This window comes from Anas acuta, chromosome 3 (genome assembly GCF_963932015.1).
Source record: "Anas acuta chromosome 3, bAnaAcu1.1, whole genome shotgun sequence".
Taxonomy (NCBI): domain Eukaryota; kingdom Metazoa; phylum Chordata; class Aves; order Anseriformes; family Anatidae; genus Anas; species Anas acuta.
The window spans coordinates 111915836-111987924 of record NC_088981.1 but is presented as its reverse complement, the minus strand read 5'-3'; the positions used below and the strand labels follow the sequence as shown (position 1 = coordinate 111987924).

Sequence of the window (72089 nt, the reverse complement as noted above, 5' to 3'; positions counted from 1 at the left end):
ACCCCTCCTCCCTTTTTTTTTTTTTTTTTTGTTGTTGTTGTTGTGTGTCTGCATGCCTAAGAGCTTTGATTAAATTGAGATAAAATTGGGATCCTGTGTAACATAAATTTAAAAAGACTATTGCCCTCAAAGTCCACTTCTTAGTGTCAAACAGCATCTTCTGTGCTTGACATTTCTCTTCTTGAAGCAATTATAGAGCTTACTCCTTGCCTACCTCCCTTCTTCCCCCCCTGCAAATTGCATGTGTCATAGAGTTGTGCAATATATTTAAAAACACCTCTCTTTCCTGCCAGCTTTCCAGGGCTGCATTTAACTCAGATTTTTGTTGTTTATTTTGTTTTGTTTTCCTGTTAACAGTGAAATTTTATTAATGAAACATTGGGATTTTTATGGTACCTGCAAACACAACAGGACTTGCCTCAACTGAACACTTTGCCCTTCCCTCATTTGTACATCCAGGTGTGTGTCAGACCCCAGTTCTTTGTAGCTGTGGATTTGAAGAAGCTGGCACAAACCACAGTATTTTGCCCTGTTTTTTATGATAATTTAGCTAATTAAGAATATCTGGGGTTTTACAGAGAACCAGTTATTGGTACCGGATGAGGGCAAGGACTGGAGATTTATTTTTATACCCCCAAATTAAACTGACCAAGGAAGTTTCATGAATGTTTTTTGAGAGGTGAAAGCTGTAGCTGTCCTCTAAGCATTGTGAAATGGTAATTTTTTTGTAAGTGTTGTGATTGATGGCTAAATTCTAATCCTAGCTAGGGGGGGAAGAAAAATCACTAGAGTTGAAATTCTGTTGTAACAGATTAATGTCAGTGCCAATTATTATGAGATAGACCCATTAATGTGCAGGGGTTTGTTTTGGAACTGTTCCACCAAGCCTGCCAGTGTAATCAGACTTGAAAACCTGAAGTGCTCTTCTTCACCAGTGTGGTGGTTTTACCGTGCTGGGCAGCTAAACCCCACAGCCGCTCTCTCACTCCCCCTCCTTTAGATGAGGAGGGGGAGAAGGAAAGCAAAGAACAACTCACGGGTTGAGACAAGGATAATTTAATTAAAGGGAAATAATAATAACAATTATAATAACAATAATAATAACAATTACATAAAGAAAAAAAGAAAAAAGACAAAACCAGAAAAGTATAAGGTCATTTATCGGACATGGAAGAATTCAATGTGGACCATTCCCGATGCTTCCATGCGGAGGTGGAAGATGACTGGAGTCAGAGTCCAGGCTGGGTGACTCCCTGCACGCTGTGGGGTTGGCCGCCGAGGAGCCCTGCGTGCACGAGCCTGCTGGGAGGTGCCATTTGCAGGCCCTGCAGCTGCGTTGGGCTGCACAGGTCCTCTCCTCCCAGCCGAGGGGCCGCGGCTGCTGGGCTGTCTGCGGGAGGTGTAGCGCCGCCGCGGGGATCTGCTGTGCACCCTCTCTCTGCCTCTGCTCCTCCAGCGGCGGGCACGTGAGCCACCCCTGCGCTCCTCATGGTCTCGTGGCAGCCTGCGCACCACCCGCTCAATCCGCTGCCTGCAGAGAGGGCAGGTGCTGTTCCGCCTGCGCCAACGCCGGATGCACCTGTAGCAGAAGCGGTGGGAGCATGGGTCCACATAGGCGGCGTCCGTGATGTTGTCCATGCAGATGGGGCACAGGCTGTCTGCTGCTGCCTCAGCCGACTCCGCCTGCTGCAGCTGGCTGCTGCTGCCCCTCGCAGCAGGGCTGCTCTCCTCCAGGCGTTCCTCAACACCCGACGCCATGTCCTGCCAAGAGAGACGTGCCGACTGGCCGAGTGTGCCTTGCGCTACCAGTGGGAACACAAGGAGAGCCCAAGACTGCGGTGGGAGAGGGGTGGCAAGGGCTTCCCGAGGGGCTCCTGGTGGGCCGAGAAGCAGTGATGGCAGCCTTTGGTGCAGCCTTGGACAAAGGGCCCTGGGCAGGGGGAGCCCCCCGTGCAGCTCATGGTTGAGAGGCTGCATCCAGGCCTTGTCAGGAGCTGGGGCAGGGCATACACAGGTGAGTGGGGCTGGATGGGATGTGCGTCTGCACCCTGTTGGACATGTGAGGCAGAAGAGAAGGGAAGCCCTGAAGTCCTCCTCACTTGCCCAGTGCTCAAGCCCAAGGTGGGCTCTGGCATCCTGTCAGCAAGCGCTGGGGAAAGACCTGGCTTGCCTAGGACCTCGGAGTCCCAAGGCTCCATCCCAAACAAAGCCAGAGTTAGCCCAGTGTACCTGAAGGAGGTGGTGAGAAAAGGCACAGCAATGCACTGGGAGCCTTCAGCACTGCTCACAGCCCCAGCACACTCTTCGTGTCCACAGCCACGGGACAGCCACTCAGTGGGAGCCTCAGCACCCCACAGCCAGGCAGCAGGGACAGCAGCACTGGCAGGGGGCTGCCTTGGCTCAGCGTCTCGAGCTGTCGCTCTCCGCAAAGCCAACACTTGGCCAGCACAACCACAGTCCTGCTCGAGCCTGCACAACTTGCGTGTGTGCCTGCACGAGCTTCGGACGAAGTGAGCGAGGACAGAGCCTGCGGCCTCTGCAATATACAGAGGTCACACGCAGTCACAATCAGTGCTGGCAACATCACTGGGGTTTCCGTGGCTACCTGTTGAAGTTGCCCAGCAAGGATGGCAAACGCCCCAAAGAGGGAAAGCCTGCCTCACAGGGTATCGCCATCCGCTCGGCAACTCTCTCATCTTCAGGCCTCTTGGGTCCTGTGGTGAGAGAGCGGTGCCCCCTGAGCACAAAGGCCCAGCACCGGGCAGGGGAGCAATGCATGCAAGTGAGCACTGCTGACCTCCTCGGTCCCATCAGTGCCCAGATTCAGAGGCCCCTCCGAGGGCTGTCAGAGGAGAAGGACTCAGCTGGGAAAAGCAGAGGGAAAGCCCTTGAGAGGACAGAATGGCTGAGAGTGGAAGGGACCTCTGGAGGTCATCTTGGAAAATGTCCACACTCCAGCCGGCTCCCCTCCAGCAGGCAGCCCAGGACCATGTACTGGGTGGACCTTGAACCCTGCTGAATGTTTGCTAGATGCACGAGGAAGGGAAACTAGAATTCCCACAGTTTTCCACTAGTTGAAAATCTTTCCCTGGGAAGACACAATGCCACTTGTGCAGGCAGAGTGACTCAGAGCAGCAGGCGCATTGCCAGGATGCCCTCTTGCATCTGGCAGGGCTGTGAGCATGGGGAATCACCCCAGATGAGGGCACATGCTGGTGAAGGAGAGATGGTTTGGTCAGGCAGGATCCAGGCACAGCTGCCTGCAGCCTCAAGAGCACAGCTGGGAGCTCAGCACCAGGGGCAGCACCACTGCAGGGCCCCAAATCAGAGAGTTTGTTTGGTGAAACTGCAATTTCCACTGTGGAAATGGAAGCTCAGGAACACACACAAGTGATCCCCAACTGTCTGAGATAGGGAAAAATTCCTTTCTGAACCTGCATTTGATTTAGCCCCAATAACATGAGGAAGATGTACAAAGCAGCACTTGGGACAATTTCCTCCATAGCAGGAAACCTGCCTAATGCCTTACTGTGCTGGGCAGCTAAACCCCACAACCGCTCTCTCACTCCCCCTCCTTTAGATGAGGAGGGGGAGAAGGAAAGCAAAGAACAACTCACGGGTAGAGATAAGGATAATTTAATTAAAGGGAAATAATTATAATAATTAAATAAAGACTACCATGAACTAAACAATTTAACTACGGGGAAATAAAAAGGGAAAGGGGAAGAGGGAGGGGAAAAGGGAAAAATAAAAAGAAGGGAGGAAAACAAGCCAACAAAATAAATGAAGGCTATATTGTCCTTGAAGCAAGGCCTCAACGCACGCAGCCGGCGTTCGAGAGGAGGACCGACGTTTTTCCAACGAGAGCCCACCCCTCCCCTCTTCTTCCTGTTTCCACCTTTTCTTGCTGAGTGTGACATCACATGGTATGGAATATCCCTTTGGTTGGTTTAGGCCAGCTGCCCTAGTGATGTTTCTCTCCTCACTTTTTGCCCCCCCCCCCCTAGGAGGGTTAGAGAAAGGCCCAATGCTGTGCCACTGCTGCTCAGCAGTAGACACAACACTGGTGTGATACCACTGCTGTTCCAGCTACAAGTACAGAGTACGGCACTGTATGGGCTGCTGCCGGGAAAGTTAACATTCCAGCCAGCCCCAGTACAACCAGGTGTTGCAATTAACAGGATACCCATATTTTTCCCTGGACGTAGTGTTGGTTGCACGGCCTAGAGTAGACAGATATCAGAGCCCATTGTTTGGGTAGGTAAAATTGAATTATCTTGAATCAAGCTCGAAGCCAAAACTAGTTCTTGGGCAGAATATTAATTTTTCCATGTGTGAAGTCCCTCTGCTGCCTACAAAAGCCTCTAGGCTGTCATGCTCTGCAGGGCATCAGGAAGTGATTTAATTGTGAAAATGTTACTTGGCAAAGAAGCATTCTGGTGCTGCCTTGTGGTTAGTCTGCTTGGATTTTGGTGTCAAAAAATGTCTTTGCTAGACATGTAGGGATAGTAAGGTAATATTCTTCCCTAAGTCAATCCATGCTTTAGGGTATGGAAAAGAAGCACAGTTTCGGATGTGCAGCACCGATTGGAGTTTCCTCTCACAACTTTCATTCTACTGCAAAATTTTTCACAACTGGAAAAAGTCATCATATGCCAATTTATTTATTTAGCTACAGCTGAATTTTCATGTTTATTTTCAGCAGTGCTAAACTTGAGAAGCCCAAGTGCTCTCCTGTTTGCTTAAGCATCAGTGTTTACTTACAGTCCTTCAACCCCCATGAAAGATGTACGTGTATCCCTCGGATACTTTTGCTTCAGGTTGAGACCAATAACACATCATCTATTTGGGGTCTTTGAAGATTGTGTTGAACAATGGATTGATCAGAAAGAACATTCCGACCCTTGGGAATGTAAGTCGAGGTTTTTAATTTACTTCTTATTCATGCTGCAGCGTCCCTGGTCAGGGAACACGCAGACTGTTCCAATTAGTGGGCTATTGGAAGATCAAGCTATATTTAGCTTGAATTTATCTGGCTTCAACTAGTCTTCTGTGGGCAAGTTAGTAGTGGAACAAAGTATTTTGAGCAGTGGATTTTCCTTTCTCTGGTGTTGCTACATCAAGCTTTTGGTAAACTCTAATTAATGGGATCTGGACAGTGGTGTGAAAAGCTGTTCTCTAGCCTGTATACAGTTCCTTCTGGCCTTAATGCTTGGTAATCATCCCAGGACCTTTTCTCCTTCGAATTGTTGTTTTCAGTAGCCAGATATGAATAACGGGTATTGTAGGTATCCCCAGGCAGAGCAATCTGATTTAGCTGGCTCTTTGATGGCAGTTCCAAGAAAAATAAGATGGGATAATTGCATCAATGGACTCTTATTTGTGCCAACCTTCTTAATAAACCCTGCTATTCATTAGTAATAGTTTTGGTCCACATCACATCTTGGAGTGTTTTCCTTCCAGAAATACTCCCCTGACGTCGGTAGTTAATCCAGATTCCCAATGGTCTGAGAGAGCAGAGGTGGACTTAGGGTTCCCCTTGCCCGTCTAAATCACGTTAGATCCATGACACTGATGAGTGTCTCTGAGTGATTACTGTTTCCACCACTGAGGATTTATTTATTCTAGTTAATGATGCTTACTCATGCAACCTTTGATTCTGTTATGGGGTGGCTGAAAATCTCTTGCATTGCTGGGATGGTTGGCTTGGGAGTTCTGGGGCAGCCTGGATTTCCAGCTTAGCTTCTGCGTTATTACAAAATGTTATGTTAATCTCTGGCAGTCAGAGAGATATGGCAGAAAATCTCCCTTTATCTCCTGTACCGCAAGCTAAGTGCTGCTGTGCATAACAGGAATAGGACAGTAGAACAGGGGATTTTGACCTTTTTATCAAAATGCTGTCAAGCTACTTGAGCATAATATGTCAGGATCTGTTCAAAGATCTGCTGAAGACAAGATTTGAAGGCTGACTCGGCAGCGTGCTCATTAGTAGTAAAATTCTCACTGACTTAAAATGAGCTGCCAAGCAATAAATGTCTTGGAAGTACCTGTTCTTGGGACAAGTTTCACTGATATATATATATATATATATATATATATATATATAACTGATATATATATATATCAGTTTTACTGATCAGTGTATATATATCAGTTTATATGTATATATGATATGATCAGATGTATATATATCAGTATATATATCAGTTTTACTATATCAGTGATATATATATATATATCAGTTTTTATTAATATTTTTAATCTAGAAGAAACTGTTGAGACTAACTAGAGCTTTCCCTCAGGTGATCAAATAAGCTTTCAGTCTTGTTTTGTGCAAACAGAATAGATTGACCTGCCTTTTTCTTTTCAGAAGAGGAGTCATAGTATTAAATTTGTATTGATTTCTCTTTTGTTTGCTAGTAGGTGGAAGAACTAATTTAGTACACAGATGCATCCTTCAGGTTACAAGCTGTGTTGAAGTAACAGTTATTTGGGTCTGCTTCCCTTAATGAATGTGTGAAAACTCACCAAAAAAAAAAAAAAAAAAAGTTGAAAGATTTTTGGTTACTCAGACTTAAGCTGCAAATACAGAAATTAAATCTGTAAAAAAAAAAAAATAGTGGCTGGCATCTGAAACAGATACAAGACAACTTAATTGTGATGGTGACAAAGAAAAAGGCTGCAAAACTTTTATTACTATTATTTATTTATGTACTGACTCATTGGAGACAGTGCTTACCAGCCCTTAAAGCCCCATCTGGGACATGCTAATAGCCAGATAGTAGCTGGACACAAGGCTTTAGCCATCAGGGTTCTTCACATGAGTACATGCCATCGTGCAGCTCCCCACTGGGCTGTTCATGTTGTGTGGCTCCTCCTACAGCATTGCAGTTCTTGCTGCATCAGACCTGTTTTACGGTGAGACCCGTAGGAGTTGTGATGGTGTGAAGATGTGGGAGCATGGTGTGGGGCCCACAGGAAGCCTATTAACAGGTGCTGCCATGGAGATGTTCACATGGTCTTCGTCCCAAGGTGTTTGGGACATCAAGAGTTCGGTATGTGGCAATGGGAGATAACAGCTGCCAAAAGCATAGAGCAGAAGTTGATGAGATGTCCAAGATTGCTCTCCCAGTTATCTGGAGCTCTGTGGTTGTTTATCAGCAGCAGAAGGCAGTCTGTTTGTAGGACACTTTACCACTGAGGGTTTGCAAGGAATTATGGAATTTATTTCCTTGAGGGCATTTTTGCAATTAAGTGTCATTTGCGTATGCAAGATATGATGTGCCCGATGCATGCATGATCGCTTCCATCTAAAGGAATGTTAGTTGCCCTTCTTGCTGGACACAGTCCTGGATTATGTAAATTATAAAGCTGAATAAATAGCTGGCATGTGTTCCTGATCATGTGATCTACCACAAGATTCTTAAAAATAATGTGCTTTATGGCAATGGAAATGGAAATTGAGCCAGAGGGGAGAAAAGAGATGTGTTATGTGAGAAGCACTGTTGTTGCTTCTAGCTCTTCTATGACTACTAGTTCATAGGGAGATGAAAAATATACAGGAAAGTTGTGTAAGTACAGTCAGTGTGACTTTCAGCTGAAATATGCTCCAAATATAATTGACCCAGTGATGGAATAGTCACCTCTCTCCATAGATTACCTGAACTGCTGTCAGTCAGTCTTAATTTCTCCCAGTGCATAATTAGAAGACACATTGTAAGGCAAAAGCCTTACCACAGTTTTCAGCAGAAATATTTTCCCAATATTTTCTGTTCATCAAAATTTCTACATATTAAAAAAAAAAAAAAAAAAGAAATGTTAACAGCAGAAGAGAAACATAAAGGGAGACATTTGAAATACAGCTAGCATCTGCAAGCCTTTTTTTTTTTTTTCTTTAAATTATTTTCTGGAGATCTGACTCCAGAAGGCTGAACTGTTAAGACTTTCTAAAAGAGGCACTGCTAGAGGTATGCTTTGGTGAACATCTAGAAAAGAAGTCAATTTTCATCAGCGTGCCTACAAATGTTGGGACAAAATGAGATCAGTGATACTTGTTTACAGTTTTTAAAACAAGGTTATTTTTATTGGTGCAAGTAATATAAACCACGTAAACATCAGAAATAGAAAGAAAAATGTAATGGATTTTTCTCAGTTCTCTTATTCGCACACAGGTGTGACCATCCTAGTAGTAAATAAAAACTCTAAATTTGAAGGAACAACTTGGGCACTTGTAGAAAACTTTCTTTGTCCTGCTAAAGTCTGAAACTTCAGTCATCTTGCTTTTATTATTGAGATCATCTTGGCATGTATTTGACTCAGTTTCTGTGTAAGTTAAAAATAAAGACAATTTCAGTGTAACAAATTATTGATTTGGAAAATAGTATTTGAGGCAAGTTCCTTCTGAATTTCATCTTTTTTTTTTTTTTTTTTTTTTTTTTTTTTTTTTTTTTCTTTCTATTCTTTTCCTGGGCTACTCAGTGACCCTAAAGCTTTTCTTGCAGAATTGAGGTCTGTGTAATGATTTAGCCTTGTTCCTGTGGTGTTGCTTTGCCATTGTAAGATAATTGAGAGTCATCAATTTAGCTAGTTTTGAGGAAGATTTGGCCCACAAAGTATCCTGGGCAGGGTTGTTCTGACTGCACGTTGACATTCACTTCTGAGCCTGTGTTGTAGGGCTACTCAAGTAGGCACTCAGAAATACCCACTGAGTACTGGTTTAGTTAGGTTTTTCCCACCCAAAGTGTAACTTTGAATACACTGTCCCTGGCTGCATACCTTTGTAGCATCTTTCAGATACAGCATATGATTTTATTTTCTCAAATAACACACTTCCCAATACGTTAATTTATTTATTTAGTTTTTTAACAAAGATGCTCTAATGATAGGAAATGTTAGATTGATTTATGGATGAAAAGTATGTCATTGGCTTTATCACCAGACATAAGGAACAGTTTATGTATGTGCATGTATCAAAATACATTATATAGCCTTTATATGTGGGAAAAAACAGGGTAAATCTGTCCATGCAACATCAATAGAGGCTGTGCATAGAATAAGTTCTACTGTTTAATAGCTTTATGGGGCGTTAGGTATACAGAGCTATCAAAAATAAACAACCAACCCAATGAAGTGAAATATCTCTGGTAGGATTAAAATTCAACCATATGTGGCCAGTGGAAAAATTGTGATATCTGTTAAAGCGTGCATGGCTGGGGCTGCAGACTAATGAGGTTATTTGCTTCCTTCACTCATGTGAGAGAAAGATGAGGAAATGTGCAAACGAATTACTGTGTTCTAATTTTTTGTCGTCAAAGATACAGACAGTATCTTCTCAGAGAGGCTGAGATGAAGACAAACATTTGTTCCCAAAGGTTGACTGAAGAATTTTTAAAATGGAAACCAAGTGGAAGGGTGAAAATATGGAAACAATACAGAAAACAAATACCTAAAGCATTTTTCTTAGAAAAAATTGTGTTGATAAAACACACTGGAAGTGCCCAAGGCCAGGTTGGATGGGGCTTTGAGCAACCTGGTCTGGTGAGAGGTGTCCCTGCCCATGGCAGGGGGTTGGAACTGGATAGGCTTTGAAATCCTTTCTGACCAAACTATTCTATGATTCTATGATTTCCCTGATGGATGGGTTATGAGCTGAGCACCTCTGGAAATGTCCAGCCTGTTTCCCCATCGCATGGAGAGCACCTCACTACTGTTGTGGTGTTGCTCCCAGGTAAAATCAAAGGTGAGCTACAGGCATGGAAACCTTCCCCGTGGTAATTAAAAGTTTGAGCTGCTAGCATGACCTTGATAAAAGCAATTTTTAAAAGTCAAAGTCATCTTGCTCAGCACATTCACACTTTCTTTTTCCTGACCAGACAGCCACTGAAGGTGTAAATATAATGGAATCTGTCATCTTAATGTCATAGATTTTCCCCTTTTTTCATCAGTGTTAGCACAGACCCATGGGGAATGTGTAGTGTGAGCTCTGAGATCTCCCTCCTGCAGAGCAGCTCCCCCACCTCAGTTATCATCTGCATTGAGGAAATCCAAAAGGTACTTTTTCCAAACTACAAAAACACATATTTGAAGGGATAACACTGCTTCCCTCCCCAAACTTGTCCTCTTTATTGAACAAATCCTTAACCGAAATGTCAGGATTTTCATCACTGCAAAGTCTTTAATAGTCACCCCTTCAGCATAACTTCCAATTCATTTATTTAAAGATCAAAACAAAAAAAATAATTATCCAAAAGTACAGGCGATCACTTTTAATTTTATATATAGCATTTTGATACTGTTGGTATGAAATGTATGTTGTGTAAATTTAGATGTGTTTTGCTGGGAACTTTCAGAAAATTCTGATGCCTGCAATTGGCTTTTTATTTACATATTTATGTAAATATTAACTTAACTGTTTAGAGTGAGGGTTGCAAGATGAAAACCCAAGCCACATCCAGCTCAGAAAAAAAAAAAAAAATCACTTGGTCTCAACTCTGCATCTCACCATCCTCTTCCCTGGGACTCTCACATGAAGGCTCTCACATTTTCCCATGGGGAAATTTGGAGGAAATAGAGAAATTTGCAGCTGAGTGCTTTCCTCTCTTTTGTCAAGGGCTCATCTTTCCCTTCCTCAGCTCTATCAGTGATTGTGCAGCAGTATACAAGCCAAATGCAGTTGCCCTGGAAAAAAAAAAAAAGCATGTTTGTCTTGTCCTACTGCCGGGATGAGCCTGGTCTTACTCCGGGCTGTAGATGCGCTTTGTTCCCATGGGTTTTTGTGCTCACTGTGATACCACGGAGTGTGTTCGCTGATGGACAGGAAGAGGAAAGTGTCATTTGCACAAGAAGGTACATCGTTGGTACATTTTTGGTGTAGGTATTGTCTTCTTTCTGTATGTTCATTGACAGTTAAAAATATGACAAATATGACAAAATATGACAGAACAAAAAGGTTGACTGAATAAAACTGAAACCCTGCTGGAACCCTACTGAAACCCTTTCATGGAACCAGTCTTTTGTGGGAAAAAAAAAAAAAAAAGTCACCTCCAGTTCTGTTTTCTGGGTTCCAGCTATTATGAGCAGATATTTAGAGGGCCAGCTGATCAGCTGTTCCTCTCTTGTTTCATTTTTTCCTTGACACCTATATTAGTTCCAGGCCCTTCCCACATGAAATTTTGTATCTGAATAAAGGCATAAGTCAAAGTTCGTCTAAGCTGAACAAATTTTCATGCTTCCTAATTAATCCTCAGTGTTCCTCCTCTCCAGACTTGTCACATTCTCCTCTCTTTCTGCACCAAGACATGATTTTGGTGATTTGCCTCTGGCAATAAATACACTCTCAGATAATCACCTATCTTTTTTTTTTTTTTTTTTTTTTTCCCTTGGTTTTCTGTGCTATTTGGGATTTTATGAAATCTTTTTTTCATTGGGGTGTCTGTTCTGGTGTAGGATGTCATCACATACTAAGGAAAAATGTTTAAAGAAATTCTTCAGGGAGAATAATGGAAACATCTTTTTGTCTTAGCAAGTTAATGCATGATTTCACTTTTACAGTTGTGTAAAATGGCTGCACCATCTAAACATTTTATGCCAGTTGTATTGCACAGCCAAGTCTTTTATACTAAGAAGTATAAGAAGTGTTTTATTAGAAGGGTTTTATTTGTTTTCTTTTGAAATATGAGGTGATGTGACTTTTCCTATTATTATCTGATTTCTCTTTAGGGGAAAATGTCAGTGTGACTTGATTAAATTAACATTCTTGAGGCAACATTTCTGACTGTGAACTTTTCTCTGAAAAATCATCCATATGTACTGATCATCTTGAACTTTAGCATAAATTTGGCATGCACCAATTTTGCTGGCAAATTGTTAATTAAACAAATATTAATTATGTATAGCAAAATCATGAAAACCCAAGTGCAATCACAAGGGTGTAGACAAGGTACTACCTTATGTAGTATTCTCTGTAATGACTTGGAAATATAGAAATATTTCATCTGTATTTCAGGGCTCCTAAAAACTTGAGGAGATTGAAATGGGAAGCAGGCAGCCTGTAATTAAATGGTTGTTATCTTGGGTATAGTAAATTATTACTTAAATAATTTTAAAATTAATTTGGGGTGTAAGGAGATAATATTTTTCTTCAACCTCTGTGAGTTTTTAATTAAATCACAATTAAGAAAGCACGTCAAGGCAAATTTAAGAAAAGGTCAGCGAAGTACCTGTAAGTAATCATTGTTGCATGAATTCCTACCTCCTAGCTAATGAGTTTGTGAGGCAGGAATTGCATTTGTCTGACAAGCAAAATATTTCCATATTTTAAATGGTTTGCATTCCTTATAAGCTCATCCAAAAGCCCCCTGTGTCATGGTACCTCATTTATGAACTGTAATCTTGGGAAAACCTCTCTCTTTGGATATCTTGGTGTAGTTCCCTACTGAGTTGGGATTAATCCTGAGTCTGTGGAGGTACCCTTGTGTCAACCTTATCTATGGAGATTATGCACTATCTTGGATGGGATACCTGATTTCAGAAGCACTAAGTTTGAGGGAAATGGGTCCATTTCCTTACCCCTCACATGTTTTTGTATACTGTGGCACATGCTAGCACATGGAGACAGGGGTGGTAGTGGTGCCTCCCCATGAATTGTGTTTGATTGCTTTTATACTTATCAGCCCCCAGGCGAATTTTGTTGTTTGTCCCCAAGCTGGCAGTCAAGCTGAGCACAAAAGGGCTGTGAAGACAAAATTGCAATGTCCTTCATAATTTAATGGGCATTTCAATCATTTTCCAAAATAGAGCAGCTTAATATTATTGTCTTGTTAGTATTACCTCAATAATAAATCACACTGTCCACGTTCTGTGTAATATTACCCTAAGTTTGCTTTGTTGTTTCTCTGTGTTCACGCACATATATATGCATTCAGAAATCTACTACAAAGATTTCCTGAGTTCCTCAACAGCTGAAAAGCATTATTGATGCTACTGAACTCAAGATCTGGAGGAGTCTGCCTCTCTCAAAAGGCAATTAAGCATGTTTTCCCTCCCTTGAGACAATATAGGATGAACACATGGTCTTGCTATTGCATTTTGTGGAGGATTTGCACACTTCTCTATTTTCTACTTGGTGGCATTGCTTCTCAGCTCAGCTCTGAACCACTAAGCTGAGTTCATATTCTTCATCTTTACTTCTCAAGAGTGGAGGAAAATATCTCCTGAATGTTTGATTCAAACATGCCTTTGTCTCTTTCCAGTAGTTCTATAATGCTGTCTCTATACTTCACTTTTGCTATAAATGCTTAGGGGGAAAAACATCTTGCTCAATAGAAGTAGAAAACTTTTTTGTTTCTAAATTGAAATTCCAGCATGCCACTCCAGTCACTTTGATATGCATTCCATGTTTTTACTGGGTTTGATACAAGAGAGGGAATTTGCTCATGGTTTCTTTCCTTTTACACTCAAAATGTAATGGCAAAACACTTTTTTCCTAGAGAAGAGCTCAGTGACTTTGGAAATATGGATCACATCAGCTCCTACCAGCATATATGTGTGCAGATATGCAGTGTATGTATCATTTATGTTCACGACCTTGAAACAATCTAAACAAGTTCAGCAATGGCTAGTTAGCATCTGATACCCTGCCAGAAAACACCCGAGTCTTTCCTTAGTCTCTTTACTTCAGTATGAAGAAGCCTTAAGGGATTTGTTCTCAAAGTTGGGAAAACTTCAGCTAAACTTCCAGTAATTTTCATTTTTTTCCTTCTGTGCCTTCCAGAGGATACTATATTGAAATTGTGCACCTGCAATTGCGAAGAGTTTATCTGTTAAATCATTTTCTGCTTCTTGGAGAGATTTAGAGTTTTTCTTTGCGTTATAGGGTCCAGCCCTCTGTCTCAGAGCTGCCCATACCCCAGTAGAGATCATAACATGAATTCATCACCATTTAGAGAAAAAGATTGTGAACAGCAAGGGATTTCAAATACATAAGCAAACCTCTTTTGAACACTGGGAATTGTTAAGATGAAGGTTTATCCACCATCATGAGTTTGTGTGTTTCCAAATCTCTTATTCCTTTAGGAAGAAAATATTTTTGGAGTGTAACACTTCAGATTACACATTTTTATTGGAGCTCTACTCAGTTGTGATATGGGACATTAGGCTACCACAGTGTGAAGACTGTAAAATTAATCCACTGAGTGGAGAGGGCCCTCTTACTTGCACAGAAGTTTCTTCATCCCTCTGGTAGTATAACTTATACTGCAGTGGGAACCCCATAAAATAAAGGCTTAGATAAAAAGAACATTAGGTCTGTTTTTTTGGGCATGGTTTCTGGTTACATCTTCATCTATTTGTGCTGCAGTCACTCAGTTTTCTTCTTTGGTCTACATCTTTTAGTAAATATGATCTACTGTGGGTGTATTTCCTAAATTAATAGAGAGATTTTGGATGGAAAGGACCTTAAAATCAACCAATTCTAAGCCCCCTGCCATGGACAGGTACACCTCCACCATACCAGGTTGCCCAAAGCCCCATCCAGCCTGGCTTTAAGCACTTCCAGGGAGGGGACATCCACAGCTTCTCTCTGGCACCTCAGTGCCATTCTGCAATAATTTGTATTCAGTCGTCTAACATTAAGCCATTTCTCATAAAACACATAGACTGGGAAATTAAAAATTAATGTCAATATTTTCTCAGGACTGACTGACAGTCATAGCTTTTCACATCCATACCTGACTGTTACAGAGACAAAAATTGGCCATAGTCCAAAGACAAATATATTGCTTTCATCTGATTTAAGCTAGGGCTATATCTATTCTCAGTGATAGTGCTTCAGCCGGAGGATGTTGAAACAGCACAAGCTGAGTGCATCGGTACTAGGAAAATCTGTAAGATCACAGATAGTTTATTGGTCCTGATGTCATCCAGTACTTGGGTGCCATGAGAATCCTCTGGCCTCCAGAACAGCACGGTCACATCCAAAGTATCTTCTGGGAATGGTTTCTGGACAATGGTTGGAACTTGGTTTTGGAGAGCTTGTTTGCCCTGGTTGAAAATATTCCAGGGTCCACACAGTCAGCTTAAGTTTAGGTGAAGAATTTCCTAGTAGGAATGTGGCTGATGGAAACAGTCACCATGAAGTCTGAAAAGATTGGAAAGAGTGGAGGTAGATAAATATGAAGTGCAATATGCTCTTAGGAAATAAGTCCAAGGAACTGTTATTACGTTGTTTAAGCCCAGTTTATCTTGAATGAAGAACTGACCCATTAGAAGCTGGACATAGACCCTCATTCCCCTGCTGTCAAAAAGCTGAATGTGCTCTTAGATTGTGCCAGAGAAGTCTTTCAAAAATCACAGGAACATGAATCCCCCAGGTACATGATGTATGTAGCAACTCATCTTGGATGTAGTGTCTCACACCAAATGAAGATGGATAAACTAAAGCTGATCCTGAGAGTGATGAACTGTGACTTTCTTCAAAAAGAAAGAGAAGGTACTTCATTTATTTGGAAGGCAAAATGAAGGCTGAAATGGTATCAGATCCTGTAATACACTGGGGAAATAAATGCTGGAATGGGAAAAGACTTATCTAAGCTACAGGACAGATTCAGCATAATAACAAATAGGTATATACTCAGGGTGGACATTAGAGAAAGATTTCTATTCATCACTGAATAAGAATCAGGAAAAAGCCCATGGCAAAAGTAAAAGGAATGAATATCTAAGCCGTACAACAGAAAAGTACTGCAATCAGTTTGCATAACGTTTTCCTGCAATGCTGGGTGATGAGATCACCTAGTTCCAAACTTTCTCACTAATGCTGTGTCCTGTCTTCATCTGGATATGTATATAGCTCTATAAATCACATATTAAATACATTAATATTTATGTATATGATCTCAATATATACATCTTATATAAATGTTTGAATGCATATTTCAAGAAGATGCACTCTTTCACCTGTGATAGGGAAGCAAACGATGGGGCAAATTGCTTTTGGGAAGTGCCAATGCCCAGACACTGTAATTCTAGGTGAATCAGTGCAGGTCAGACAATCTCTTCCGCAAATGTCTCCTTCCTCATTTTTCCCTGCTTTCTACCATCAAGAAATAAGTTTATTACAGAGTGTTTTAGTAGTGATTGTAGTTTATCCAATAGCAGTTTTTATAAGAGCTTTAAAAATCCATCCACACAGTATGGATGACCTGGGAATCAGAGGCATAATAGACTGTTCCCTTTCTCTGAGGTTGCAAGAAAAATCTTTGCTTTTGCACAGGTTTGTGTATGTTAGGTACAGCTCCAGGTAACTTTTTTGTTTGTTTGTTTGTTTTTTGTCAGCAAGGCTAACTTTGAGGTATACTTATTGTTGCCTTCTCTACCTGTGTCATACAACTGGTTGTAATGCTGTACGATGGGGGATAAGTCATCTGAGGTGGATAGAAATCAGTCTCTGTTTTCCTTCTCCCTTTCCCCCAGTATTGTGGACTTGAGGAAAACAGGGACCCATGTGTGAAAGCACAACACAGCTACCACAAAGACATCGAGCTCCATCAATAACATAAAATTTTTGTCAATCCCTCTCTATCAACTCAAAAGGATGTAGCTGTACAAGTAGGCGTGCAAATACTAACCAACAGGATACCAACATGTTCAAAAACTAAGCAAGCAGGAGCAAAACTTAGAACCACAAAGCCGAAGTCTTATTATGTCTAAAGGATAGTGTTGGAGAGGTGATCAATGCACAACTAGGAATTTATCTATCTTAATTACAATTAAGATATGTTGCATGAAATCTTACCAAAACTGCTCGCTAAAACCATGGGGCAAGTTAGATTAGCTTAAAAAAACATATACAGGAATAACAAAGATTTTGTAGCTGAAACAATGGCAGGTAAAAACCCAAGTACATTATCTCCAGTGAAAGATGCACAGGGAAGTAATTTGCTGTCACAAACTGGAGCCATTCAAAACTGGAAATTTGGAGGTTCCATGTGATGAGGAAATAATGAGCATTTTGGAGAAAAGACAGGGAGAGGATTTTTGTGATGCCACCTGGTAAAGAGCCTGCGAACTGAGAATAAGGACCTTTTTTTGGATGTTTATTATTATTATTATCATCATCATCATCATCATTTATTTTTTATTTTGTTCATGTAGGAAGTAAAGTTCATATTCCTTTAAGTCCAGAACTTTGTTCAAGACATACTTGACTACCAACTTATCTGTGCTTATGGGAAAGGAGGTCAAACAGTTGCTGTTGATCATTTTGCAGTGGATTAACAGTGCCGTGTAACATTTAGAACACAGTAATTAGCAGCTCTGTGCTCTGTTATGAGTGATGCGAAATCATGCACTTGTGGAGAACCTCAGAGCAGAGAAGTGTGTGTGTGTGTGTGCATGTACACTCGCATGAGCAAACAAGACAAGTGGAATAATCCTATTGTGTGTAATATGATTGAGGCTGGACCAGCAGAGCTATTTGAAAACAGATCAAAGAAGCTTACTGAGATGATGTTACCTTCAGCAAGATGGTAGAAAAACATTAAAAAAAATCTTAAAGGGGAAAAATTGTTTTTAATCCTGATTTGAGTTCTCCATGAAAGAAATTACTACTTTTTTTGCAAAAGCCAAAGTCATCCATAACTCTGCATAACTCAAGGCATCCTTATTTTTATTAGCTATTAAGTGTAATAACATAGCTGTTAGCTGCATTAATGTACTTTGGAAGACTCTGACCCTCTCAGACAATAACATAAATATTAGTTCTTCTGATACTATTCCACAATTCAGTACTTTAGTGTAAGGCTAATTGTCCCTGAGCTGTTTTAAGAGCACAATATAGTATGAGTGTTCCAAAGTTAGTTTTAAACAGTACTAATTTTTATCTCCTGCTTTAAGAAAGGTGGAGAGGCTAAAGCTTGTCTAATATACTGGAAAATTAAAATAATATTTTTTTTATAAAAAGTGTCCCTTCTTAATGTGTGCAGTTTTGGGCACCACAAGTTAAGAAGGACATAAAACTATTAGAGAGTGTCCAGAGGAGGGAGACAAAGACAGTGAAGGGTCTAGAGGGGAAGGCATGTGAGGAGCAGCTGAGGTCCCTTGGTTTGTTCAGCCCAGAGCAGAGCAGGCCGAGGGGAGGCCTCATGGCGGCCTGCAGCTCCCTCACGAGGGGAGCGGAGGGGCAGGCGCTGAGCTCTGCTCTCTGGGGACAGCGACAGGACCCGAGGGGATGGCATGGAGCTGGGACAGGGCAGGGTCAGGCTGGGGGTTAGGGAAAGGTTCTGCACCCAGAGGTGGTCGGGCACTGGGACAGGCTCCCCAGGGCGGTGGTCACAGCACCGAGCCTGCTGGAGTTCAAGAAGCACTGGGACAATGCTCTCAGACATAGGGTCTGGTTTTGGGTGGTCCTGCGTGGAGCCAGAGGCTGGACTTCATGACCTTCGTGGATCCCTTCCAACTCAGGATACGTTATGATTCTATTAATTATTTTATTTTATTTTTATTTGCAATGAAAATGGTGAGAGTCTATGTGGGACTATGAGGGATGAAGGTGTGTTGTAATTTTCCAGTTCATCAGACTCATCAGACTATCACCAGTGTCTTTAATAATTCCATGTTAGCAAAATTAAGTGTTTGGAAAATTAAATATGGTGTGAAGATGCTACACTTTTTAGCAATTAAAAGATAAAATCATTGCTGAAATTGCTGGATGGTGTCTGCTTTCAAATTCAGATTAAATCCTTCTATGAAAGGGAATATTAAAACGGAATATTTTATTTATTTATTTGCAGAGGAGGGAGTCCAAACCAAGTCTGAGCAGTCAAGAATCAAACAGGAAGTTTCTTGTTTCAAATCCATCAAGAACTACATTTGGTTTGCTAACATACAAGCCTTGTGAGGCTAATCTCTGCCAACATGTGTTCGAAAACATTCTTAAACTGATAGTTTAAAGTAGAAAAAAGAAATGTACAATGCAAGTCGATAACAATCAAATACTGTTCCCTATTCTTTGAATTCCACTGTTTAAAACATTTCAAAATCCATTTCAAAATTATTCTCCTTGTTTAGACAGGTAACTCCTTTTTCCATGGTGGTTACATCAATATTTGTGTGTCATATGCCCTGCTTTTTCTTTTTTTTTTTTTTTTTTTTTTTTTTTTTTTTTATTATTATTTAATAAATGGTTAAATGGTTATAGTTATGTTGTTCAAAAAATATATCAAAACACCAAAAAAAAAAAAAAAAGTGTCACTTTTGTGGAAATGTTAGCCTCATTGCCTTCTTGTCCTCTCTAGCACAGGCAGGAAGCAATATTATTAACTTTTCAACACATTTTGGCACTGGTCAGCAGTCTGTCTTGAATAGTTTCCATTTCAGAATAAACAACTTTTTTGTGTGTGTTTTTTCTTTCTTATTTTAATATCTCATATTTTTCTGCAGCTCCGCTCATTTTGTGCCCTTTTTATTTTTTTCTAGATTCTTCACTGTATGATTCTCTCATTTTACGTGTGAGGGTCTGCCCACATTTACAACCCTACCAAAACAAATAGGGTCTGCTAGGCAAATAACCCTAATAGGTAATAAGTGCATTTTGTCATTTTTTTTTTTTCCCATGAGCACTGGAATTGGTGAAACTTGATTTCTTATTATTTTTCATCCCTAAATGCACATCTTCCTTCTAAATTAATCTTGCTATCTTCTGTTCATGCTTCCTAACCTTAGCAGATGTTGAAAGAGAAATTCTGTACACAGAAATATTGGAGTTTCTGCTGCCTGAGGTGTTTAGTGTCTCAGAGTGAGCACACTAAACATGTGCTCACTAATGTGGTTGATACCACATTAGGCTCTATCAATGACACAAGTGATGTTTTTTCCTCTTTTCTTTCCTGATTGTTGTGGTTCTGCATATCTTTTAATCTATGTCCCTACTCATTTTTCAAAACGTTGAAAAGGATATTCTTATATCATAGATTTCTACTAATTTATATTTTGAAGGGAATTAATAAGTTCAAAATTTATTGGTGGAAACTTGGGCAGTGCAATTGGTAGTCTTTTCCGTAAGAGATCAAGAAACAAGTTCAACTGCCTAATTTTCATTAGATTTTCAGAAGTAGTGTATATTCTCAGGGATAAAGAGATCAATAGAAGTGCTGAGGGAGCCTTTAACTTCTGAAATTTTAATTTCAAAATGTTGAGAAAACTATGTTTTTCCATTTTTCTTTTTTTTTTTTTTAACCTATTTCCTCTTTTGAATGCCTCCATGATGAAAGTGCTGTGTTCTGTTTATTTGTCTCATGTTTAAATATAAAAACCATATGGATGTTCAAAATTTAGATATTTAATATTTCATCAACTCATGCTAGGTGAGATGAATCTTAGCCTTCATATATGACACCTTTGTATGATACAATTAAGTCCAGAAGTCTGCTCATCTGTGTATGTTGTGCTGTTACTTTTTATTTAGTTATTTGCTTTGTACCTTTCATGTTCCTTCTCTTTGGAGACTGGGGACCACAGGTCAAAATCAGAAGATCCCAAAGTGCTGTCCTTGCCTGAGACGGGCTTTGTTGAAGTGAGACATACCCAGATGGTCAGAGTGAACTGTCAGCAAGTGGCCTACTTTAAAGACTTACCTTTGGTAAGTTCTGCAGGCCCAGGGGACAGAATTAATGGCTTGATTGATCACATAATTTTTGTATGCAGTAAGTTGAAAAAAATATTCCTATGGGCATGCTGTAGCAGACATTGCTTACATTTGCAGAAGTTGGTACAAGGTGTTTTGCAGGGATGTATATGGAAGAAGTTTGAACTAGGTCCAGTTTTACACCTAGTCCTCCACTCCTAGGAAATTGGAGAGTTTAGAGAACAGTTTGCTTGACAGGCATGGATTTTGTAGTGAGATGAAATGGCTTTTGGCAATAGTGAGACCTAAACTATCTGTTTATCTGCAGTAATTGATATAAGCTCAATGTACGTAGGTTCCATCTCAAGGCATAGCAAGGTGCCTGAGAGATTTTTGGTTGAGACATCTGAGAAAAATTGTTCTAGGTGAAAGAAACAAAGGAATTAAGGAATTCTCCATAGCTAGATGTGGTGGAACATGCACCCCTGTAGGCTCAGCTGGTTGTGGAGCAGTAGAGATAGCTGCTGTGCACAGGTTAGGAGAAAATCATATATCCATATCATATCCATACAATTTCTTTTTACATAGAAAATATTTTGCTTCACTTGAGGATTATGTATTAAGAATAATATATATATATGTGTATATATATATTTTAGGGGATGGAAGAATAAGAACATATTTTCCCTTTCTATCTGACTTAAGCTATTTGTCCAGAAGAATTGACACTACATGCAGTTACCTACAAGTAGAGGGAGAGAGCTCTGTTTTGATGAACAAAACTTACTGAAGTTTTCATGCTATCAGTTCCCTTGTAACTTTTCAAGAACTTACAGGAGACCAATTCATAACTTGAAGGTCAGAGCATTTATTAGTGAGAAATACAAGTTTAGTTTGTGTATTGACAAATAATAGTGGTAGTTTGGATACAAATTTTCAAATCTTGAAGGAAAGCTTCTGCACCAAGAAACTTGCAGCTAAAATATAAAGAGCAGGTGAAGACAGGCTGTTAGAGAAGTGTGAACTTGCCTTAGAGGCCAAAAGATCAAATTCTGATTTTTTATTTTCTTGCTTTGAACTGTGACTTGAGCCATACTGTTCACTTGAATGCTCAATTGAGAATTGCGCAGCACAGAGACAATTTCAAAGATAGGTATCCCAAATGAATGAAAAATTGGATTTTGGTGGTATATTGATATTTTAATCTGAAATCTGTGGATGAAAAGTATCTGTGAGGTTTTGGTAAGGATGCATATCATATGCATATTTTGATCCTTTTTACTTAAGAGTGCGGATTCTTTTCTTGGTTAGGACTGTTAATGTAAACATACTCTTTTCCTTCTCATATATTTGTTTAGCCATTCAGATATCTTCATCATCAAAAACAACAACAACAACAACAACACAACAACAACAAAACAAAAAACTGGACAACACTATTTCTAAATGTCACCACCTTCCGTCCTTCCTTTAATTTAGCTTCATGGTTCTTTATTTAGAACAGGGTCTTTCAAACTTCACCTTACCCAAGAGAGGACTTCATGGGTAGTTTTGAGATCAGCAGATTTCTGCTCTCTGGAAACGAGAAATTTTTGGATGTGTATTAAATTTGTTACTGGACAGTGCAAGAACTGCATAGAGTCCTGAGTTGCTTGCCATGTCTTCTCAAGCTATACAAATCCTTCTGCTAAATTATTGTGCATTGTTTTAAAACTCTGTATCTGCTCCTTCCCAGAAATCTGTAACCTCTCAAGAGCTTTCATTTTGATAGCAGCGGACTGACTGATGCACTTGCATCACCATCCTTTGCGGTGCAAGGCGTCTCAAGGGTTGGTCTTTGTGGGGAAGATCTCAATGTCAGGAGCGTTAGAGCTCATCCAAGTGACACATCAACAGGGAAGGGTTGGACATATGCACAATTGCTCCACTTGACAAATTGCGCCCAAGAATTAATATTTAAAATATCACCCAAAGTGGTACTAGTAGGTTTATCATAGTCAATGACTCAGTTAACGTGTTTTGGCAGCTAGAAGATGAGGCCCCAAGAAAGAATGGCACCCACCACCACTGAGCTCTTCTGTGCCTTAAGCTCTGCACTGGCATAGGATTAATTAATTCTGTCACGTGTCATGATGCATGACTTGGAGGTATACACAGCCTTGCCCTTTAATGAGCCCTGGCATTTACTTCTCAATGAGAGAGTGTGAGTGCCCTAAGAGTAATTAGGATGGACACATCCTGATGGATGAGGCTCTTTCACTCACATTCTCTTTTTTCCATTATGTGTAGCCAAGCTGAAGCTGCATAAGCAGAGTAAAAGTTTTATGCCAGCTGATCAGTGTGATGTTAAACATCAAGGCATGCTATTTTTTTTTTTTTTTACAACCGTTTGAATGAACAGGCTTGCAAGGCAACCTGAATTTGGCACATGGCCACAGTTACTCTGAACCAATGTTCCATGCGCTGCACCAAGAATACTGCACAGTGGTGGAAATGATTCAGTTCACAGGGGCTGCATTGTGCTTCATGCTGTTTGTTGAAAAAGTACATTACAGTGCTGATGTGTACCAGTAACCGAAGTCCTTCTATTCCAATAATATTTTTGAGGCTTTTATATTAAATTATTAATTCATTAAAAGGCTGCTCTAGAAATAGAAAATTTCTATGTACTGGTAGGCTGAAGGATGTTTTTCTTCTCTTCTCTTCTCTTCTCTTCTCTTCTCTTCTCTTCTCTTCTCTTCTCTTCTCTTCTCTTCTCTTCTCTTCTCTTCTCTTCTCTTCTCTTCTCTTCTCTTCTCTTCTCTTCTCTTCTCTTCTCTTCTCTTCTCTTCTCTTCTCTTCTCTTCTCTTCTCTTCTCTTCTCTTCTCTTCTCTTCTCTTCTCTTCTCTTTTCTCTTCTCTTTTTTTTTTAGTCCTTTTATTTTTCTTAAGAAAAAACCAACTATTCAGTCTTGTGTTATTGCAAGCATGCTCATTATTGACTTTTTGACTTTCATTTCTCTGTTCATGACAGTCTTGACATGAAAGGTAATATGCTAACTGGGTTCTTCCAAGCTTAGGAAGACCAGCAGTGTCTTGGTTCTCTCCAGCCAATAGACCATATCTGATCACTTATCTTCCAGCTATGACTTTTTTTTTTTCTTTCCCTCCAAGGTTCCTGGAAAAAATTGTCCCACAAATTGAAACTCAATGTCTTACACCTTCACTAAGCCCCGCTAAAGTAGTTCATCAGTCAGTTCACAACATTCGCATTGGTACCACATCCTAAGCCTATCCTGGTACACTCAAAATATTGTTATGGAACTCATATACACATATAAGAATTAATGACTAGTCCAATTAAAATAAGGCAAAAGCTTCTACTAGCACTATTAAAATGATACCCATGCATCCACAATCTAAATAATTTAATTAAAACTAAAGGTGTGAAATCACCAGTGTAATTAATAGCAATATACAGGCTACATTGTCTTATTGCTCTTACTCTTCTCCAAGCTACCTTCTCACCCTTGTGGTTGCCTGTGGTCGCCAGCTGAGGATCATCAAGTGCCAGTGCCTCAAGTTACCAGAACTGCTGTTGATGGCAATAGTTTGTTCACTTCAATTTTGTGGTTTGCTTGGGGGTATTTTATACTGTTGTTAGCAAGCTTCTTTTCCAGTGATCTATGATCCTGCACTATGCTAGGATTTTCGCTCACATATTGGACTTTTGCCTTTTATGATATGACTAAACCTTGCTAAATATGAACAAGTCCAAGGCTTAAAGCCTCTTAGCATGGTCTGTGGTTAAAAGAATAACCATCTGACCATTTGCATTTGCTGTTAGAGATCAGTCACCCGACTGCTTTGCTGCTATAGCATGCAAAGAAAGTCAAGACCAGTTAAGATGAGGGCTAAGATCAGGACTTGAGGTATGTGGCTTGCTGCTTGTTGCTGCTAATATCATATCACCAACACCACCTGCAGTAAAGTGGGGAATAAAATCCATTCTCTGCCACTGCTGCCTTTCGAGAGTTTGCCATAATTTCTGCAAAACATTTCTTGATATAGCGATAATCAAGAGATAAGTGACATGTCCCAGAAGGACATCAGTTTATAACTTCTAATGTATGACTTCATAGCAAATATCAACATATTCCTTAAAAGTGATTTTATAGGCCAGAAGCTTCAGTGGGAACCTGAAAGTCCAATTCTTCTGGTACTGCTTTGGAGGAGAACCATGCTCCTGTTTTCTCCTGTTGTCTTCCAAAGGTTCTTGGCCATTACACCATTACACCCATCTTTCCCTTTTCCTTCTTTTACCCTTTCTCTGTTTTTTCCAAGCCCTGACCCTTTTGTGATATACCACTCTCTTCAACCCTCACTAAATGCTGCTGCTTATCATTCTGCTATGTGTGGATGTGAATAAAGTGGAGGTGAGGAGAAATGGGACACTGTTGCATCTGCCTTTGGGACTCACTGCGTACAGAGCAGCCAGTTACCTTGGTCACCTCTTGAGGCTTTCAGGGGTGCAATACAGCATTGTTTTTTTTTTTTGGGGGGGGGGGCGGGTTGGAGCTTATCAGCCTGAGACTTTTTCTGACATCTGCAACTGTTTTGGCACACTGACAGTCTGGAAGACTGAAATCTTACCTAGTGTGAATTTTCTGTTTAGAAAAGCTTGTGTTTTTCACCTTTCTCTGCCCTGGTTCTTCACCCTGTAAATAAAAGATGGCTTTAACGATGAGCTTTTTCTGCAAAGCAGCTTCAAGTCAATTGAGCGTAAATCTCTGTGTTCCTGTTAATTCTTTAGTGGACAGTCCTGATGTCACTTGCCACCCAAGTTTTTTTGGTGCTGTAGCCTGGATTTTGTGTCAGCCAGAAAGTAACTCTGGAGTTCCATGATCCTTCCTTTTATACCCTGGGCTGGAGGATCTGACCCTTCCTTTTATACCCTTCCTTTTATACCCTGAGCTGGAGGATCTGTACCTGTGCAGAGCCAGGCAAAAGCTGGTGAGGCTGCAGGGTAACTGGAGGTGAGCTAACAGGTGCCAGTCTTTAACTTTGAACTGAGCTAAAGTGCATCATCCCTCTAACATATGCTTCCTAAACCCTGAAAAGGAGAAAACATGCTGCTTTTCTTTTCTATGTAGCCATCAGGGAATGATACTCAGCCTTTATGTGAGACTCTTCCCTGGCTCAGAAGAATCTCCTGATTTCTAGAAGCCACTTGCTTCCTTCTATCTTATTTTGACATCGTACAATCCCTTTTTATCTTTTACTTATGGGATACAACTCTACCACTTCTCAGGAAGTTCTATTTATTTATTTTTTTTTAAAGAAAAAATGTGTCTTAGTCTATATTGATTTTTGACAATAAAGCATCACTTGAATTAGCTATTTATGAAAAACTGTCAGTGACTTCTACAGCCTCTCAATCTCTATCTGATGGTAGGAAGGTAACAGGACTAGTCTCTGGTTACAGAGCAAGTACAAATGTTCCCTACAATATTATTTCCACATCCAGGAGTGGGTTAATTTTATTGTGTTACCCAGAAAAGTGCTTCTTGACCAGGCAGCTGATAAAAACGAACTGATTCTGTGAGCCAGAGTCATGTAGGATCACAAATTTGGCTTGGTGAGGGAAAATCTGGGACTCATTCTTGTATTTCAAAGTTGTAATTTATTTATTTATTTATTTATTTATTTATTTATTTATTTATTTATTTTAGGCTTTAAATTTCCTGTATTGTATTGTTTTATTTACTGTTGTGCAGGTTGAAAGTCAGGACTTCAGTTAATACAAAAATATTCTGACTTCTGGGTGGTAGTGATGATTTGCACACATATTCTCACTACAGCCCAGTTTAAAAAATGTCTGGATGTGATGGCAAACATGAATGAAATGCAATGCCAAAAGAAGCTTTTATTAACTCTTTGCAAGTACCCTTTAGGCTGGCAGATTTTTTTCCCCTTTTGCCAGAAAGCAAGAATCACTTGATGAGAAAACAAACCAAAATGACAACAACAGAAAACAAACCGAAACAAAATACAGAAAGCATATAAGCCTTCAAGTTTAAACGCCTCCTCGGTTTGGTGGCATGGGCAATAGGCAGGATTACAGCTGTGCTCGCAGGAGGGCTCCGGCAGCATGTGACATGTGGCTTGACAGAATTTGGCCGGCTCCGGCGGCTCTGGCTCACACCCCTGCCTCTGCGCTGGGGTCACTGCAGCTCTGACAGGCTGATGGACACAGACATAGGGGCTGCATGCTCTGGAAAGTGATTTTGGTGCTGTAAAGTGGAGGACCTGCAGTGGCACTGCTAGGGAGAGTGAGAGGAAAGGAGAGCACAGCCTCCACAGCCTGCCTGCCCAAGTCGGGAGCGAGGGGAAGGAGAGGGGTTGGCTTGTCCTGAGGGTCGGCGTGATTTTCCCCTCTCCCTCCTGAATGCTAGAACTTGAAACACCAAGGGCACTGTGGATTTATGCTTTTGCAGATTGCTCTGATCTGGACATTGAAAAAAAGCAGCTGTGGAGCTCTGGGGGGGATGCTCTGTACGGAGTTTGTGCATGAGGTATGTCCTGCTTCTCCTCTTGTTCTTGTAAGGGAAAATGCTGAAAGTGGAGGTGTGTGAGTGCAAAAAATGTAAGTGCAAAAATGCATGCAGATGTGTACAGGTGGATGTCTATACAGGTGCACTGTCTATATTCAATATATCCTTAATCCAGGTCTGTATTTATGGCAGCTTCACTAATAGTATCTCATAGAATCCTCTTGATTACCTTTCTACCTTTCTTCTCCTTCCTATGGAATAAATCATCCTAGGAATGAAGACTTTAGCATGTAGCCTTATGAAAGGTATTTGAGAATGTCAGAAAAAAAATATCTGAAAGTTTGATATTTAGTGTCTTTCTTTCTTTCTTTCTTTCTTTCTTTCTTTCTTTCTTTCTTTCTTTCTTTCTTTCTTTCTTTCTTTCTTTATTTCTTTCTCTTTCCTCTTTTTTACCATCCTTTTCTCCCTTTCTTTTTCTTTTTCTTCTTTCTTCTATTTCTTCCTTCTTCTCTCTCTCTCTCTCTTTCTCTCTTCCTCCTTCCCTCCCTCCCTCCCTCCTTCCCTCCTTCCTTCCTTCCTTCCTTCCTTCCTTCCTTCCTTCCTTCCTTGCTTCTCTCCTCCACCTCTTATGATGGTGTTAGTGTCACTGTGTGTGTGTGATATAACCAGAGATAATTTCATGATGTAACATGCCTAGGAGACAAAAAAGCCTTTTGATAAGTATTTTTTAGCATTTCTGGAGGTCTGTAAAGATCTGACACTAACTTTACTGCAAAATTTGGAATGAATTTGGAAAAGAACATATCATTTCTGTCTCTGAGCAACATGAGGAACATAAAATATTGATTGGATTGTTTGAATACAGATTATACAATTGATATTGATTTGATATTGACTACTGGTTGATTTTAAAGGACGAGATTGAAATGGACATCCCATAACACTCTCTTAGAACAAGAGAGAAAGTATTGGCAGAAATGGTGTGTTCACATCCCTTCTTCACAGCTTTGGCTGCTGTTCATGAGGAGGAGACGATCACCAGAAGCTGTAAGATGAAGTCAGCACAGGGATGTGATGGCACTTCATGCCAAACGGAAAACAAGCTCCTGGTATTTAGAAGAATTATTAAGTCATTTCAGTTGCAGAGTAGTGCTGAGGTACATCTGAGAGCCAGGCATCGTAATAGCCTAATTAGCCAGCAAATCCTAATATCTGCATGTAGTTTGGAAGGGAACAGGCTGTGTTTCTTTGCAGAGCTGGGTGTAGGAACTGTGTTAGCCTGGCTCACTGAAGTTTTTGGTGCCAAACTACTGGGTGCTGGTACACAGGCAGCACAGGGACAAAATTAACATCAGGCTCAGCCTGTAATAGGAGAGAGATTCAGCAGAGAGAGGGGGAAAGCAAGTTAGCATTTCCAAGCTGCATTCCTAAGCACTGACTCTCTATATGCACGCATGTCGATCACTGAGCCACTCTGATTAGGTTTGTGAGCTGGAGAATTGTTGCCTATATATTTACCCCAGGCTTATCATACAGCCTTAGTGTTTTATATAAGAACAGAACAGATGGGATTTTTATGCTGGTCAGCCAGAAAACCATTCTCCCTGGGACAGGATCAGGCCTTTGTGTGTCACCAGGGCACTTGTTTGATGGACAAACAGCCAGCAATGTTGAAGCAGAAGGGTAGGATCTCCTCTGCAATAGTCCAACACCTAAAAGTGTTCCAGGATGTTTCCTAATGTGAAATAACACTGAAGTGAGTTGGGACTGCCTTTCTATTTTTCTTTAGCTTGGCTTATGTGAAATGTCTTTCCTTGCTGCACGTTGTCCTGTAGTGCTACATTGGGGTGCTGCCCCCTGGTCAGCACCAAGTACCTGCTTAAAATTGTGCTGGATGGATGACTTAGCTTTGGTTTTGGTGATCCATGTGGTGTGGCTGTGACTTCTTTTCCTTTCTTTCTAGGCTGTCTGTGCTGATTACGTAGCTCCTATATGTGAGCAGCACGTGCTTTTTTTCACAAGGCAGCCTGTGGAAAGCAAGGAGTGTGAGACCTTTATGGCTGCAGGCTGTCAGTACCACAGAAATGTTCATATGCAATAAAACCTTTGCAGCCTATTCACATGCTATGAAATTTCTGCTCTGTTTTCTTTCCTTGAGTCTCAGGCTTAAAGGTACACCCTAATTCCTTCTGCAAGGGTAAAGGGGGCTAGTGCCAGGTATCTGGTGAGTGTAAGTCATCTCACCACCAGGACTCCCAGGAACATTATTTCAGGGATGTCCCAGCAAAAAATCTCAGCCCTGCCTGCCCTAGAAATGGAGCAGGGGTGCATGCCCTGAAATTTGTAGGCAGGAGGAATTCAGTCATGGATGTAAGTAAATCCTGGTGTGCCAGAGCACTCTGTGGAGATAGAGCAGGAACACACACCTTTTCCTCCTAATACATGTATGTTGGCTTTCAAAGCTGAAGAATTTTGCAATGAAGATACAAATGCAGAGATGAATATTTAATCCAAGCAAGGCCCCTGGTGTAATGTGTTCACCTTTGTGGGCAAGCTGTGAGTGAAATTTGGGTGCTGCCTCCCATGTCCCTTGGTGGGGGGTACTGGAAATGTACTCAGCTGTGGGCAGGGGCTGGGGTGTGGGGTGCTGCAGTAAGCTGGTGTGGTGGCAGCATATACCACATATATGTGGTGCTTTGCATTTAGGTGGTCTTAGGAATGAAAAACTCAGGCAGAAGTAAATTCATGTCATTGCTTGTCAAACGATTTCATGGTTCTTGTATTCATTTTTATTCCCAAATCGAAACTCTCTCAGTGCTTCGTAAACACTCTAGATAAAATATTTCTTGAATTTCAATTCATGTTCTTTGGAATCCCTCGTAGCACTTTCCTCTTTCCTTCCTGCATGTACACCTTCTATGATTCATTTAGATTTTGTGATATAATATCACAATGACTTTCAATTTTTTCAGTGTCCCTAAGGAGCACTGTTGATGCCTGATTCTTGCCAAAGTAATGACAATTGTCACTGACAAGTGCACTTCTCCATAATGTGTATTACCCATTCAGGTCTCTTGAGTTGTCCTTCCTTGTGCCCTGGTCTACTTATGCCTCATTTTGCATTAACAAATATTATATCTAGGCGGGATTCAGCAGTATACTGAATAAGCAATTATGCTCCTAAAATAATGAAATTAATCCTTTACATCAATGCTTCCCAGAAGGATCTGCCTATGTTGGAAATCAGGATTTGGGGGGAAGATCAACGTCCCTAATCTAACAATGGGAGTTAAGAAGTGAGTGGTCCCAAGTTTCTCTCTGACAATTTTAACTAACCTCAGGAAAAACATACCTAGGGAGGCTTTGAAATTTCCATTATTAAATGTTTTAAAGAGTTGGCTGGACAATCTTCTGTAACAACATAGCTGATTTCAAGTCAGGATAAATCCTGGTTAAGAACTGCATGTCAGTTTGAAGTCCTCTCCAGCCTGTTTTTCAGTGGTAAGGTTTGTAATGGTTGCATGCCAACAAGTTTGTTGCCCTGTGTCTGGCTTCTGGAGGGCACAGGCAATCCAGGAGGTTCCTGGGATGCATTGATGACAGCTTCCTTCTCCAAGTGATAGAGGAACCAAAGAGGAGAGGTGCTGTGCTGGACCTCATTCTCACCAGTAAGGAGGGGCTGTGGGGAATGTGAAGCTTGAAGGCAGCCTTGGCTGACCATGAGATGGTGGAGTCCAAGATCTGGAGGGCAGTGAGGAGGGAGCACAGCAAGCTGGACATCAGGAGAGGAGACTTTGGCCTCTTCAGGGATCTGCTTGGTAGAGAACCATGGGACAAAGCTGTGGAGGGAAGAGAGGCTCAAGAAAGCTGGTTAATATTCAAAGATTACCTCCTCCAAGCTCAGGAGTGATGCATCACAACAAAGAGGAAGTCAGTCTGCTTAATGTAAATAAATCATTCAAATATCTTCCATAGATGCTGTCCTAGGAAACAAACAAAAAAACAAACCAAAAAAAAAAAGGCAAATACATGCTTCAAACACAGCCTCAGGTCTCTGACTACATCACCTTCAAAATCATACTCTGCTGTTACTGGAGCATTACTTAAAAGCATTGCAAACCTTTACCTCTCTTAGGACAGCCTGTGGTTTATATTAATTTTCCAAAACAGCAGAACACATTATTACTGTTTATATTGCTGACTTGAGTGCTGCTACACCACCCCCCATCAGTCCATTGGCCCACCTCTGCTGTAGATACAAATTCACTTCTGGGGGAAGAGGTTTAGCAATTTACTGATAATTGGCCTTGACAGAAGAAGAGATGAGACTGAAGTCCCACAGTGCTCACAGATTGGAAGGAAGGAAGGGAGCTCTGGAGGTCACCTTGTCCAACCCCTCTGCTCAAGCAGGGCCACCTAAAGCAGGTTTTCCAGGACTGGGGAAAGATTGCATCAGTGATTTGAAGATGTTCAGGTAGCAGATGTCATGAAGCTCCTGCCTTTTGCAGATGATGTTGTCAGGGCAGATGCAACCAGTTCAAAGGCCGGAATTTTCTTTGGGCATGGAAAATCTCATGCTATGCCTGCAGTGTTCCAGTCACAAGGTATCTATGAAAGCCTTAAACCAAATGTCAGTGCCCAATAAATAACAGGCACCAGTCAGGTTCATTCTGATTGCTGCAACTCACCTCCACGGAACACCCTGATTATTTTTGTTTTTTTGAAAATTCCCTGAGATTTTTCTGTTTGTTCCTTTGGAGCCCTCCCTATATGAAGCAGTGATCAGGGAAGTGGCTGCTGTTCTGTGGTCTGTTCCTTTCCTTCAGGACATGGGGGTGATTTGTCCTTGCATTCCTTGGGATAAGAAGAGCCTGGCCCAGCCACAAAGGACATGGTGAAACACCACAGAGAGGAACTGAGAAGAGAGCACGGAGCAAAAGTGATGCAGTGCTGGCAAAATGGCATTATTTAAACCAAAAAAATAGCCCCAAATCTCTCTCTCTCTCTCGTCTCAGAAGTGTTGAGGGTTGTTATTGCTCTTTTTTAGAGTCTGAGTCAGGATTTTGGATCTCCTGAGATCAGCTCTAGTGGAACAGTTCCATTTTAAAAAATATATTATTTAGAAGTGGAATCATTTGTATTAATTAAATATGAATTGTCTACAACACAGGAATAAGCACGAGTCCATTTCTCATAAGGAGCAGCAGACTGGTGTCCTTTGTTGTGGTTTTAAATCTGTTTTCAGAGGCTCTGGGGGCCTTTCAGCGTGGGCTATGCTGGAAAGATGATCTGTCGATGAGCTACACGGGCAGGCTGTAGTGTATTGCTCTCTGTTCCCATGCCTTGGTCATTGGAGACCTACTGCAAAGTAGAGTCTCTAGTCTTGTGAAGGAGCAAGAAGGAACTGATCCTTGATAACTGGCTTATTTTCCAGGGCTTGCCCAAATATGCCTGTCAAGCCTGATGGAGCAGTTATGTGTTACAAAACATCTTTTGAGAGCTTGTTTTTCAGTCTACTCTTGTTAATTGGAATCAAGGCCTCAGTAAAAATAAACCAAAACAAACCAGAGGAATTTATATCTTTATTCCTTTTTTATTTTTAAAACAAACAAACAAACACAACCACAAAATCACCAGTGCTCAAAAAGTACACAGCCTTGGAAAAAGGAAAGTCCTTGGCTGGACTTTACCAGCAGCTGTTTAGCTCTACAGATCCCCTGCTGTAGGTTTGCTCATTAATGTAAATATAGCTGTGGACACCCACATAATTACTTGTGAATTTATTATTGCATCAATTTTTATAATCATTGCATTGTTTCAAAACTCAGCAGCAAGTTTTACTGCATACTTTTAAGACCAAAAAAAGACAGAAGCACTATCTGGGGCTTTGATCCGAAATTTTGATTCCACCTTTCAGCAGGGTGTTTAGCCTGAGATGGGAGTCACATAAATCTGACTCTAGGTTTTCTCCTATCCCTGCCCTTACAGTTTTGCTATGTGATGTTATATTATGTTGGTTGGGCAGATTGGTGATAGGTATTTTCCCAGTATCTACATCCAAAAAGTTGAATTTCCAAAAGTTTTCTGATTCTCTATTATGGGAGGAATATGTGACATTTAAATTTTTATTATTTCTGTTGATACTAGATCAAAAGCAGCAGTTTGATGTGACAGAGCACAGTGTTCACTTGAAATATAGGAAATGTTAGTTTGATATAGTGAATAATTACTGAAGGTGATGATTCCCCTTTAACAGGAGTGAGAGAATCTACCTTAGAATAGCCATCAGCCTGGTGGTTAAACAAGTTATCTACTAAGGAGAAGACAGATTCCGGCTCATAGCCTGAGTCTGCAGACTTTACACTTAAACTGAGATTAAGTCATGACCATCTTTCTTAAACAAGTCTCTTCAGATATCTTAGGAGGGAAAAAATGAAGAGGCAAGGTGAATCAAGGCAAGGCAAGGCAAGTATGGTGCTCTGTGATTGTTTTGAGATGAGTTTTCTGGTCACTGTTATCTACCTTCTGAAATACAGCAGCTAGTCAGACTGTTGACTAAGGAGGCATGCCACTATCAGAAAACAAGTCTGGAGAAACACTGTCAAACTGGAGAAAAATGAGTACTGAGAATCAGGCAGATAAAGGGAAGAGCAGCATTTGTCACCAGGTGTGTTGGTAAATGTTATCATTGTAGCAGCCAGGATGGATGCAGGAGGAAAAGGCAATGCCCATGGGGGCATTTGCCCGTGTCTCCCATGTCCCATGCTTGCACAATGTGCTCTGCAAAATACAGGGGATGTTTAAAATAAAAAAATATTAAAAATAAAATAGAAATTTAAAACAAAAATTAAATGTTTAAAATAAAAATTACATCTGACAATATGAACTCGCTTTCAGCTGACATTGAGAGCTAACTAACTTTGTTATGGAGAATCTGAGAAATGGCTATCACTGGACAAAGAAAAGAGAAAGATCATTCCCTTTTCCCCTATTGAAAACAGTACCCTCTGGCACTAATATATCCTTATAGCTTTTGTCTTTTACTTAATCAGATAAAATTATTCATAGTTTTCATATATATATTTTTTTTAAGACTTACTACATATTGTGAGAGAAAAGAAAGTTAGTTTCTTAATTAACACACTTCATAATGTTATCACTTTAGCTGTGATAGCTCTTTTAAAGTGAGCTCTGCTAATTATTTCTCTGCACTTGCACAGGGGTCCACGGATGTCTTTTGTTTCACTCTACAATTTACATCCCGGTAAATTCATCTGCTTCCAAAAAGGATTGCAAAATTTATATGTGGTCCATGACTTTGCATATAATCTATTCCTTGTTCTCTCTTGTGAATCAGTCATGTTAAAAGCACTGCTGCCACAATAATTTTTGCAGAGGACTCTTTTGACAGCATCTAGTTGTAGCTTCCTTTCTGTGATTCTGTGACATGTGCTGCATACTGCTCATTCTCATACTGGATAACTTTTGCCTCTGAGCTACACCATGTTTTTATTTTTTTCCAGATGTTTTTAGGAAAATGGTTGGTGTTTATATTTCCCTCAATTCCTCGCAAAGTTACGAAAATACTTTTCCCGTTTCATATCAGTTGGCTGTTCTTCATAAATAGAATGCATCATTTTTTTATTTTTATTTTTTTTTGGCAAGCTAACATCAGTTTAAAGATGTTTTCTTACTAATTTAGATTAGGGTATTCAAGTTTAGCCTGCAACTGCCAATACTTAGTTTAGCCATGTGGCAGAAGGCATAATCTGAATCTTATAGCTCACCTGTCTGATAACTTGATGTTTTAGAGGTTCACAGGAACCTGAAAACAATGGAGATTGCCACATATACATATCACTTATACCACCAAACTTTATATTAAAATAACATTATATGGTCTCTTTCCCTGACTTATTAACTTTTAGAGTCTGTGGATCAGAGCCTTTATGACCTTTATAAGGCATTATAATACTGTGGTGTCTTAAAAAATCAAATGCATGAAACAAGACAAACTAATAGGGTTAGTAGTTCAAATCTTTGCTTATGAAATAATTAATATTGGAAAATATACATCTCCTAAATATACTAGGCTTTACCTGATAGTTTAAAAATTATTCCCATCCTTAGTTGTTTTTATCCAAGCCTTTGTAGGAATTGGATGCTGATCAGGATTATGGCTTTTCTTGACATGGAATTATGAGAGGCATAATTATTCTGCCTTGTTAATTGCATTCTTTTTTTTTTTTTTTCCCTATAAAAGTGAAATTTACTTCTTGAATAGAGTTTCATTTTGGGGGCACAATTACTTCCAGCCTAATCAGGAGGATATAACTATTTTAAAACCATAATCTGGTATTTAAATTGTGTATTATATCTCACTGGAACACTTTTCATGTAAATCAGGCAAAGACCTGGTTTTGATCTTCTCATATCTGAAACTTCTTTTACCCTTAATTTACCTTTGCTTAAAGCCAAGATAAGTAGTTTTCTTCTTTTTCTTCAGCCAGATAAAACTACTCTGTAATAACATTAACATTTCCAAGCAGGTAATGACTTATATTGAGAAAAACAGCAATATCTCCCACATTGAAGCTGTCCAGTTTCATCAGCGAAGCCTTCCTTCCACCTCGTAGCCGTGACTTGTTTGGAAATCTGCACCTTTCCTTCAGAAGCAAGTTGAAGAGTCTAATGACTGAGTTTCTGGCTTGGGATAGCATGTAAAGAAGTTGAGACTTCTTCTCTAAAGCTACTCTTTCATGCATACTTGCAAATTAAATGATATTGTCCTCATGAGCCACCAAATAATAAGTTGAGTGGGAAATTTTAATATGTCTCAGGAAAGGAAGAAGCCTCAAAACACTTCGATACTTATTTCTATCAAACCCAAATCTTATCAAACCTGTTTTTTCCCATGGAGTTGTAATGTAATTGAGTTTTTTATTGTTGTTGTTGTTTATTTGTTTGTTTATTTATTGTTTTCCCCAAAGTTTCAGGGACAGCAGGGAGAGATATATGGGTACTTTAGTTGTAGGTAGGTGTCATCAGGTATGTCTGTGGCCACACAGGGATGTTAGTAAGAAGACTGTCTGCCTTCAGGATGCAGAAGAGACAGAGAATTGGTTAAATAATGAAATGCTTTTCTAGGGGAATATTGAGTATCTCTGAATTCTTTAAACACGTCTGAACTGCAGCATTTTTGGCTGCATGTTGGAGAGCTCTGACGTGGAAGGTGAGGGAATACACATATATCTGAGATCAGGGTGGGGTGAATCTTTTTCAACAAAAACACTATTTGTGTTTTCCTCTGGAGAAAAACAAAATGTTAGGTGTTAAAGGCAGCATTTGTTTCTCTCTCACCTTTGCAGTAAAGTTAAATAAAATGATTCTTTCCCCCTTGTCTTGCTTAAATGTGCATGAGCATTCCTTGAGCAGCAGCCTATGAAGCTAACAGTAAGAGCCAGTCTTTCTTCATACCAGGAAACAGGCCTAATTCTGCACTGGCCAGGCAAAGCGAAACTGTTTTTTAATTGTTTGTTTGTTTAATATTAGGGATATCACTGATCTTCTGAACTTTAAGCCCCTGTAAATTAGACACCACAGATGGGGTTTATCTTATCCAAATCTGATGTTTCTGTCATGGGTATTTACAAGAGAAAAAGATGCTTTAGTTTCCAGGTATCCATGAGGGTTAGTCTTTGCATCCTAATGTAGATACAGAGCTCGATTCAACTGCCTAAGTATGGACACCTGATGTTCCTTTGAGATGCTTAAAGGTAGACATCTTGTTGTGGAGTCCTGCTACATTCAGGGTCAAGAAGAGGCACCTGTAGACAACAACCCAGTCTATACTGGTCTAGTGTCAGCTTCTCAACCTGCAAGGATGTCTGCCAGATTCTACATGTATTTTTCCCTTATCAGGGTTCACCTTATTGATCTTAAGCTCATTTCACCATTTTCCCCCAAAAGAAGTAGGAAACTTAACCAGCCTGCCTAGGTGAGTCTTATTTAATACTCCTGCTACTTCTTCATAACCATAATACCAATTAGTGTTTATAGCCATAATCATGTGAAGTTATTTACATGAGAACCCAGCTAAATAATTCTAAGGATAATTTATAGATATAGCTCTTCATTTTACTGTGAAATTTGCACAGCTCCAGTCTGTAGACAGTGCCCCTCAGGATATGAAGAAATTGCTAGGACTGTCTAACTGATAATTCCCAGTTTCTCGGGATTATAAGAACAGTGCATATAGATAAAGACATTAAGTTCAGCATGCATTAACACATCGGACTATGAAGCTATTCAGACATCAGCAATTGCCCTACTTCTTTTTCCCAGATTCTTAGTCTTGGGTCACTTCTGGGTCACTTGTCTGGAAACATGAAGCTCCTTAAGATATTCAGGGAAGGTACTTCAGAGACCCTGGCTTGCATGCCAGAATACACTGGTTTTTAGATGTTGCTCGCATGGATTACTATGGTGATTGCAATATGAATCATGACATTCTGGGATAAATAAAGACCTGAAATAAAATATGTCAGAATGCTTTATGCAATTTTGAATTGGATCATGAAATGCCCTGGGAGCTGGTAGAACAGCAATGGAGATGGGAGGAAACATATTATGTATGAAGAAAATTATCTTCACAATTTCTTGTGGCATGTGTTATCTATTGCATACTCTGTTCTTCCTTTTTTTTTTTTTTTTTTTTTTTTTTTTCCCAGACACTGAGCTGGTCATGAATGGGATGGCATCAGATCACAACGCTTCCTCCCAGGAAGAGTACCTCCCACACTACCTACAGAAGGAAGACCCCTTCGCATCAAAGCTTTCTAGAGAAGCTGACATCATAGCTGGGTTTTATTTGACAGTAATTGGTAATGATTTTTTAATTCAACTTTGAAATATGAATATGTCACTGAATCCTTGCAGGCATTCACAAAGAAGGTAGAAGCTGTAGTGCATTAGATGCGTAATTGCATAGCCATACCAGAAAGAAGAATCTAGGAGGGAGAGGAGGGAAGATATTAGAAATATGGTTAATGTCAACAGACAATGCTGCTCCAGCTAGTCAAACGTGAAAACTAGTGGACCTTCCAGTGAAAAGTGAAGAAACCTTCTATTTCTAATGATAGGTTGCTAGCCTGCAGTTTAATTATTCCTGACCAGAGATGTCTTCTTCTCTTACACTGTGTGGATTTTCAAAGTCTCTCTCATGTGCCCATGCATTAAGAAAGAACATCCTCAGATGTGTTTGCTCAAACCTTGCTCAGCTCCTGACATCAGCTGTCCTCTGTTACTTACTATATCAAACAGCATTTTCTGCCCATGACCTTCACCTACATTTTGTTTCGGAGTCTTTCACTGTGTGCAAAGTGACTTTGTAAGCAGAATAAATGCAATTATTTATTGGCTAGTGCACAGAGATGATAGCTACGTTCATTCATATGCCAGGCAGTTGTCATTCAGTTGGGAAACACTGGTCTCCATTACTTCTAAGAATAAGCAAGTCCTTGTTCTTGCTGATTTATGATCTGAGGTTTTGCTTTTTGGGGAGCACTGACTTCTTTTTTTTTCCTTTTTTTTTTTTTTTTTTGTCAACGTTTTTGCTCTCAAATACTTGAGCTTCTAACTTGCCTTAGCAGTTGCACTTCTTTTTGTGGTTTTGATTAGGGTTTCCTTGTGTTTTATGGCTTTAGCTGATTTACTTTCTCACAGCTCAAACACTGTTTGCTCAGTAAAGCCAAGCCCAGGTTGTGTAACAGTGCCGCACCAAACTGTGCACCAGGTCTCAGAAACCTGAACCCCACAGTTAAAAACAAGATATACAGGGTACTCCTTCCCATTCATTTCTTTTGGGTTCATTCTCTAATTCTACTTGTGCACGAAACACAAAGACTTTTCAGTCCTACCTTCATGTTTCTCATTCACTATTTTGCATGCGTGCCTCTTTTACTGCCTTTCCTCTGACTCATCTAAGAGTAATCTAATTTTATTTTCTACTGTGGAAGTCTCACAAAGGCTTGAATAACACTTATTTCTCACCAGCCTTCTGTTTATGTCTTTAGTGAAAAAAGAATTCGGAATGATAGAGCTGATCAGTGAAGCTGTAGCTCTGCTCTGCTTAATATCATTGTGCTGTTTTCAGTATTCATGCACCATTTTGTATGTATCTTAACTCTTCAGATTCTTTATACATGTATAATATAAATAATATTTTTTATAGCTACTGTGCAAGGAGATTTCTTCACTGAACTGTCCAAAATAACTCCCCTCAGGTCTTTTTTTGCTCAGTTAAGCAAACTTATTTTTAATCCCATTAAAATTACGTCAGAGGAGCTGAAATTAATTCTTCCAATGTATACTATGTTGGCTATTTATATGGGCTGTATTTAATATAGATTTTTTCAGTTCCAAATAACCCTGCCAGGTGCAAAACATCTTGAAAAGCGGAGACTCAAATTAAGGCAAAGGCAAGAAATCATAAATTTCCAGCAAAAAGCCAAACCCCAACCATGCAGGTGTAGTCTTAAGTGAGGAGTGTGAGGAGACTGTCTTTATAGTTAAAAAGGGTTTATAAATAACTTATCTATTGATTATATGTGTAACTTTTTTCATTGCAATGATTTCAAGCAATCATTTCTTGGTTGTTGGTCAGCCGTGCCCTCTGCCATTTCAGCTATGGCAACTGGTTTCATGTTTTTTAGACCAGTTTTTGACCAGCAGTGTTTTTGACACTGCAATTCAGTAATGGATGTTACTTCTCAGCCAGAGGCTGAGAAAAGTATACAACTATTCACAGGGGTTTGTTTGAAAAAGGAGAATGTTATGCTTTTTATCATTAAGGAAGAATTACAAATCAGCCTCTAAGATAAGAGCTCAGTCAATAAAGGAGGGTACTAAACAGAAGTGGTAGATGAAGCAATGTTATGTCTTCCTTCTCTGCTTGTGCATAGCTGGGGAGAAGTAGTCTTAAACACATTTTACTTTTTAAAAAAATAGGACTTTGTTTGGGCTAATGTTTTAAGTGTGGGTTATACCTCACACTAGCTCCTGTCATTGTGCCAACCCTTATTTTATAACTCATTCATGTGTGGGTGGATGGCAACATTTTAATAATATCCTAGGCCATACAAAAATATGAGAAGTTAGAGGAAAATTAACTCGTGTTGTTCCTAGGAAAATCTCTAGATGGCTATTTTACTTTCTTCAGACAAAAATAACCCTGAATTTTCTTCACCACTAAGCTGATTTCTACAAGTACAGAGTCCCCACTACTTTTGCTGCAACATGAACTGCTGTGCAGAGATTTTAGGTGGTGAATAAGGTCTCTGTCTGAAGTAGCGGGGAAGGAATTGTAGCTCAATGAAATAATTCACTGACATGCTGGACTTAGCAAGGGTACTAGGTTAAAGGATGGACCAGATGATCTTAGATGTCTCTTCCAACCTAAATGATTCTATGCTCAGATTCCACGACAGGCTTGCTGAGGTCTTTAATTGGCAGCCTTATAGTTAATCACAACTCCCAAGTATTCAAAGAAGTAAGCAAAAGCTATGTTCCTAAACAGCTCTTGGGCACAGTTGTGGTAACTGTGCAGTATTGCAGACATGCTTGATTTACTTTGTTAACTGCGTTATCAGTAGAAGATGGAAAACAGCTGGAGCATCCAGTGACAGTATGTCTGTGTCTTCTTATCAAAACTTGTGGTTCAGAACAAACCTGTCCTTGGTCTTCTTCTGCCACTGAATTGCATCTCTTCTTCCTGTGCAGATCCCTTCAAGAAATGCTCTGCTATCCTGAGGATGTTTGGAATGGACATCCTGATGGTAGAGACCAGCTGTGGAGAAGTGGGAAGTTGGGAGGTGGTAATTACTATTGGGAATCTTTGTGCTTGAAGCTAGAGAGGTGGACTTAAAATATGGTTCAAAATGGGAAGAAGCTTCACAGTGAGTGAACAAGACTGGGATCCTATCAGGACAGTTGGCAGAGTTTTTAGGGTCAGAAACTGAAATATTTCAGTTTCTAAAGATAAAAATGCATTTCTCTGTTTTTAAAGAAAATCAAGGGTCTTGACCAAACCTTACATTCTCTGTAAGACAGCATCCTAACTTGTTCACCTCCACATGTATTTTTTTAATCACCTTAAAAAAAATAAAAAATCAAACAGTACACGTTTTTAAGAATCTGATTATTTTTACCTTGTCACTTCCCTGCTATCTTTTTCATCACTGATATGATTGATTCACTGTATGGGTGACTCACTATCGAGCAGAGACCTGCTGGCAGTCAGCTTCTTCTGAAGCCCATGGCAAGTAACCATTGATTTGCAAACTTGTTGTGCACTTCCTTGGTTTATTATAAAACACCTTAATTGAAAACAAAATCCTGAATTGTTATTATTATTATTTTTTTTTTTTCTGATGGTTTAGACCCCTCTCAGATAGGAGAAAAGGAGTCTTATTTGTTCAGATTGCTTCTTTCATGTGCTTTTGCCTTTCACTGCAGGTTACCAATCTGTACCTTGAGCTTTCCCTGCAGGTGTCACATTTTTAGCTATTGCATCCTTGGCTCATTGTTGGAGATAAGTAATAGGGTTACACTGCCATGGACAGTTCTTTCCTGAATCTTTTCTTCATGGAAAAACAAAACAAAACTTTATTTTATATCTGAAGAGTCTTTTGTTCCATGTTTCCAACTCTGGACTCTGCCCAAGCACACAGCCTACCATCACCTACCAGAGCTGGGAGCTTGCACCAGCAAGGACTTTAGAGAGCTGTTAGCAAAACCTTTTCAATAGCAGGGAAACTAAAACATTAGATGACTTGTCTAGAGAGATAGTAAAGTTTCTAATATAAATGAGTTTAAAAAGAATCCAGATAAGCAACTGTCAGAAATGATAGGTGCAAAAGGGGACTTAAATTATCACTTGATACCTTCCAGCTGTAGGACTAGGAGGAAAGTGAACTGGGACCATCTGAAATATAGCTATTAATAATAAAAATTTCCTTCAGAGACTTATTTGATCAAGAAATCTCTCTGGACTTCCTGTCTGTTCAAAAAGATTCAGGACAATGACAGGTGTTTTTGAAAGGTCTTTCAAAGAAAATGATGGCACACTAGGTATCCTTAATTTCACTGGAGATAAAAATGGGTATAAAAAGATTAAGATATATGAAATACACTCAGCAACACTGAAAGTGATTCACTTAGCTGCAAAGAAAAAAAAATCAAATGAATATCTGTATCTACTTATAATTTAGATTAAATTTGCAGAGCCATAAAAATGAGATGTGCTTTAAACTTAATTCACCAAAGATAAATCAAATTTGCTGAGAAAACCCAAGATTAAAGGATAAGCCAACTTCTGTTATAATGTTTATTCTTATTTTTTTTAATATTCCAGAAAGCAATACTTGCAGTATAAAAATAGGAAGTATTTCCAATTAGATGAGCATTACACTTATTACTGAAAAATTCAAAATCAAAGTACCTTTCTTCTGAGTTCACTAAACCTTCAGTTCTGCAGTCCCTCATATTTCTTGTGAAATAGTCTGGTTTTAGCTGCTGGAAGCCATTTTTCTCTGCCTCACAGATGTTCCCAGGTTTGGTTTCTTGGTTCTGGAAAAACACAGCATCTTTGCAAGATGATCATTTCATTGCTGGGCCAAAGAAAATACTTATTTAATTCCTGAGGTCTAATTCCTGAGATTTGGCCTCACAGCAGAGAATGCAAAGAGGAGCTGATGAAAATTGTGCGGTGTATTTGGAGATGGCAGGTTGGCTAGGTGGATGGTGACCTGCGGTCTCTTTTTGGAACACATGGAATACAGCTGAGTGTGCACCACCAGCACAATGTGTAGGAAGGCACCATGAAAAATGATTTTGCTGTCTCATCAGCAGAGGAAAACTAGGTTATTTAGGTCTTTTTTTTTTAATTTTTATTTTTTTTTTATATAGTAGTGTGGAGGCTTGGCTCCAGGTGGCAGCCAAGCATCCCTCCAGCCACTTGCTCATTGCCCTCGCTGTGAGATGGGAGAGGAAATAGGAAGAGCAAAAGTGAGAAAGCTTAGATAGGGAGAGATAAAGATAAGGAGGTCACTCTTTTCTTCTTTGTCTTCTTCTTAGAATACAGAATCATGGAATGGTTTGGGTTGGAAGGGACCTTAAAGATCACCTACTTCCAGCCCCCTGCCATGGACAGGGGCACTTTCCACCAGCCCAGGCTGCCCTCAGCCCCATCCAGCCTGGCCTTGGGTACTGCCAGTGATGGGGCATCCACAGCTTCTCAGGGCAGCCTGTGCCAGGGCCTCACTACCCTCAGAGTAAAGAATTTCTTCCTTATATCTAATTTAAACCTATTCTCTTCTAGTTTAAATCCATTACTCCCTGTCCTATCACTCCCACCCAACAGAGTCCCTCCCTTGCTTTCCCGCAGGCCCACTTTAGGTACTTGAAGGCTGTTCTAAGGTATTTCTGGAGTCTTCTGTCTCCAGGCTGTACAACCCCATCTCTCTCAGCCTGTCTTCATAGGAAAAGTGCTCCAGCCCTTTGACCATCCTTATGGCCCTCCTCTGGACTCATTCTAATAATTCCATGCCCTTCTTGTGCTGGAGATTCCAGAGCTGAGCACAGCACTCCAGGTCTCACAGGAGCAGAGCAGAGGGTAGAATCACCTCCCTTGGCCTGCTGGCCTTGCTGCTTTTGATGTAGCTTGGGATTAGTTTGGCTTTTATGTCTGCAAATGCACACTCACGTCAAACTTCTCATCAACCAACACCCCCAGGTCCTTCTCCTCAGGGCTGCTCTCAGTCCGTCCTCTGACCAGCCTGTAATTGTGCTTGGGATTGGCCTGGCCCAGTGGCAGCACCTTGCACTTGGAAGGACCTTGCACTTACATGTCTCAGGCATGTGGCCTCCATGGGTCACGGTCCCTTTGGGTGTCACCAGCTGCACCATGAAGGCACTCCTGCTTTCTCTTTTATTTCTCTTGATGTTTAGCTCCTTTTCTCAAATATACCTTCACAGAAGTGCCACAAACTCCTCTGGCTGGCCCAGTTTTACCTGTAGTGTGTCCACAGTGGAGTTGGCTGGAATTGGCAGTAGCTCCACAGGGCTCCACCAGGCAACCCCATCCTCACTCCACAGAGGCCACTGCAGCCTCCCCACTACCAAAATCTGGCCATTTACACCCAATTCAAGTAAGAGCACAGGGTGATGGAAACTGCAGTATCTGTAGGGGTGAGACTCTTACTTTCTGAAATAGAAGTTGTGTTCTTTACAACTTTTTCACTGCAAAGCACTCACTCCAGGTCCAAACTCTTTCAGATATGAATTAGTAAAGAAATAGGTGTCTTTAAAGGAAATGGAAACCCTGGAATTTGAGGGATCAGTGTGATTAGCTCCACGGATGATCAACCACCTGCAGCATGGGGCTCTATGGGTCTTAGATGGTGATATGGCTAAAAAAGAGACCAAACAATATGAACAGGATCTCTTTTAATGCACTGAATTCCAGATGGAAGTTACCATCAAGATTTTTTTTCTTTCTTATTGTGATATAAATTATTTTTTATTGGAAAATTTGAGATGTGATATTGATCTAAATATTTTTCATTATTTTAGAAATGTATCCTTCAACCTCTTATTATAGTGTAGAATAAAATTTAGGCTGTTCAGAGATTGGGGTCCTTGTGATTAGACAGTTTAGTTTTATTCTTGTGGCTTTATGAACACTTGTGAGACAAAGGGGATTGATGAGAACAGAGGAACTATGGGATTTCTTTTATATACATTCATTCAATAGCTTTGCAGGCTCAGGTAGTGAAGGCAATGTCTTGCTGCAGAGAGGAAAATAACATTTGTTGTGGGTGGGAGATATCTGTAGTAGATGTCTCTATGAGCTGTACAATGAGGATGAGATGATCATGTTTCAGAGTAAAATATCTAGCCTTGGGACTAAAGAGATAGGCTGAAAATACCAGAGAATTTCACAAGGAAGATGGGATATTGCTGTTTTTAAGGAGAACTCTACCTTTATTTTTTTTTCTTTTTCTTTTCTATTATAGGGATTCTTTCAACTCTGGGAAATGGGTACGTTATTTTTATGTCTTCAAAGCGAAAAAAGAAGTTGAGACCTGCTGAAATAATGACTGTTAATTTAGCAGTGTGTGATCTGGGCATTTCAGGTAATTTCATGTCATATTTTTATTAATTTTTACTATCCCACCATTCTTTCTGGCAACAGAAAGAGACGGTCCTCTGGAAGTCCTAAAAAGCTCCAAGTGCCTTTTGTTACTGATATTTCTTCTCTCTTATCTGTATATGAATAGTAGAGAAGTATAGAAAACAACATTCTTGAACAACTTGATGAAAATAAGTAAAACGTATGGAGGAGAAAATAGGGTTGGATTTGTCAATTCTATGTCAGGTAAAGCTCATGTTCACCTCAGGACTGTGCAGACCTTCAAAGACAGCTTCCATGAACATCCTGGCACAATAAGCATGAAATACATTTGCATTAATATTGAATAAAATTGAAATTTCTCGCTGTAGGGTGCAACAGAAGGGATCCAGGTACTTTGAGAATACATATCAAGCCAAATCTTAGTAGGGATGGGGGTGAGGGAAGCAAATTTGAAAAATGTTAACAGTCGTCAGACTATCAAAGCTAATGCTTTTCTTGCTAGTGACCTTCCTCTTTTATCTTTATGTCAGATAAATAAGCATTTGTCTCAGTCTAGAGAGTAAGAGCAACATCAGCCAACTAGAGGGATTTCTACTTCAACCTGGCAGCCTGGATGCCCTGGAATGAGAGTAGAAAGCTTTGTAAAGGCTTACACAAAGCTGGAAAGTCAAGATAATTTCTTTGGCTCTTGACATGAATCTCATTAAGCTGCTCAGGGGTACATGCAAATGAGAGGGAGAGGGCTGGACATCCTTTAGGAAAGAATATTTTGGATGGCAGGCAATCCAGTGAGTACAAAGGCCTGATGGGACTCAGCTATGACCATGCAGTGTCCCCATTACAATATAAATGGCAGGATGTTCCCATGCTCCCAAAGTTATCTGCTCCCTATGTTTTACATATTCCATGACCCCTGTCCTCAGCTCCAGTACACCCTTTTCTTCCCATCATTTTTTTTTTTCATACTCTAAATGCCTAAAATAGCACAGAACAACATAAAATGATGTCTCCCAGCCCCTCAGAGATGAAGCTTGTTGTTGCTGCCACTACACATAGTTTGAGAAACTGCTTCCAGTAATTCTGGTGCCAAACACACGAATTACAGCAAGTTTGGGAATCCTATGAAAGCAAGAATCTTAACATGAGGGTTTCTAGTTTCTCCCTAGGTCTGTCAACAACAGCATACAACTTATCTTTGTCATCTTGTTTTCCATGGGAGCCTTAATTTTGCTGTGTGTTAAAATGTAATGCAAAATAATTGGGATTGGTACAGTAACGTGCCCTCTCTCCTTTGTCTTCCAATCTTTTTTTTTTTTTTTTTTTTAATGGAAGATGTTAATTCAAGAAATGTGATGTGTTCTGGTTTTAGACCTATTGCAGTGGAGATGAGACTTTTTCCAGAGCCTTTATATATCACCTGCTTGTCTTGGCACTTTGTTCAAGAAATGGGTTCTGCAATAGCCCTGCTTCCTGTAGATTTCCACATGGTGGCACTAGGCACTTGTTTAATACTGTATTATCCTCATTTTACACTAATGCCAAGCTGAGTCCTGTGTTGCTGAAGAGAAATTTGATTTTGTGCAAATAAATGTCCTTTAGAGGTAGCAATGATTTACATGAATAAAGTTGCTTACTCTCAGAATATATCCTAACCCTTGCTGTATTTCATGTTTTTCTTGAAACCTTAATCATTGGGGTCAGTTTTTGCTTGACAAATTACAGCATATTTCTTCTGCTTGCATAAAAGTGTACTTACAAGACCTAAGCACAGCCTTCAGGGTCAGGTAGAATTTTCCTTACAGGCTTATGTTAAAGGAAAAGATGCCGAATAGGCATTGTTTAAAAACACATATAATTTTGATTTTTTTTTTTTTCTAATGATGTTTTTGTCACAGAAAACAGAGTAAAAGCCTTTTTCAGAAGGATTTTGTTTTAGTAGAAATGTTTTGATTTTCTGTTGGGAATGAAAATTAAATATTTTATTTCACATCACTTTGATTTTAAATGGAATGTTTTTGGGAACAATCCAAAATATTTACTTCAGATCACTTTGGTGAATTTTTATGAACTTATTTCCGTGAATGTTACCTTATGGAAATTACAGTTTGCAGGACCATGTCTGCCTTATTTATAGACCAATTCACAAGCTACCATGACATTACGGACATTGTGGTTCAGCCAGAGAAACTAGCCCAGGGCAGCCAGAGAAGTTTTGAACTGTCTTGAGGTGCTCTGGCAACTTCTGTGCAGGAATATACAGTCACAGAAAGGTGGAGTTAAATATTTAATGTTGCTTGAGTGTTGCAGTTGAACCCTTCAGACTTTTGAGCATTTCAGGTCAGAATGGTAAGTGGAAATGAAGGATTCTGAAAACACGCCAATGTTCCTAGATTGTAAATTCTTGAGTTTTCTGTTCAATTGATTTTTTTGTACATCCAGTTTAAGACAAAAACAAACAAACAAACAAAAACAAAAACAACCCACAAAAAACAACCAACCAAAAAAAAAAAACCCAACAAAAATCAGGAGGTGGAGATTTCCAACTAGCAAATCACAATTTACAAACTTTCTAATTCTCCTGATATCTACGAAGACTCTGAATAATGTTAGTCTGTTTTAAGGCAAGAATGAAACAGCCTATGACCTAACCTGACTTCTTTCATCACGCACCTTCCATTTTTACAAATGCAAAACTGAGCAAAGGAGTCACGAGGGCAGCATCTCCAAAATAGCTAGATATTTACCTTCCATTTGGGAATGCTTAAAATTTTTGACTATCTGTGGCCAGGTGACTTGCTGAGAGTCACTTAGGAAGAGTGTGGTATGGACAGGAGCTGAAGCCATTCTGCAGCTCAGGTCCATACTCCAACAGTAGCGCCATTGTAGCACCATCTTCCTTTGTAATCTAGCACTTTACAACAGAGTGGATCCTACTGTTGGGCTTTCGTAGGTTTGCAGAAGTCCTCTTTGAAAGCAAATTTTTTATGATGTGTTTAGAGACACTTACTTGATTATAAGGAAGCAGCTTCACTAGTGCTATGTCTGATCATGTGAAGGCTTACTCATCAACCGTACTGGAATGTGTTTACAAGTGGACTTAAACCATACTCTGAAGTTTTTCTATGGGAAGAATTTGTACATGCTTAGTTCCCAAGTGTGGGTTTACTTTTGGTTCATGTGGTCTTCAGTGAAGCACTTGTTTCCAACACATACTGCAGGTTTGACTCATCCTACCACAGTGTAGATGTTATGAGATCTAGCTACAGCTGTCTTTGGCTTAATCCTGTGGACAGAAGGCACACAGCTCAATCACATCTGTTGTGCCCTGAAGCCCTCTTGCCACTCTCAACATTTTTATTGGTGTTAGTTTTGGGCAAAGAGGAGGGTTTGTTCTACTGAAAAAAAAAAGGATGATGTAATCAGTTATGGATTTTATCAGTCAACTGACATTCTTTTCTCCTCTTGAAGTTGTAGGAAAGCCCTTCAGTATCATTTCCTTCTTTTCTCACCGCTGGGTGTTTGGATGGATGGGCTGCCGTTGGTATGGATGGGCTGGTTTCTTCTTTGGCTGTGGGAGCCTTATTACCATGACAGCTGTCAGCCTGGATAGATACCTAAAAATCTGTCACTTGTCTTATGGTAAGGAAGAAAAACTATATAGTGACACTATCGCCCTGCTTAACCTCCCCCTACCCTCTCCTGGCCAAGAAAACCTAGGACATTAGAGCTGTGAGCAAAAGGGTTAAGGAAACAGAATATTTAGAAATTATTTTTCACTTCCACATAGTGAAATAAAAGGAAAAAAAATACAAAACAAATAAGATACAAATAAATGAGGGAGTGAAGGATTTACATGACTAGAAACAATTGCTTTGGTCATCTCTGCCAACTTTCTACATAATGTAATTATGAATATTAGGAAGAAATTCTTCACTTGGAGAGTGGTCAGGCACTGGAGCAGGCTCCCCAGGGAAGTGGTCATGGCCCTGAGCCTTTTGGTGTTCAAGAAGCTTTTGGACAATATTCTTAGATACATGGTTTAACTTACAGACTGCCCTGTGTGGAGTCAGCAGTTGGACTTGATGACCCTTGTGGGTCCCTTCCCACTCAGTATATTTTATGATTCTAAATGTTTCTGAATCAAAAACAGAATTTCTGTTGAACTAAATGATATCATTAAGGTAGCTAGTCTTCTGTTTAAGATATAAAGTAATTTTGAGTAAATTGTACTGATGGTTGATTAGTCCCTCTAAAAAAGGTCAAGTTCTAACTTAACAGTCAGCTGTTGGATCCTGTTACATTTCATTTGCTGGGTGGCAGAAACCCTCTTCTTGGATAAATTAAGCATCTTAAGCTTTTTATCCTGTCATTGTAGTACAACGTTTCTAGACTGAAATCATACTTAAGCTCTTCAAAATGCTGTTGTTAAATATAAAGAGGAATGCACATATAAAATAAACATATTTCATGACCCAAGTAATCTCAACTATATTTGTAACTAAATTTGTATTACTGGACATATTATCCTTTTTGCTGTCATCCATCTACTTAAGACATGAGTTTCGGTAATCATTCATAGATAAATCATTTTGTATTTATCAAGGTCTATTAATGTTAACTGGCTCAAGTACTGCACATCTTTCAAGGTCTTGTGGTCTGATACACAAAAGTATTCTTCATTAGATGCCTAAATTATTTTAAGATATGTGGCAAAGAATTTAAAACATCTAAGAGATTTGGATGTGCAAAAGGTCATAATAAATGTGATATTATCTCTCTAATATGGAGTTGGATCTTGAGAGGAGGAAATGAATTTAACAATGAAAGCTGTTATCACCATATGCATCGATATCATATATCTCTTGAATATAAAGTATTATATGCTTCAGTCTTCTCAGTTAAAGGATGTTGTCACAGGTTGGAAAAGATGTTTTTCTTTTATTGGGAGGGAATAACTCCTCCCACCCCCAATATAAGGGGAATTCCTATGATTGTTGCTGAGCTAGCTGTTTGGATTGTTCTTATATAGACTTGTAGGTTGTAAATCATCACAGCCTAAAGTAGAGACCTAAAATAATGCCAGGTGGAGCCCTTCCTACAGGCGTGTATTTCATTCCATGAGGTACAAAGTTGGTCTGGGTGGTCAGCTCAGGGGTCAGTATAGAAACATGTGAGGAGGTGAAATGAACCCTACAAAGGTTGTTGTCAAACAGCTGAACAAGATCTTACTGAACGTGTAGAATGACAAGTTTAATTGTGTCAAATATATATGGACCTTTTAGCTCTTGTTTGTAACTTGTCCAGTTGTAACTCTTAAATTGTCTTCCAGGTACTTGGCTTAAGAGACACCATGCCTTTATTTGTCTGGCAATAATTTGGGCCTATGCAACGTTCTGGGCAACGGTGCCTTTTGCTGGAGTGGGAAGCTATGCTCCTGAGCCTTTTGGGACCTCGTGCACTCTGGACTGGTGGCTGGCACAGGCTTCAGTGGCTGGGCAGGCTTTTATTCTGAGTATTCTTTTCTTTTGCCTCCTGTTCCCAACTGCAGTGATTGTGTTTTCCTATGTTAAAATCATTTTAAAAGTCAAGTCATCCACCAAAGAGGTTGCTCACTATGACACCAGGATCCAGAACAGCCACATACTTGAAATGAAGCTGACCAAGGTAAGTAGGGAGATTTAACTCCATTTGCTCTGTCAGATCATAAAAGTATGCTTAGAAAATGTCAGCAATATGCTTTCCTATGCTGAGTGATAGTACGATCTGAAAGTGATTTTTCCAACTTTCTCCCCCATTACTGTCAAGATGGGAAAAGACAAGAGCTGAAACATAATTTTTTGTTCAGGGCACTCAGATAGGGCCAAAAAACCTCCAGAGCTCCCTGAAAACTGAAACACTTTTATGTGATTCTGAGATTTGGAGTCCCTGAGATTATGATTCAGTCTGAAGATCTACCTTCCTGTGTGATGTTACACAAGCTATGTCATCTCTCTGTGGCCCTATTACCCATCACAAAACTGCCTTTTTTTTCAGAAATAGTTGTAAAGAATTATTTTAAGGCATCAGAGGTGCTCAGGAATTATAATAGGAAAACAGGTAGAAAGCAGATTATTGTATCAGAGAAATAAAACTTTCAGACTGCTTGTATTCCTCTTTGAATAAAGATGTAAACCAAACTCACTCCTGTGATATTGCAATTGTTTTTATGAACATAATTTATCATTTAGGTTCAACCATGAGCCACTGATAAAAATGCATTCCAATGCAAATCTGTTTTCCATCTAAGACCGTTTCCTATTTTCCCTTTCTGATTTAGTCTGTTTTCTGTTTCACAGTGGTAATAATTATGATCCTTGCTGGTTATACTAGTTATAGTGCTGGGAAATCTCTCAAGGTAAAAGTTTTTATCAAACAAAACCATGTTTCTTAGTTGTAAAAGACTCCCCAGCCTCTGCAAACCAGGCCAAGAACAAGACAAGTAGCATCCTTTTCTTGGCTAATCGAACATTTATTTTACTTCATTTTTAAGGGGTTAAACATAAACTTATGTAATGTATAGCAATGTGTGACTTTATGTTGGAATATAACTGAGCAGTCAGTAAGGTCAGGGCTGCCAATACTTCTGATAAAACCATACTTGTGTTTAAAATGGTTGCTTCATTACTGTACTGTTTTGCAGTTATTCATTACCTTTCATTTAAAGAACGGTGGAAATGTTTGATTCAGGGCATCAAATTTTTATTTTTATTCTTTTATTTTTTATTTTGTCATATGGTAGTTTTCTTGTAAAACTTCAATGTGATTTGAGTCAAAAAATCGTAATTTTTGCTTCCCATTTGGATATACTGTGGAGAACATTATCTTGGACCAACCTTGTAGTTGGTGTGTGTGTAAATACAGACAATGAGTCTCCAACACAACCCATCTAACTCCACAGGACTATTTCTAAAACAAGCTATGTTTGAGATCCATAGCTCACACGCATTATTTCTTCAGTGTTGGAAAACGAAGAGGCATAAAAGAATAAAATTTCACTGTCAGATATATTACCGTTAGGATGTGGAACCAGAAGGTCCACAAAAGTTTCCACAAGATCCAAAAAAAATTGTGCTTTCTGATGACTTTTTGTTGCAGTCTTGCTAATTGCCTTATTCCAAATGAATGCATAAATGATACTGTCAGTCTGGGTGCATAACAACAGTTGATCAATGGCAGCAGTATAATGGCATATGTTCTTCAGTATGTATTATTGCATGATGTCATTTGAAGCTATATCAGGATGTGACTCAGTGCAGATAGATTGGTTTGGATAAAGTAAATGTATCAGGAATGTAATCCAAAAGTTCAGTAGAAATTTGTTTTTCAGAGCATCTGGAGACTTTAATGGAGTATGAAATCCATGCTAAGTGTAAGGAAAAAGAAAACTAGATATTGTGCTACTGTTATCACTCTCAATTAAATTCTCGGTAGTTTCAATTCTATCTTACACATGGAACTATACTGATGTTTTGTCTGCTGAAATAAGTATTCACAGGGACTTGACATCTCTTGTCTTCTTGAATGACTTCATGTTTACTTTTTCCATATTTGTCTTGAAATAAATTAAAATGGTTGACATTATTCTAGTGGAAGGCCATAGACTCTCTCCTGGTTGAAAGCAGGTGAAGCTCATTCAGCAAAATTCTTCTCCTCTTACAAATGCCCATCCTTGTGGCAGGTTATTAGTTCCACTGCGTTTTGATGCCTTCTCTGTGGGATGTAAGCACAGCCTGTGAGAGAGGAAGAAGCCCTGCATTAGATCGGGGTGTCGCAATCTCTTCTTTTATTAAGTTGTTTTTTCTTTAATTATTGTAATAAAAGAATTATCTTCTTTTTCTAATTCCCTTTGCTCTTGCCTCAGTGACTGATTCTGTGTGTTACAGAAGAGGGAGGTATATTAGACTTAGACAGGAACATACCCCTCTAAAACAATTACCTGTAGAGGCACTCTCACATGCCATCAACACTTCAGTCCTTCAGTTCTGGAAACTTCTTCAAAGACTTTCTTTTTATGATCTATCAAATCTGATTTCAAAAGACTCAGAATCTGGAGGACTTGCACTGAATTAATTTATTTTAATAATTTGTTTTCCCAAGGCACTCTTGTTTTGTTCTGAAATGGAAAATAGACTTTTATTTTATTTTTTTTTTTCAGGGTAGCAATTGTCTTTCTTTACTCTGTACTGGTGCGGCCTCACCTCAAGTATTATGTGCAGTTTTAGGTGCCAAAATATAAGGAAGACATTTAACTATTAGGGAATGTCCAAAGGAGGGCTGTGAAGATGGTGAAGGGTCTAGAGGGCAAGATGTATGAGGAATACATATCCTGGAAGCACAACACAGCCCAGAGGAAGCAGTCTAGGAGGTTTCTGGAGAGCGTGGAAGATAGCTTCCTGACGCAGCTGATTAGTGAACCTACCAGGGGTGGTGCCCTGCTAGACCTTCTCTTCACAAACAGAGAAGGACTGGTGGAGGATGTGATTGTCGGGAACAGTCTTGGGCAGAGTGACCACGAAATGGTGGAGTTCACTATTCTTGGCGGGGCCAGGAAGGGAACCAGTAAAACCACTGTATTGGACTTTCGGAGGGCTGACTTTGGGCTGCTCAGGACATTAGTTGGTGGAGTCCCATGGGAGGCGGTTCTGAAGGGCAGAGGGGTCCAGAAAGGCTGGGCGCTCTTTAAGAGGCAAATCCTAATGGCGCAGGAGCGGTCTATTCCCATGCGCCCAAAGATGAGCCAGCGGGGAAGAAGACCAGCCTGGCTCAACAGAGAATTGTGGCTTGAGCTTAGGAGAAAAAAGAGGGTTTATAATCTTTGGAAAATTGGGCAGGCCACCAAGGAGGACTATAAGGATGTAGCGAGGCTGTGCAGGGACAAGATTAGGAAGGCCAAAGCTCATCTGGAGCTCAATCTGGCTACTGCCGTTAAAGATAACAAAAAACGCTTTTATAAATACATCAACACAAAAAGGAGGACTAGGGAGAATCTCCATCCTTTACTGGATGCAGGGGGAAACTTAGTTACAAGAGATGAGGAAAAGGCAGAAGTGCTCAATGCCTTCTTTGCCTCAGTCTTTAGCGGCAAAACCGGTTGCTCTCTGGATACCCAGTACCCAGAACTGGTGGAAGGGGACGGGGAACAGGATGTGGCCCTCACCATCCACGAAGAACTGGTTGGTGACCTGCTACGGCACTTGGATGTCCACAAATCGATGGGGCCGGATGGGATCCACCCAAGGGTACTGAGAGAACTGGCAGAGGAGCTGGCCAAGCCCCTATCAATCATTTATCAGCAGTCCTGGCTATCGGGGGAGGTCCCAGCTGACTGGCGACTAGCAAATGTGACGCCCATCTACAAGAAGGGCCGGAGGGCAGACCCGGGGAACTACAGGCCGGTCAGTTTGACCTCAGTACCAGGGAAGCTCATGGAGCAGATCCTTTTGGGAGTCATCATGCGGCACTTGAAGGGCAAGCAGGCGATCAGGCCCAGCCAGCATGGGTTTATGGAAGGCAGGTCCTGCTTGACGAACCTGATCTCCTTCTACAACAAAGTGATGCGCTGGGTGGATGAGGGAAAGGCTGTGGATGTGGTCTACCTTGACTTCAGCAAGGCTTTTGACACCGTCTCCCACAGCATTCTCCTCAAGAAACTGGCTGCTCTTGGCTTGGACTGGCGCACGCTTCGTTGGGTTAGAAACTGGCTGGATAGCCGGGCCCAAAGAGTTGTGGTAAATGGAGCCAAGTCCAGTTGGAGGCCAGTCACTAGTGGCGTCCCCCAGGGCTCGGTGCTGGGGCCGGTCCTCTTTAACATATTCATCAATGATCTGGATGACGGCATTGAGTGCACCCTCAGTAAGTTTGCAGATGACACCAAGCTAGGTGCGTGTGTCGATCTGCTTGAGGGTAGGAAGGCTCTGCAGGAGGATCTGGATAGGCTGCACCGATGGGCTGAGGTCAACTGTATGAAGTTCAACAAGGCCAAGTGCCGGGTCCTGCACCTGGGGCGCAATAACCCCAAGCAGAACTACAGGCTGGGAGAGGAATGGTTGGAGAGCTGCCAGGCAGAGAAGGACCTGGGAGTGATGGTGGACAGTCGGCTGAATATGAGCCAGCAGTGTGCTCTGGTGGCCAAGAAGGCCAACGGCATCCTGGCTTGTATCAGAAACAGTGTGACCAGCAGGGCTAGGGAGGTGATCGTCCCCCTGTACTCGGCTCTGGTGAGGCCGCACCTCGAGTACTGTGTTCAGTTTTGGGCCCCTCGCTACAAGAAGGACATCGAGGTGCTTGAGCGGGTCCAAAGAAGGGCGACGAAGCTGGTGAGGGGCCTGGAGAACAAGTCCTATGAGGAGCGGCTGAAGGAGCTGGGCTTGTTCAGCCTAGAGAAGAGGAGGCTCAGGGGTGACCTTATCGCTCTGTATAAGTACATTAAAGGAGGCTGTAGCGAGGTGGGGGTTGGCCTGTTCTCCCATGTGCCTGGTGACAGGACGAGGGGGAATGGGCTAAAGTTACGCCAGGGGAGTTTTAGGTTAGATGTTAGGAAGAATTTCTTTACTGAAAGGGTTGTTAGGTACTGGAACGGGCTGCCCAGGGAGGTGGTGGAGTCACCATCCCTGGAAGTCTTCAAAAGACGTTTAGATGTAGAGCTTAGGGATATGGTTTAGTGGGGACTGTTAGCGTTAGGTCAGAGGTTGGACTCGATGATCTTGAGGTCTCTTCCAACCTAGAAATTCTGTGATTCTGTGAGGAGCAGCTGAGGTCCCTTGGTTTGTTCAGCCCAGAGCAGAGCAGGCCGAGGGGAGGCCTCATGGCAGCCTGCAGCTCCCTCACGAGGGGAGCGGAGGGGCAGGTGCTGAGCTCTGCTCTCTGGGGACAGTGTGCACCAGTGTCTTTAATAATTCCATGTATGCAGAATTAGGTGTTTCCAATCCGCCTTTGTATATAGGAAAATGAAATATAGCAGGATACATTTTTTGTTCACATTGCAAATTTATTTCAAGCAAGTTTTAATTTTTCTTTTCCATTCTGTTGCCTGTTCCCTTGCAATCTGCCAAGCTCTATGCAGTGCTGTCAGTAAGGACAACTGTGTGAGATTAATTTATTTTTCTCTTTTCTCTTTTCCTCTCACAAGGTGGCAATGTTGATCTGTGCAGGATTCCTCATTGCCTGGATCCCTTACGCTGTGGTCTCTGTGTGGTCAGCCTTTGGACAGCCAGATTCAGTTCCTATTCAGTTTTCAGTGGTACCAACTCTGCTTGCAAAGTCAGCAGCCATGTATAACCCAATTATTTACCAGGTCATTGATTGTAAGTTTGCCTGTTGCCGATCAGGTGGATTGAAGACACTTCAGAAGAAGAACTCTTTGAAGAAACTGAGGTAATTTCTTCTCTGAGATGTAGAATATATTTCAGTACACAGTGTTCGCAAAAATTACTGAACATAAAGTCTGCCAAGAGTCATATCTGTTCATTTTTATTTTTATATTTTTATTTTTATTATTTTTATTTTATTTTTATTTATTTTATTTTATTTTATTTTTTTGTAGGGAGGGCATGGCCTTTGTTTTTGACCATGGTCTTTCTTGTCATGGAATTTGTGAAGTGATTCTAGCTGTAAAAACAGAAGCAAGAAGTTTTTTAGATTTTTTTTTTTTCCTTATATATCCAGCTGCAACTTTATTAATAATTAATATAATTGAAAAATAAAACCATTTGTTTTAGTGGTTTTTGGATCAGTGCTCTCCTCCTGTTCCTTTTCTCTTTTTCATAAATCAAAATGTTATAAAAACTCAAAAAAGGCCTCTGCTGTATTTACAACTTTGTGGCAAAATCTGTGCAGACCACCTTCACGGAAACACTAATTGTCAATGGTGGAAAATTGCTTCTAGCTCTGACTTATGACAGAAAACTATCCTTCATGATAGAATAATAACAAGATAATGTTGAATATTAGTGTCAGTGTAGCCTGCAATAAAGGCCACAGATGCTCTAGCTGATTTAAGTGACTAGAATTCCATAAAATTTCAGGAGAATAATTTGTTTCTAAAGCCTAGAACTTACATGACTCAGTATGTATGTATCAGAGGCATGAAGGCATATGCCTTTTTTTTAGCCTTAACAATTCCAGCACTTTTTAAATGTATTGTCCAGAGAACAAGTTGATACTCAAACTTGCACAGTATGCCTTAGCAGATTATTCTATAATCTTTTGTTCAGATTTATCTCATCCACAGAACATATGGAGTTTATATAGGTTGTATATGTTTAATTGAGGTAACAAAGATATAGTTTACCAAAGATCCCTCTTCAGTTTTATGCAAAAGAGAGACAAACCTGAAGTAATCTTCAAAATATCTTTGGAGGCTGGATTTGTGTTTAACTTCCAAGTTATCACTCCAAAGAAGAAAGGAGGTTTCATCTAGTACCTCATGCTAAATGCAAGAACTCTAGGCCTGTGTAGCGAAGAAAATGTTCTAGAAAAACAAATTCCCAGAATTAGGAACTCAATTGTTAGCTCGTTTCAAGCAACATGATTATGCTTTCTCCTTCCCACAGGATGTATACCATATCTTCACACAGAGATTCAACGGCAATGAATGAAACTCAACTGGATGTATGAAGGCTCATTTCGCATACAGCAAATGAAAACCTGATGACAAACAGTCATACCATCTCAAATTCCTCAAATTTCTGTAAATAAATTAATACATGACGACATTTTTATTTTACTCCCCAGTACAATGTAGTTCTTTCCATCCTAACTAAAGCAGCGTGATTAGAGCTGGGCAAATATTTTAAGTTTTCAGAAATGGAAGAAACAAAGAAGATTCATTTGTGTAAAAGAAATTGCATTCACTTCAGAGTGAATATATTTTTTGTTTGCTTGGGATTTTTTTTTTTTTTTTTTTTTGAGCATTAACAGAAGTGATATTTCAGTGATGTTTTCCCTCAAGAAAAGGAAACTATTCATACAGGCCAGTTTTAGTTTGCTAAATTCAATTTCCCTGAGTTCCTAGTACAATCACTGGAGAATGGGAACATAACAGAAACGATTCCTTAGAGGACAAATCAAAGTTAGAACTCCATTTGTCAGAGCTCTGAATCACCCATTGGAGAAATATAGCAATGTTAGCCTACTGATTACCTTTGTGAATCTCTCTAAAACTCATGTGGCTACAAACTGTCTTAAGACCACTTTGACTTCTGTCTTTCAGTATTCAGATTTTTATTTCTTTTGGTGAAGGCAAGTTCAGAAGTGTCACACGTACCACAGATGATCAGTATTTGTGAATTAGAGGGGAAAGACCTCTTTCTCAGATGCTAGTTTCATTTAAATATTTTTGAATCATGAGTTACTTCGTAACAAAAATGAAAACATAAATGAAGTCAGCCTTGTGTTATAAATTAGGCAAACAAATAATTTGCCCATCCTTTTGGCATTCCCCAGCCAAAAATGCAGTGAAATATGACAATAAGCAGACGTTTGACTTATTAAATGGTAACCGACCTTTTTCATCTTGTATTGTACTTTCCACAATCCTTTATGACATCACTATTAAGTGTAAAATGACAAATCCCTCCTCAATCCTAAGTTTCCAATTGGATTCAAAGATGATGAATTCAAGAGAAACGTTACAGCATATATACGCAGAAGTCTTTTTCAGGTGCAGTTGTGTCTAATTTTTAAACACTAAACCCTGCAAGTATGAAGATTAAAAAGGATTCAGACAGACCTGAAGACAGCATGTAAGTTCTCAATACATTAAATATACCTTGACAATATACCTTGAAAAGATTTTCAGAGTAAGGCAGCCAAATAGTTATGAGGCATCTGGGTCATATTTATACCCATTCTCTTCTTCCTCTGTAGATTTACCTCTGTTGATAGAGGCATCATTACAGACCAAATATTAGCAGTCCATTATAAGCAGATTATTAACTCTTCAAATAATAAGTGCGGTGTTTTTTTTTTTCTGTGATTTCTTCAGGAAGAACGTGGTATTGTGTAAAATAAGTTAATTGTAAGTCAGAATCTTCCACACTGATTTGTGTTTACTATTATAAAAAAAAAAAAAAAGTTACAAGAGTTAAAATTTTATTTTGAATTGTTCCTTTAAGGAGAGAAAGCATTTATGAAAGTGTTTTGATTATTTTCCTGTTTAACATTTAATAGCACTTTTTATCATACTTTTATTTCACAATCATGTTTAACATACTGAACTGAACTTCTTTTGTAGCTGATCTGTAGTGATGTTAATCACATTTTATACAATAATATCATAAAAGTTTAAAGTAAACTGATGTTTGTTGGCATGTCCCAGCACTCCCACTCGGCAGTACAAACACTTGCTATTTTCTCAAGTGGTATTCAGACAATATAGCAGAAGTTGAATTTTGTTGAATTTCCTGAGCTGGGTAGAAGAAAGTATAATTCCCTCTCGTACAATATTTTTGCAAAAGAAGTTTAAATATACACTAAGAGAACTCAGAAAAAGACAAGGAGTTGCATGTTACCTATACAATGTTTTGTGCTAAATTTTCCCAGGAATTCAAGTCCTTTTACCCTTTTGGACCTTGCACTATAAGGCAATTTTGTTTCTTGACTGTGGTTGCAAGTTGCACCTTAGAATCGATTATGAGCAGAAGTTGTACTTTACAATATTTCCAGATTTGGTTATGACGCCATTAACCATTTTTCCTTTGTTTTTCCTCAGCTTTTATTCCTCTCTTCATCCAGACAAATTTTGATTGATATCTATAGAGGTTTATCCTAACTAAGGTCTGATGTAAGGACATACTGTGGCCCAATACATGCAGATTAATTGGAGAAAAGTTGCTGGTATGGAGGAGTAGTATGTAATGTAGGAGTTACCCAGAGTCTAGCCAGATTTCTACGTAGATCAACTCACAATTTTTCAGGAGACTTTCCTGCAGTTTCAGCTAGGGAAGCTCTTCTCTTTACTTTCTAAAATTATGTACTGACTTATAAATGGCTGCTGAGTTATCCCAAAAATGATTACATACATGTGGTAGGTCTGAATTTTATATTGTTAAAGGCTGTATAATATATTTGGATTCCATTATAGGGAATGTTTTAGATACATGTGTTTTCTGAATATACCAGAGGTTTACTAAATTGCAAATATGAATTTCTAGGGTCATGATGAATGTGTTTCATATGATTTATTTAAAAGTATTTATTTTCTGTTCAGTACCATAATTATATTTATTTGAAGACAAAGTGTTACCACCACTGAATAGTATCTTGCTCTGTACAAGTTGCTAGGACTCCAATTTGAGCAGGAGTTAGAGATATATTTATACTGAGTTTAAGTAAAGAAAGTTTACTTCTTTACTTCTAAAGATCTTTTCCTGAGTCAAGTAAGACATAAACATTCAAGCATGCAGTACAGTAATTTAAATGCAGAATATGAACCTAAAAGCTAATGGATCTCATCCAAATCCTTGATAAAAAAGAACTAGAGGACTTTCTTTGTCCACCTGTATAAAGAAGACCATATAATTAATTTGTGATCATAATGGTAGGGGTATTAAGGGGTCTTATTATAGATTAAAATTTTCAAGGTCTACTTGGAATCTCATTGAACACTGTAGCCTGATGGTTCAAAAGGCAATTTTCCATTTATGCTCAGGACAGAGCTTTGTCCTCTCCATATGTTGAGCCTGATAATTCATAGTTGTATAACATGTAACCTTGGCCTGAGGTTACCAAGAGACAGTGAATCTCTTACTTTTTGTTCAAGAAACCTTCTAAATATTTTCTAAGATTCAAACTCATGAGCTTAGTCAAAGCAAAGTAAAACCTAGTCAGCGTGAATGAATAAGAAACATGACTCTAAAGGAAGATTTTTATTGCATTTTCAATATGTCAGCCTCCTTGTTATATTAAGAAAGTTTCTCATTTTATGTATTAACATTAGAACAACCGATTTTCAATGAAAATAGTGCCATTAAGAATAATAGCTATAAATGTTATGTATCCTATGTATGCATGCAGAATAAGCTGCCAAGAAGCAAAGTATTAGCTGAATTCAGTGGCTAGAAGGATATAATTGACACAGGTCAAAATTCCATTTAGATAATGAGCTGACCTGGGCAGTAGGATTGTTCCAGTGAGATTAAGCCAATGCTCTGTATTTCAAGGTTACGGGCAGTGAAATCATCTGAAGAAAGTGGATATGAAGACTTTTGATTTGGTCATTACCAGTCATAGTTGTAGAATGCCTTTGAACCTTCCTCCACAGACTTGGAAATCTGTTGATAACACAGAAGTAGCTGTCAAGATTTATAATGCTGGAAAAGTGTTGATACTTGAAATAGACGAATTAAGCAAACTGTTAAGGCAGAAAAAAAAATTGGAAAAAGTAAAACACTAAAAATGAAAGTTGTGGTTGTAAACCTCAAGATTTTAAAAGTATTTGTCCATGCAGATAAAAGAGACCGCAATAAAATTTCTTTCTACACCTGTAGTAATAATGACTAAAAATGGGGAAAAAAAAAACAAACAAACAGATTTTTTTCCTAAACAAAACAAAACAAAACAAAAAATAAAAAAAAAAATAAAAAAACAACAACAACCATAACCACAACAACAAAAACCACCAAGATTTATGGCCTACAGCAAAAGATCCCAGCCAGAAGAAGATCTTTGGTTTTGTGACATCCAAAGGGAAAGAGCAAATTGGTGAATCTTCGTATGAAGGGAATATCATTAATGAATTGACAGGTGCAATGTCAATGAATTATATTATTTGGCAGAACTTTTCGATTGGACAATGGTGTATTGACAATGTCTTTTGCACAATGTTACACCTCCAGTGTGCAGGGTGATCTTAGTTGTGAGAACAAATCTGAAATTCTCTTAACTGAGCAGGCACCTAGTTCCTCTATAACTCTGCATTATCCGCTTCATTCTCATTATTCTACTTCTTCTTCCCACCAGGGCCTTTCAGACACTTCAATGTGCATCCCTCAGGGAAGTTGCTTTGACATCTTTTTAGCTACATTTCCCAGCTCATAGTGTTCCCAGATGACTCATGCTTCATGGTTTGAAGCTCTTAATAAATAATGTTCACCGGAACACCCATTTTTCTCCCTCCTCTCTCCTAAGATGAACGATTGGTTAGTTTCCTCTGCATCTGCATCTTGCCTAGCACCACAAATCTTTGTAGTTCTTCAACCTCAAGGAAGAACACCTGAAACTAGAGTTTCTGGAGTGCTATTGCTGAGTTTAGAGCACTGCAAAGAAGGGAAGAGGCCTTTATTTTCATGACCATGTTTACATGTATTCTTAAGCCATTGTACATCCCATACTGACTTTTCTATTTCTGTTATTTCTATGCTTGTTTTGTTTTTTCAGGATGACTCATATTACCCCTTATTTGGTAGATGGAGATTTGGACGATTTTGTAATTGCCTGGCATGATCACTGCTCCAGTTATTCCTCCATATTAATTTGTAGCTCAAGAAATGGCTATTGTGTAAAATGACAAACATATATATGAAATACCAAGTAAACATATGAGTGCTCTGACCAAAACCTTATTGTAGCACAGAATACATATTACAATGATAGACAGTGGACAGAGCATGTGGTATACGATGCATTTTAAATGATCAATAATGTTTACATTACATCAAGCTTCTCAATTTGTAAAATGGAGAATTTCTTCTCAATCTTCCCAATTTCTAAAAGGGATCACACAGAGGCTTTGCTTCTCAAAACCAGAGACTGGTGTGAAAGTCTTGCTCTTTCTGCACCAATCTTGCAAAATATATATAAAGTTGCATTCATGGTTGCGATTTGCAAAACTTAAAAGTGTTCCTCTAAAGGATCTGAACATCCTTTATCTTGGATTACAATCATTATTTTAAATTGTTTGGTGTGTTGAGAAGAACTCGTCTGGCTTCCTACAGTTGTGGTCTCAAAGCTAAAGAGGTTGATTGTGCAGATTCCCCAGGGAGTGGTCATGGCACCAAGCCTGCTGGAGTTCAAGAACCATTTGGACAATGTTTTCAGGCATATTTTTGGGTGGTCCTGTGTGGAGCTGGGAGTTGGAATTGATGATCCTTGTGGGTCCCTTCCAACCCAACATATTCTATGATTCTATGAAAGATTTACAACAAATAAGTATAGTAGGGAAAAAAGAAAGAAAGAAAGAAAATAGTAATCATGTATAAGCAACTGAACCTAAGAAGAGAAGACAGGGTTAAGTTAAGTAGCCTAGGAGAGAAAAAGTCTGATAGTAAATTATATCAGTCTATAAATAGCTTTAAGGCAATAATAATGTAAATGAAGGAAGGGAATTATTCACAGTCTCTGAAGGTGATAGAATGAGAAGTCAAATCTGGAAGCTAAAGCATGAAAAGCTGTGATGAGACCTTCTGAACTAGAGGAGCAATCAGGTTTTGGAAGAGATCTCAAAGGGAGAAGTTAGGTCATGATTTACCAGATATGCATGAACAGATTATCTGATCTACTAGCAGAAATGATTTACAACTGGAAATATTTCTAAATAGTAATTTTTATTCCCAATATCTGATATTTTATTTTCTGGAAAAAAAAAAAATAAAATCCTAATTTAAAGGTTGATACTATCTTATATTAGGACATGTCTGTATTGGTAGGGAAATGTGTGCTGACCCCATCATAATGATGGCTATATTGTAAAGACTGTTATTACACTGAAAAGAGTTTAAAAAGGTCTGTTATACGATGAAACTCCATGTTTAATGAAGTGGTTTTGAAGTCCAAAGTTGGTGCAATGCAGTGGCATATATGGATGCCAAGTAAAGCTTTGTAATGGAAGCAATAGCTTTGCTTTCTCAGTTATTAGATGATTTTTTTTAGAGAAGTATCATTTTGAAACATTTGCAGTTCAAGCCAAATTAAAATGATGCATATTCTGCCGTTATATCAGTAATTCCTTGGAAAAAAAGCTATTTTCAGTTATGCAATCAAGATTTTGAAAATATGATAATACATCTGGAACCTAAGAATGATTAAAGTATACCAAATAACCTCAGGGAAATTACATGAGAAATTACCTTTAGAAAAACATTTGCTAGTGGATTGTGATTTTCATTCTTAGAAATTGTATCTCCGATAAAGTTAAATTTACAAAGATGTCAGTAGACTTTTAGAGATAGTGATCCGAAATAGCTGAAATTCCAATGTCATCTCAAAGCTTAGATGTATTCATTGTTTACAAAGAAATTCCTACTACTGATGAAGACATATGGAAGAAATTCTTCACTGTGAGGCACTGGTTGCCCAGAGAAGCCGTGGATGCCCCCTTCCTCGAAGTGTTCAAGGCCAGATCGTATAAGGCTTTCAGCAACCTGATCTAATAAGCTGTCCTTGCCTATGTTGGGGGAGAGGGGGTTGGAAGTAAATGAAACCAACCCAATCCATTCTATTATATTCTAAGGAGGTATGTCCTGTTAAGAGATTAATTCAATGTAGTTTTTAGTGTATGTGTTATATTTTCTGTTTCATTTTTTTCAGTTTGTCAGAACCGTATTTGCCTTTAATGTCATGATACTGACTTATGCTTTATTCTAGAGTAAGAAACCACAGGCACATATTAGATAGCTTTCTCCTTCTCTGTTTAGGGGGTCAGATTCCTTCCTGCTGAAAACAGTTATGCACATCCTTAGAAGTCTAGGGTCTATACCTATTTCCAGTGTTTCTAATGTAAGAAATGGTCTTGCCTTTCCTATTTGTCTTGCATGTATTCCACTGTAGTGGCCTTACCAGCCTTGATGGAGTTGCAGCTCTTTTACGAGAGGTGTGATAAAGCACCTGGGTCCACAGGGAGGAGGGAAAGTAGGCAAAGGCTGGGCTCCTCTCTTGCTTATAAATGAAACAAACCAGAAGCAATTCCAGTACAACCAATGGACAGCCCAGCTTTATGGAAACATACCCAACAAAAGAAATGCCAGATGTATCACCCTATCTAGGGGTTATTTCTCCAGCTCTTCGATATCTAGGCCCTGAGCTACCATGATCTCTGTTGCTGAGAGGAGGTACCAATTACAGTAAGCATTTTACTTGGCCATTAGCATAAAGGAAAGAAAGGCTGAAGGCTGTGTTGTTCCTGATGCTGATTTCAGCTACTTCCATGTTCTGCTTCATTATATTAAAAAAAAAAAAAAAAAAAGAAGCATTTAACCCAATGGCCTACTGGATCATGCAGCAGAACTGCCCATAATAACATGTTGGTATTGCAAGCAACATTCAAAGTTCTATACTCTTGTACAAAATTAAGAAATACATAACTTTCTAAAATATTTATTTCTGCATTTTTCTGTATGCTGGAGCTCAAAGAGTCTTGGAAGATTTGAGTATGATTATTAATGAGCCTCAGAGGTAAGAATGGTGGGAGCATTCATAAACTGCTACAGCCTTGTAATTCACAATATGAAATTCAATTACTATTGTCTGTAAATGTTTTAAATGTGTTGTGTGTCAGTGCAACATCCTAGGACATTGTAAGAGGAGAGTCATGGAGTGAACCTGTAAATAACTTTTTATGTAACTTCTCAAGTGGTGTTGATGAGTTAATATGTCGTTAATGTATTATACTATGTTATGAAGCAGTAAATAACCCAGCATACTGGCTGTACTTAACAGGGGACACTTTGCTGTCATTGTACTGAAAAAACAGATTGGTTATTTTCATTTTTCTCTCCCTTTTTTATTCATCTAAACACACAGCCAGATTGATGGCATCACAAGTAGACTTTATCATCCACACTTTGTTATCTGAATGCTCTTTCAAATAAAGAAGGAGAATGGATTGATGTTGTTCCATGTTTTGTCTCTGGGTTTTGGTTATAAAGATGTAAGTTTTTACATCAAGGCTGCTAATGGTGCCCTTCCAGTGCAAGTGTGTCTCCTATGTGTCTGTCTATAGAGCTTTGCTATGACTTGAGTGGATACAGGAAGAGGGTAAAGCCTATTTTGGCATGATGAGAAGCACCCAAAAACCTGAGATTTATATTCGTCTCTGCCACTCTGAAAGAATTCTTTGAAGAAGAAAACCCTGTCTTCACCTCTTCCCCTCTGCCCTCATGAACCCAGGAGACAGTGGGCAGCTCTGGTTAAGGGATCCTACAAATCAGGCTTCAGAAGGTACAACGCTTTGGCCATCCTGGTCCAGTGGAGTGCTACCTGGCCTGTTTTTTAATTTGCTGTTCCCTATTGAGACTTGTTAGTGGGATGCACTCTCTCTTATTAGTACTGTACTATGCAAAGACTGGTGGCTCAAATACATAATTGCAAAGGAGAGCCCAGAAACTCTTCCTGGAGCTGGTCCTCCTGCCCTGTGCTCTGCAGTTGGGCTGTCCTGGCTCTTGTGCAATGTCCCCAGCATGCTGCAGTGTTTTTGGGGTGGGGTGGGGTTGAGCCCAGCTTCCATGGGAGGTGGAGGATGAAAGTATGCAGGAAAATGCAACTGGAGCCTCTCTGGAGCAACAACAATGCTGAGGTTGGACTCCAATGGCTGGAAGGGGTTTTCTGGGTGGCACAAGTAGACAAGTCCAGCTCTGGAGAGAAAAGGAAAGAACTCAGTGTTGTTCATTTTCATTTTTTACTGTTAACATGACAGACAATGCATGACAAAAAAACTTGCTAGGCATTACTGAAAGAGGTAAAGTGATGGTGCAAGGAAAGGCTCAATAGCCCTTGGGAGCTTTTCCACCCATGCTTATCCTCTCCCCCTTAGCAATAATTTGTCTGTAAATCTATCCAGCCAAGGCTCAGAGGCTGTAGGAGTTAAAATCATAGAATCATAGAATGGGTTGTGATGGAAGGGACCTTAAAGCCCATCTAGTTCCAGCCTGCTGCCATAGGAAGGGACACCTCCCAGCAACCCAGGCTGCCCCCAGCCCCATCCAACCTGGACTTGGGCACTACCAGGGATGGGGAATCCACAGCTCCTTGGGGCAGCCCGTTCCAGTGCCTTGCCACCCTCACAGTAAAGAATTTCCTCCTTATATCGAATCTAAACCTACCCTCTTTTAGTTTAAAAGCACCACTCCTGTCCTATCACTATGGTCACTGATAAAGAGTTGACAGAAGTGCAAAATTGAATGCTAGGTGTTTTTGAATGGATGTGACAGTGTTTCAATCTCTTCTTATTCTGCCCCCACAGTGAGCTCAGCTACAGCCAAAAATGCAATGGGAGGAACTGTAGGCAAAGAAAATAAAGTAGAAAACAGTGCCATGCTGCTGTGTAAGTCCTGGCACATCATCTGTACTGTGTGTGTGCAGCGCCAAGTGCCCTGCCTCAGGGGAAACTGTGGAAAAGGAACAGAATCATTGAAGGAATGGAAAGCACTGTTACAAAATATGTAGCAGCTCCTGTACAACGACAGGTTAAATGGACTCAAAATAGAAGAAGGAGAAGTCTGCTGGAATGTGGTATGGATCACAAATAGCACAGAAAGGGGTAAAGGAAGGAATTTACAATTTTGATTTTTTTTTTTTTTTTCATGGCACAGAAGTGGGAAGGAACCAAATATAATGTCCAGCATAAAACAGCAGGCTCGAGGCAAATGAAAGAACGTGCGTTGTCCTAGAGGCACATCATTAAATGGCAGGGGGCACTCATCCTGCAGCAGATTTGGGGCTGCTGGCTGATTGTGCAGAGGTGCTGCTCTCTGATCATACAAAAGCAAGGTACAAAGTGGCTTTTCTGAAGGAGCCACAGGAGTTCTGCCTGGCAGGGTCTGGTCCCACAGAGGTGACATAAAGCAGGCTATCTGAGAAAATGTTCAAATCTGCTTAAACAGACTTGTTTTAATGTCTTTGGGAGGGGTGCTTCTCCCTGCATTGCATGGGTCCTCTGCAACTGGGAGCGCTAAGCTTTGATTTCATTGATGCAGGTTTCGATCCATCTGCAGGAATTTCAAGGCACTGAAGAAGGTGTTTTGTCTTTTTTTGAAGGTCATGCTTAAAAATGGAATAAAAATAGTTCTCTGAGTGAACCGGGGGTTATTTCTACAGCTTTCTTTAAAGTCAGAATTAAAGAATGGTTTTATTTTTTCCTTTAGTTCATATCTGCTACCCTGATATACTGAAAAAGAAACAATATTTTTTTTTTTTTTAAAGAAAAGAAAAGGAGAAATTATGAGTAAAACAATTTTTATAAGATCAGTAGAGAAGCTGTAAGATCAGAGAGAGCACCATAACAGATGCACTTTCCATGGAGATTTGGAGATTAGTGAGGAGCTTTCTGCTTATAGTAAGCTTTTTCTGTAATCTAGCTGAAAATAAAAGAAGATTTTAATAAGGATTATTAAAAAAGAAGTTTCGAAGCAAATAAAATGTGTGGATATTAAAACAACAAGGGGTGCAGCTAACTCAGTCAGGGATTTAAATCTCAATATAAAATATCGGTATGAATATTTTATCAGACTAAGGATCTTTATCTGAGTTTGATTCTCAGGAATAAACTCCTCTGAATCATGAGTATTTCTCTGATGTGGTACTAGAGCAACCCTAGGTCTCACAGAGGTGGCATTTTGGACCAACCCTGAATTTTTAAAAACTTCTTTACATGAGAGCTCTCCCAGCTTGGCAGGAGCTGCAGTCCCTGCAGTACACAGCAGTCTGGACAGGCCAGAGAACTTCTCATAAAATTGTTGGGTAACAGGAAAACAAGTTCATGTGAATACTTCTGCAGTTTCACTGACATTTCCCCAAAGATTCACTGGTTGGAAAGGACAGTGGAGTGCTGAAGGCTAGATACCTTTCCATTCACCTTAAGGAAGACAATCCCTTTTTAGGATATTTCAAAATGATCACACACTTTCATCTTTTTCTTTCTTTCTTTTCTTTCTTTCTTTCTTTCTTTCTTTCTTTCTTTCTTTCTTTCTTTCTTTCTTTCTTTCTTTCTTTCTTTCTTTCTTTCTTTCTTTCTCTCTCTCTCTCTCTCTCTCTCTCTCTCTCTCTCTCTCTCTCTCTCTCTCCCTCCCTCCCTCCCTCCCTCCCTCCCTCCCTCCCTCTCTTCCTCCCTCCCTCCCTCTCTTCCTTCCTTCCTTCCTTCCTTCCTTCCTTCCTTCCTTCCTTCCTTCCTTCCTTCCTTCCTTCCTTCCTTCCTTCCTTCCTTCCTTCCTTCCTTCCTTCCTTCCTTCCTTCCTTCCTTCCTTCCTTCCTTCCTTCCTTCCTTCCTTCCTTCCTTCCTTCCTTCCCTCTATTTCTTTACTTTTGACTGTCAAGTAGAACAAAAAAATCAGAGAGGAAGATGATTAAATTGGACAGAGTTTGAAATGGTTCACTCACTGATCTAATTCTTCTGGAGTATTACTTCTTAAAATTTGACCCTTTTCTAAATTGGATTTTGTACAGAAAGATAGGGAGGACTTTCAAGACCTCTGAAAGCTTTTCTTGAAATCCGGAATAGCAAGTAGTGTAGCGTGCACACAGAGCATGTGGAAGATGAAGATTCAAGTGTCTCTTCCCTCCCATTAGGAACAGGGACTTTAATCAGGATCTGTTGTTTTTCAAAGACCATATGCCTGTGCAGTTAGTTTCTCTATTTTTCTCTGTCTCAATTACTATTTAATTGTTTAACCAAATTGAGTTGTCCTTTGAAGAGACTGAGAAGTAGAAATTAAGACTCACATCCCTATCTTTCCAAGAAATATTCTTACTTTCTCCCCATCACTCTAAATGTTACCTCTGTAAAATCAAGATTCTTGTCCAAGAAACTAGGCTGTATCTCTGAAAGAGCAGTTCCAAAATCATGTGCAAACTTTTTTTGATATGGATGTGAGTCACAGTTTCTACATCTCCGAATTTCTTCTTCACTGAAATCAGTCTCATGGCCAAGTACCTTAAACTATGAAATCAGTCTTTGTTAAAATTATTTCCTAGGACAATGCCTTTCTTACCATGCTGATGGAAAAACCTTTTAAAAAGGGATTCATTCATTTAAAAGGAGATCAATCTTACAATACTTAGAATTATCCTGGCACAGCTCTGTGGGTTTTAACTTTCCTTAGTGAAGTGTCTGGAAAGGTGTTTAGGATTTTGTATGAACTGGTAGCCACAGGATGTGGTTTTGTGCTTATGTCAGGTACCAACATGAATGAATGATATAGAAAGAAGAAAATAAGAAGGAAAAGAAAAGATAGAGAAGAAAAAAAAAATGAAGAAAATGATACTTTAGCTGAAAGCAATTTATTGCTCTGTATCACACTTGCATTAAGATAGACCTAAGGATAATGGAAAAATAAAAGTTTTCTCTTTGAAGCCTCATTGGTGTTTACGTAAATGAAGTGGAATAAAGGCATAATGAATGATGCAGAGATAAAACTGCCAGCTTTAAATAAAACAGGGCTTGAAGCTGAAGCTTTGAAATTTTCTATCCCTGTTTATTTCTCATTCAACGCAGTCTTCCAGAAGGCACAAAATATACACTGGATTTTAGCCATATGGAATTTTACATAGAAATTAGCTAGCGTTAATGCTCTAATGCATCACAGTCATCTCTGAGCACACAATGACCCATGTAACGGTTGGGAAAGAAACTGGGAAAAAGATGATGTCAACCTCTGTGGCACGTTGACCTGGACTTGAGGCTGCAAAGAATGAAATGCAGTTGTTTGCCCAGTGGTCACCCTGAGCTCTCCATCAACATGGTTCATCACTGGGGCACTGGTGAGTGTTCAGAAACTGCAAACTCACTACCCACTTCTTTTCTACCCATGTACCACTTCTGTGTCAACCCATGACTAGAGACACCTTAGAGTACAAAACATACATTGGAAATACATGTATAATGATCGAAATACTTTGACTGAACTCTGCTGAACAAAAACATAAGTATACCAAGCTGTTTTATGTCTGTTCTGTGCTTTCCCTGTGCACAACTTGAAGGGTGGGACAGCTTCATGGCTGCGCTATCTCTTCCAAGTTCACCGTAACTCTCAAAGGCAGCTCAGGCAAGCAGAAATACCTGCAGCACACATATTCTGGCTGCTCTCTGACACTTCTACTTCTCTATTGGCTGTCATTGTCTCCATCTGATGAAGGAATGGCCTTTCCAAAGGTTTCTCTCAAATTCAGTGTCAGTTTAAATTGTGTATTGCTAGACAGTCCATTGGCTAAGTGGGTAACTATATATATATATATTTTTTTGTAACTTATTCCTCTTCTATCTGTAGAAAGGGATTGGGTTAAAGCAAACAACCCTCTAGGAATTCTGCTGGGATGAATGGTAGAAAGGATTGTATGGCACTAAGGCAAGGTACAGCCTAATAAAAGTCTTGTTGAGTATTGTAAACCTCACCCACTTTTGGTGCTACGATCAGAGCTTGTAACTCCCAGAGTTTTTCCTTCAAGACCCGGAGGAACAGAGGCAAGAAAACAGCCTGCTGTACTATTTACAGAAAAGCTGTATCTCACTGGAAAACAACAGAAAGAATTTTTGTTTTTATTTTTTTTTAACCCAGACGGTTGAATAGAAAGAGACATCATCAAGTAACAGTTTTGTTTCTGTGTAGGTAGGTATATGGTGGCTTAGATTAAGTACTCTCAGAGCCCTTCTGGAAATACATCCTGATCCTGCCATGTTTATTACTGCCAACTTCAATGACGAGGATGCCTTCAGGTATGCATTAAGCTCTGCTATTTGAAACAGGGATGCCCCGTTCTGGAAATATAATGGGCATATAAT

At 39.7% G+C, this 72089-nt stretch overlaps 1 protein-coding gene across 2 annotated transcripts; it reads left to right on the top strand.

The window, feature by feature from the left end:
• Positions 1–26765: 26765 nt before the first annotated feature.
• LOC137854847 (opsin-5-like) lies at positions 26766–62875 on the top strand. Of its 2 annotated transcripts, XM_068678781.1 has the most exons (7): positions 26766–27174; positions 37884–38036; positions 45228–45347; positions 48815–48985; positions 50676–51010; positions 56514–56758; positions 57937–62875. In XM_068678781.1, the coding sequence occupies exons 2-7, from the start codon at positions 37898–37900 to the stop codon at positions 57998–58000; spliced, it is 1074 nt and encodes a 357-aa protein (XP_068534882.1). In that variant the 5' UTR covers positions 26766–27174; positions 37884–37897; the 3' UTR covers positions 58001–62875. The 2 variants fall into 2 exon arrangements, with proteins under 2 accessions (XP_068534882.1, XP_068534880.1); XM_068678779.1 differs by lacking the exon at positions 26766–27174 and having other exon boundaries at positions 37879–38036.
• The last annotated feature ends 9214 nt before the right edge of the window (positions 62876–72089 follow it).

Coding starts and splice junctions, on each gene's coding strand:
- LOC137854847 (XM_068678781.1), top strand. CDS start 37,898: ATGAATGGGATGGCATCAGATCACAACGCTTCCTCCCAGGAAGAGTAC. Junction 48,986..50,675: donor AATCTGTCACTTGTCTTATG/GTAAGGAAGAAA, acceptor ATTGTCTTCCAG/GTACTTGGCTTAAGAGACAC. Junction 51,011..56,513: donor TTGAAATGAAGCTGACCAAG/GTAAGTAGGGAG, acceptor TCCTCTCACAAG/GTGGCAATGTTGATCTGTGC.